Source organism: Nymphaea colorata, chromosome 3 (assembly GCF_008831285.2).
Source record: "Nymphaea colorata isolate Beijing-Zhang1983 chromosome 3, ASM883128v2, whole genome shotgun sequence".
Lineage (NCBI taxonomy): Eukaryota > Viridiplantae > Streptophyta > Magnoliopsida > Nymphaeales > Nymphaeaceae > Nymphaea > Nymphaea colorata.
This window is the reverse complement of record NC_045140.1, coordinates 8,521,233-8,591,695: the sequence shown is the minus strand read 5'-3', so window position 1 is coordinate 8,591,695 and position 70,463 is coordinate 8,521,233. Positions and strand designations below refer to the sequence as shown.

The window sequence follows — 70,463 nt, the reverse complement described above, 5'->3', positions numbered from 1 at the left end:
GTTTTTCAATTCTAATGTACCAAACACAAGAAAGAAAGAGATTCCTGTTCTTGTTTACTTACCAAAGAAACCCTAAGCCTTAGAAATCAGGTAAATAATACCTTCAACATTAACATAGAAGCCTTTCATATTTCAAATATGCTATTTGAAATCCAGCAAGGAAGCCAAACTTCACTATAAGAAAATCTATGCCATGGTGATAAATTGATGTTCTTTTTCATACTTGACTACTAGCGAGCATTGAGGGCTGTTGCAATTTCCCCCAAATTCGGGGGGTTTGGGAGGGGGGTTACTTATGGTCTGTAAACAATCAATAATTGTTGGTAGTAGTGATGTTCACAATCTCAACATCATTCGCAAGAGAACATTCACGGGAACACTATACCAAACATTACATTTGGGCAAACATGTTTGTCTGCTTACTGGGGAGCTGTGTCCTATAATCTTCCCATGGGATTGCATGAAGAGGCATGCTTTGTATATTAAACTCATAAACTGCCTTCAACTGGAACCTAGTATTAGACCATTAGACATATTCACACGCATCATATGATCTAAACTCTGATTTTAAGGCAATGTCCAAGACAGAATATAGACTCCATCATTTACTTAAGGAAACTATATAACCTGCTTGAACCAGAGCAAGCAACGGTTCATGATGTAAGCATCGATGATGACACAATGTGGAACAGTCCTTGGCTTTGAATGATTAACTTAACTGACACATCACGTCCGGACTTGCTTTTTCTGTAAGATCATAATGCAACTTTTGCAGATGGTAGGTTGTATGAATCATTCAACATCTCATGGTTAAAGAATGAAGTGGACCCACTGCAGTAGTCCAACACCATTCAATCAAGCTCAATTACTGGGGTCTTGACCCATCAAAGAGAAACATATATCAGCAATAAAAACTGCTATAAAGAAAAAGAGAAGACACCTGTTCTGACCCTGCTTTCAAATTATGCTATCAACAACTGAATGCTAGAACTTTTGAGAACTTCTAAAACTATGATTTTTCTGTGCTTGTAGACAAGGTTTTAGAGAAAATGATGGATCAACACTGTGTTGTGCGCTTAAGCTGCATAATATTGTTCTATCCGCTTTTCAGAGAAGAATATCATAAATATGCTTAGTTATGTAATTGCTTAACTAACTATACGTCCAAGGTCAAGGCATGACATGCTTCTCTTAAGGAGGTATGGACTCACAACTTGAGTGAAAAATAAATGGAGACCCAATTGGCCACTAAAAAGAACGGTGATGAATAAGAGAACAAAAAATAGGTTTAGAAAACAAGCAAGCCTTCAAAAAAAACTGTGTTAGAAAACAAGCAACCTTCAAAAAGAACTATGTAATTTACATTATCTAATACAATGTTTCTGCAAAAGGAAACAAACCAAGATCAAAGATGACATCTATGATTGTACAAAAACTTCACCATCAAACCATACATTGCAAGCAACAAACCAGCTGACTTTCTAATAGAATTATGAACCTCAAGAGTCTGTCACACTATGAAGAAAAACACTTTTAAAGAAGAGGAAGGATACATTGGACCTACAATCGTTGGGCTAAGACCCAGAATACATAGCAAGAGATGCTGGGTCTATGAATAAAGTAACCCAATGATGAAAACAAACTCAGCAGATATTTCGCAAACTACCAAAAAGCAATTGGTGAAACTTGCTAGACTCATTATCTTCAGCCTTTGGTTCTCATTATTGTGATGCTTCCTTTTCCTCCTTCAGTTTGGATTTTAGTCAGGGCAACAACAGGCTTCCCTGAAAATGCTGAAGTAGGATATGATGAAGCAGCATCCTTGCTCTTCTTGTATTTTGACATCGATGCTGGTGGAGTGAGTATCCGTTGATTGATGTCACTTAAGGTTACAGCTCCTTGCATTCCACATGGCTTAATGAGTGTAAATGGGTACGCAACAGGGGCAGATGGTTTGTTGGGAGTTTCAGTGGATGACGGAGTACCTGACAACAAGGAAAATCGTTACGAACAAAAGAAAGCACAGTCGCTCAAACTCCAAGTAAAACCAATAATGCCACTTTTATCATTTCATAGCAGGCCAGACTCCAAGCAAGCAGCCTCAATTCAACTCTTCCTCATGTATTTCACACTTCAGGTGAAGCTTATTGGAATCTAAAGCAATTTATTCAGAGTGAGTATTGGTACATGTATTTAGACTTTGGTTGAAGCTTCTTGGAATTCAAATTTGAAAAAAAAAATTGGCATGGTCACTCAATTTAATCCTTGAAAAAGTAGGCCCAAGAATCACAATCTCAGATGAATTTGAAAATTAAAGTCCAGAAGACATACCTGAAAAATAAGTAGAAAGAGCTTGAGGTGTAGAGTCTGTAGACTGCCATGCATTCATTTCTGTTTGAGGTGGCATGGTACAAAATTCTATAACAAGATCAAAAAAGAAATAGACATATCAAAGCTTTTCTGCACTAAAAAGAACTTTAGGCATGAGTAGAATACACTTAACCAACCTGATACATCAATTTGTTCCTCAGAGATGCCTGAGAAGTTGCTGCAAACATTTGACAAGTTCAAATTGATGCTCAGTAAACTACTAAAGATGTATTATCATCGTCACTATCTTACTGCTAAATGTTATGTTTATTAGAACTATATATTACTATTCATTGTTGTTGTTGCTACCCCTTCGTACTACTGTTATTATTAAAATTTAATCAGTAATTACATGTCATCTGAACTGATCTGCATGTCTTGATCATTGAAGCACTCCACAAGCCATCCGTCTGGTGACTGATCCAGGTACTCACTACCGGACCTGCAACCTTCTGATACATGGAGCCAAGTAACTAAAAGTTAATAAAACCTTAAAGGGAGTATGAATGTCATGTGTGAACCAAGATCTGATTTAACACGAACAAATATTTACATGTAAAAACCCTAAATACGTACAGCCCAACCTTAATAAAAAAAGATATCCATGCTTCTGCAAGCATGGAAGTAGGGATGGATGATGAAATCCGAGAACATACATTAAGAGAGTCAATTGTATGATGGAAGTAGAGAACGTGTACGCTTGAGACCACACATTTGATCGCTATACTAGGAGACAAACCTGGAAGCCTTGAAGCCCAGATTTGACCTTCAGGGACTGAACCTGAAAAATACAGATCCGCGCTTACTCCTGTTAAAGGGTCCTCCCTAACCTGATCAAAAGAAGAATGCTTCCTCATGTTCAAATTTCAACCCCAAGAAGGATCAAACACCTTCAACTGAACCAAAAAGAATCCAAACAAAAGAAAATAAAATTAATGGTACAGAAAATCTTCACGAACCTTAGATTTAAATAAAGCTGATGACTTTTTTTCATCAGAAGTACATACAGTCATTTCTGGTGAAAACTGCAACATGCGCCGCCTTTTCAGTTGAGATGAAGAGCTCCTATATTCTTCCATCCCCTTATCAGTTACCTCTGAGGTTACAAGGTGCAGGTTATAGATAATGATGTGAACTTCAGATATAAGCTTCCTTTTGGTAATGAACAAACAATGCAGCTTTTTATCTATCTAGGAAGCTCAATAGCAGAAAAATTACTAGTTATTTAAGAGAGGCGTACCTTGATCAGTGACAAAGGAAACAGGATAATCAGAACCAGCATAGTCCTTTATCGGAGTCGTCTCGTCAAACACACACCACGAATTCTTGGCACCTTGCTCCAGTTCATCCCAGAGGCAATGAGAAATATCTACACAAAGCTAAGTTTTCATTACAAAAGCCAATTGACGCCACTTTGAAGAACAAAAGCACCATTCATTCAACGGAAACATACCAAGGGGAGAGTCTGATTGGAAACGTATGTCATCCTGCCACTCCCAGGGCTCGTTACTGGACATTTTTCACAAAAGAGTACAAGCAGAAAAATAAAAAATTTGAGATTTATATATCGCAGTAATCAGACTAGCACTCCGCTCTCTACTCAAATTGGCATAAAAAGCCTCTCCCAAGACCAGTATATTGTTTAAAACTTTATTAAAAGGCCAGCCTTGCTCTTTTGACAGCATTGGCATCAAAGAAAGGTTAAGAAAGCAGGATTTTTAAAAAAGTAGAGAAACATTTCAAAATGAAAAAATGACCAGAACAGAAAAGAAACCAAATGGTAAAAATTGGGAGTTGTAGATCTCGAAACGGAGAACTGTGCAGTCATAAACAAACCATAAAGTCCCCATTTCGCAGTAAGAAAAGGATAATCTACAAAAGAATGTGAAATCAAAGACTACAATGAACGAAAAAAATACAAAAAAAAAAAGAACCTAAATCTGTGCATAAGAAAACATACGCATACTTTGGTCGCAAAATCATCATGCAACACCAATCAGATCCATTTGGGCACATTCATCAATGACACCCCAAGAAACAGACCACCCAGCAACTGAATCCCCAAAGCTTTTCCAAGAAAGAAAAATCGTAAAACAACAAAAAAAAAATTGTGGCATTGGGGAAAACCACCATTTTCGCGTGAAACCCAACAGGAATAAATTCATGGGAGAGAAAAAAAAAATTACCTTGCGTTCGCTAAATCCATGCGTTCTTGGTGGCAACTGGCAAGGACTCGGCCTTAACAGCAGTGGACTCTGCTCCAGACCATTTAAAGTAGCCGTTAGGACCCCTTATTGTTATTAGCACTTCTTTTTTGTGCCTTTTGCTATTTTAGAGAGAGACACAGGGAGATTGGTTACTACAGGCAACGGGTTTATAAAAGATTAATCAGTTTTAATTATTTAATCAAACTAGTTAGCAATAAATGATCATAATAACTCCATCAATCACTCTATTACACAAATGAAAATACCAGTCTTGGAAGCCAATGGCAAGAACACACACACTCTCTCGCTCTTTCTAATTTTTTATCACACAACTGTTGACTGCAATCACAATATATCATCTATGCTGCCATTGCAGCTCCATCTTCAATTTCATTTGAAACTCTTAGTTGTACTTACTTTTTTAAGGTGAAGTATTTATGTGTGTATTGGGATGACCAACTTACTAACGGTTATATAATGTCAATAATTTATTGATATATAGTAAAAAATGACTGCGTTGAATCTTGAAGGGCATCTACGTCCTTTTATAATCGATAAGTCCATTTCAGCGCTGCATGAGCGTGAAGGGGCTTTAAAGGCTCACAGCTGAATTTCCGGTGGGGCACCGGACAGTATCCCTGATTTCCTTGTGCATGGAAACTTTTGACTTCCCTTTTGGGGACCCTGGATTTACCGTATGGGAAGTAGAGTGAATTGTCATGTTACTCCCTGTTCTAGCATTTCCTTTCGAGTAAAAAAAGTACCTTGTATGTACTGTTGGGTTGATGTTGGGCTGGCTGGATAAGAAGTTGGACTTGAACAGCGAACGAGAAGTCCGACCCGATTACAATCAAGTATACATGTATATATTAATATATAAATATAATTAATTATAACAAAATGTATTTAATTGTATACATATATTTAAATAATAATATTAAATACTAAGTTTTCGGGCGGACTGAAGCTGACCTGACTCGGCTCAATAACCTTGTCAAGAAGAGATATTACATAACTTTCGAAATTTCTATGAAAGACAAACCCAAGTTTTAAAATATTTAATGGTAAACTTTTGATATTTCGAAAACCCTGAGGGGCCCTTGGCTCCACCCCTGGCGGAGAACAGTGCGACTCACATGGAGGGAAGTACGTAGAAACCATGTGATTCTAGCACAGCCTTTATCTCCATTGCGATCCATAATACTTAATTCAAGATTAATTCATTAGACTTGAACTGTCGCAACTTGTTTGGTCTTTAAGTGATTCGCTACGGTGTTGTTTTAAGTCTCACAACTTTGCTTCATTGTAATCAAAATGATGCACCATATAAGTTCATCAAACTTTGGTTATGATCTTTCAAAATTGCAACAAATAAATTATATATATATATATATATAAAGAGAGAGAGGTAGCTATCAGTCTTCATATACTAAATTTAATGGGAATCATGTGGTAAGGACATCATAATCAGAAGTCAAAGCGTTTTTTCAAAAAACCGAAATATCTCTCCGAAGGTGTAGGAGATCTCTTTTGAAGAAACTAATTTTTTCCCCTCTTTCTCTTCTTTTGAAAGATACTTTGTTCTCAAAAAACAGCTTAGTTGTTATTTTCAACTTAGTATTCATCATCTGATATCCCTTAAATCAGCAGCCCATATGATTTCTTTGATATATGAAGATATAGAAGTTATGGATCTCTCTCTCTCTCATATAAGCCAAAAATAAATAAATGAAACGAATCATATTGAGGACACAGGTACAAATTGATCCATCGAAACAATTTGTAACAATATGATATTATATAAGGATGAAGATAGGATATGAAGAGATCTTGGTCGGGCAACTTGCTCCCGTTTTAACTCATCCAAAGCTGGAATCATTTGTCTCCACTGTGCCAAGTTTGTCACATCTTGGTAGATGTTCCAAGTTCATGAACTGACCTTGACACGATTATGCAAATTAAACAGAAAAAATTGGAGCATCGTTTCAACTTGGTCAATGCGCGGGCTGGCAAAAACTTAATTAATATTAATGAAGAACAAAAAGGAACCAAGTTAATTAGTTTTGTACGTATGCATTTCACTTAACTAGAAAATAAATTGGAAATTTCGTTTATGCTTTGATTTAAAGGAACAAGAACTTACATGCTCTAATGAAAGAGCTTTATTCACCTTGCTAAAATGCGAGATTAAGAATTAATGCCGAAGGAGACAAATAATTCGATATATAAATATTTTTTACTATTATTTGGTAGAGGTCTGCCTAACCTTGATCTTTGTTGTTTGCGACTAGGGAAACTGTACCTGCGCTCAAAGACTTTGTCGCTTGCTTTCCTAGCTGCATAAAACTTTGAGGCAAGTACCCTCCACTGTAAGGCCTATGTCTAATTCGAATGTTTAGTTCGAAGATTGATGCCCACGGGAATCGAGCCAACGACTGTTTATCCTAACTTACCAATGGAAAGGAAGTTATGGGATTTAAATGCTGGATTTGTCATACTTGGATTATGTTAAAAGCATATCAGAAACAAGTTATTTAGTATGGTCTTTAACGGAGATATCAATATATCTGATTCAGATTCGATATTCTGACCGAACTGGTTAAAAAAAAGTCGGATATGAGAAAAAATTAGAGAACTGATTAAGAAACTGTACAGGATTCCAATTTAAGAAATGACATATGATCTGATTTGTATTCAAATTTACATAAATATAACTGATTGGATTTTTATCAGATTTAGTTTAAGTAAATATGTATCCTATATTCAATCACTCGGTTATCCATGGCAAATGTTGGCAAGAATCAAATTGTTAACAAAATTTCAGTTTATCAAAAATAATAAAAGAAAGATGAGAAATAGGAAGATGACATTGAGAACTCTATTCACCTGCAGGTGTTTGGCCTTAAGCTTTAGGAACTAATTGTAATGTGTTTATCAAAGCAAGTTCGTCGCTTAGTTGGGTTTTTCAGTTGTTAGACTTAACGGCTAAGTTTTTCGTTTATAAATTTTTATAAATGAATTAAAGGTTGTGTTTTAGTGGACGTGCAATTTTAATCCTTGCAGCTATTTTCACCCGAAAGAAATACTCTTAATTAAAATATTTACCTAAAATACATTAAATTCAATATGCAATAATACATCCCTATATATAAATTGCAAGAAATTATTATTCAACTTCAACAGTTCAACAAACCTTTAAGTATGAATTTTTGTGTGTGTGTGTATATATGTCAGTTCAATTAGAGCCACCCAGTCATCTAATCTGCACAGTTCAATATGATGGACGGTTAAGAAAAAATAAGGAGAAAAAGATGATAGTCATTTTTGTCATTTAATATTAGTTCATTCTTTTTTTTATTGTTTTTCTCTCAACCATCACTCTAGTTATTTGGCTGGGAAACTCTATTTAAGAGTCATTGTTCATATATATATATATATATATATATATATATATATATATATATATATATATATATATATATATATATATATATATATATATATATATATATATATATATATAATATTGCATCTAATAAAACAGTACATAATAATTAAAAATACGCCATATATGCCTGCAAGTCTCTCAGACATTAATTGCTCAGAAAGTCACGTAAGTAAAAAATTTACCATCCAATTAAAAAATGGCATCCCATTGAGATTTAAAAAGTGCCAAATGATCGAATGAAGATTAGATTATAAACAAATATTAGTTTGGATTTGGATTTGCATTCAAATTCAGATTCAGTTTTTAAACAAATACCATATATTCACTATCCGTACATTTTGAAAATGAGTTGTTAACGTATTGTGATGTGGTCCAAATTTGGTTGTATATTTAAAAGTTGGATTCATGTAAATCTAAATGTCGAATTTAGATCTCAAATTTAAAATTCAGATCCAAACATATTATGGACTTTCCTTCATTCACATTTACGTTTAAATTCAAGTTCAAAATCCCAATATGTGAATATGAGAAAAATCCAATACTATAAAAGATGGATCCGATTTGAGGCCAACCTATAATTGACACAAGAAGGGAAAGAGATCAGGAGCGTGCACTCCCCAAGTCACGCCTTATGGCTTTTGACTGAACGAGCCAATCAATAGGAAGGATAGAAGGGAAGCAACGGGTAAGGAAAGGAAGCGTCTCTTTGCTTTTTTTCTCTCTCTCTCTTTGCTTTTGCTTATTTATCCTTTTTATTACTTCGGAGAAACGGCAGGGCCTACGAGGAACGTGGTGGTAGTTATTATGCTCTCACGCCGTGCTCCCTCTCTCTCTCTCATTCATCACACGCTCCACGGGTGTTCTTCTCATATGTTGAGAAGGCACCATATGATTTTACATAGCATATTCCAATCACCAACAAAAATGAATAAAGCAAAAAATTCTAGGATATCCATTTTAGAAATCAGTCGTCGAAGCCATAAAAAAACTGACAAATACTCCTAAATTCGTCCAACCACAAAGCCACGTCTTACATAAATGGACATGCGCCCACATCATCAAATAAAACAGACATGAACCTCCCCATATGCATCACAGCCCAAAAACCACCATTTAGCACTTCATTAGAATGAATAAGCAGACCAGCACATGTCTCCAACACTTCGCTAATTGAAACCATCAAAAGACCATGCCTGCTCATGACTAACATATTACAATGGCTGATTCAACAAAGATCATAGTTACACAAACCAAACATGAACATATTACAGACCTTCTTATAGCTTCCATATTACAAATCTGTTCGATCATATCACAAGCCTGTTATACATCAGCATATCTCATACAGCAATACCCAAGTAAACCATTTTCATGTCACATACACCAACTTATTCCATATACTCATATTCATCCATAGCAGGAAAGTTTATTAACATCAAATGGCAATGAGTACGTCTTCAATCTATTCATATAAAAGAGATGAACAGTCACACGAGGTAAAGTACATTAATACATTCGTCAAATAGTAAAATATCAAACTACACTTCCCCAAGCAAATAGATAATATAGAAAACCACAATTAAGAAGAAGACTAGCATAAATTGACAACTGTTCCCTACTATACCTCTATAGTTTCTATATGACTACAACTAATTTGCTTGTCATGCTTCTTTTTCAAGTACTCATGTACACACAACTTTGCCGCTTGTATGTTAGTAAATGACCTGAAGATTGCACCCTCGTACTGGTAGATGAGTGGTTGGTAGTGCTCCCAACTATTATAAATACCTTGTACTCAGCCTTCAAATACAACATCGTATTTGTGGGGCTTCATCTTTGATTCCCTGCCGTTGATAAAATAATGTGACCAACATGAATTCCATGTAACATAATAGTAAACCATATCTTTTAAAATAAACATAGTATGAGGTGAACAATATGTATGCATGCATATATCATACACTACCTACTATTGTGAAAGTCTACAAACAATTGTGTCCAATGTTCTTACATTTTGAAAATCAGTAAGATTCGGATCAAAATTTGGACTAAGGTTCAAATATGAATGCAAAAGCCAGATTCAGTTTTTGAAATTAGATTTGGGACTCAAGACTCCGATACGACTTTTCTTTGTTTGTATTCGAATCTAAATTTGAATTTGAATATGTGCATATCTGAAAAAGTAGATATGTTTAAGGGTATATCTAATTCAAATCTGATCTGTTGACATCCCTAATCAACCACTAATTTCCGGTTACCAACTCCAACATCGACTAGTGGCGGCCTTGTGAAAAAGCTCTCAAGAAAAGGAGCATACTTCCCGTTCTAAGGAGCATACTTCCTGTTCTAAGATTCCATATTGTGGTTCTACATGATGGTACAAACCTAACTATCCAACTCCTATTCCGAATCTCGGTAGATTTTCTGGTAGGCACGTACAAACCTAACCATCCAACTCTTATTCCGGACCTTGGTCGATCTTCCGGCAGGCACATGTAATCCAAGCCAAAACTTGTCATCTTAAGTTTGTAGTAATAATGGAGCATAATTTGCAAACTGAAAGAACAAAATTATGCCAAAAGCACATTTATGAAGATCTTTCTTGTTTCTATTTAATAGGCTCACCGACATATCTTTGGTACAATTTTGGTAGCTTCCTGTTGATGATCTAAGAAGGTGGGATGTCCCTTTCTTCTCTTTTTAATTCATTAATCCCAAGAAAGGGTGAACGAACACACGTTCGAGAAACTTGACAACTCTTAACAAGGTTTTACTTCCCCAAATCTATGATTTGATCTTCAGTTGGAGATCAGCACAACAGCAGTGGAGTAACTAACTGATTATATTGGTACAACCAATGAATGAGCCAGAAACTTTTTAGCTGAGTACCAATATATATGAATGCGCAAATAGTTCGAGACACCAACATGAAAATAAATAAATTTGTGGGGCCGGTCAGTGCAACTGCGGACACGTGTCTCGGATACAACAAAACACGTTAGCAGTCAGATCAAAATCGTATATGGTACACTGAAAATTGTCAAAATCCACACTTGATTCGGACCACTTACAACGCTGGATGATAGGATGAAAGCAGTAGCTGAGCCAAAAATTTCTAACTAAGGGACACTATTGTCTTGGGTAGGCATGTTAATGGACCAGATTTGAATCAGATCTAGCTCTTACCATATCCAACGTATTGGATATTCATACATTCATATTCAAATTAAGATTCAAATTTGAATGAAAAGATCACTTTACCATATCCTAATCTAGTTTTTAAATTTTCAAAGCAATTCTGATCGCAATCCAACTTTCAAATTTGCAACCAAATCCAGATCTGACTTTTAAATTTGCAATCGAATCTGAGCCATAATATGATATGTTAAGGATCCACTTTTACAATGTATGGATATATGATATTGGAAAAGTTAACTGTTCATTTAAGATAGAACCTGATTGCGCCAGGAACATAAAAATCTTAGTAGCTACTTGGCAAAGGAAATAGTTTGCTACTGTTCCATTAAGGGGTCGTTTGTTAACAGTAACAATTTGTTACTGTCTCATGAATCTATCTCAAAGAATGGGGCAAATTCTTGAAATGTTGCGACATAGTGTTCCATAAATCTACTCAAATTTTTGAGGCAGATTCATAACATACACTGCTGCCAAACACCCCAAAATCTGCCCAAAGATTAGAGTGGAGAAATATCCTTGATGGTCGTTGGACAAACCCTTTTCAAATCAGATAGGTGCATTTTAGGGATTTTAGATATATTGGAGGCCAGGAAACTTCATTTCAGGAGTTCTACAATTGTTTAAAGTTGTTCAAATGGTTCTCAGAAACAAATTGACCTCTCGAGGTTGGAAAAGTACATTTTTGGGGGGTTTAGGTGTACCTCAACTAAATATTTTTTTGTTCTAATGTTGTTGTCTATTTCAAGTAAAGTTTTAAAGAGCAAGACCATATAAAAATTGAAAAAAAAAATATATACAAAATAATAAACAAAAAAATGTCACGTTTTGTCGCCCTTGAATCGATCTCTGTTTCAGATCGAAATTGAAATCGGTCAGTTGTGGATTTCGCTAGCACCGACGCTGCTCTTCGGCTGGTAATAGGTTCAGTTTCAGGCGTCTTGGACCTTGTCCAAAAATAAACATTTGAAAGCAATGTTAAACGCTGAAATAAACTTGGAACAAGCAAACGGCCGTACAACTAAAATCTCTTGTCTTGTTCTATAGCTCATTAATGGTTGGGAATGAGGGACATTTTCTCCCGCTAATATTAAAGCTTAGAGAAGCCTGGATCGGATTAGGTAAGCAGTTTGCGTTTTGAAAGAACGAACATGCGTCTAATGTTTCCTCACAACACATTGGCTTCGTTTCAATCCAAGTTTGGACAAAAATAATACTTTGGATTCAATGCCCCAAGTCTCCCGATCAAGTGCCTGCAATCACTTTCTTGTCCAACCGATCAAAGTCCACCCAAGCTCAGAAGCAAACCATAATTGGGGGCAGTCTAGAAAGGTTTCCTCGAAAGAAAGCAGTTTTTTTCTAAGTAAACATTAAAATAGTAATTCTTTCACCCTAATTGGTCTGAAGACATATCATTGTAGTTATAGTCGCTCGTCAGTCCCTGAAGTTGGACATCAAGTTCAAAGCCATATACAAAGAGAGAGAGAGAGATCGCCCAAGTTTATTCTAAAGCCTCGTGGCTTAAATGTGCATAGAACAAATAAAGTTTCAGGTAGCCACAAAACTTTCAAGGGTGCAATTTTAGCATGCAAACTTTCTTCTTCTTCTTTTTTCCTCTTTTTGTTTTGCCCTTAGTTCTCCGCTCCATTTGTAAAAACTAACCTTCCGATTCGTAACGGTACCAAGAAAAATAATTCCAAGCAAATCTAAAACACGTTATAGTTCATCCTTCACATCCTTGCCACCGTCCCCTTCTGTTGGTGCAGCAGTTTCGGTCACATCTGATTCCACCTTTTTTACAGGCTTTTGCAGTTTAAAAGGGATTGATGCATGCTTCTTGAGAAACTTATAGAATGCCACCACTGTCCGATCTGTCTCCACAACAATCTGTTGCAAAGAAGAAAGTATCGCAAGTTAAATTAATTAACTAAAAGAAGAAAAAAAAAATCCCCAAGCAAGTTCTGTGGAGAAATGTACAAAAATCATTGTACTTTTCCTGAGCAATTTTCAACTCTCATCATCATTCATCTTAGATGGTAAAAAATAACCAAAACTTGGAATCACAGATTCACTCACAGGATCAAAGCTCTTATTGCCTGCAGGGAAGAAAAGAAGTGTGGGGAATCCGTCCGACTGCAAAAGAAAAGCAGCTTTTAGCGTTCTGATTTTACATTCTACCTTAGAACGCAGGTAAGAAAGATGTACCGTGTAAACATAAAAAAAAAGTTCCAGTTCAAACACCATAGAACAGACACCAAACACAGAGTAGTACTACAAGCATATTGCTGGCAACAGATCACAGAATGCCAACTTGGTCTGTAGATCTCTCCTAACTTTTTCAAATTTATTGCCACGTGTTAAATAACCAACCAAATAGAAGTGTAAATTATATGCAGGAAAATTGAAGAACCTTTGCCCTGGGATGTTCGTTAGTGGTGCCATCCATTTTTGCTATAACAAGAGAATCAATACCACGCAGATGTTTTGCTAGTTTGTTGTAAGTTGGCTCAAGCGCTTGACAGTGACCACACCATGGTGCATAGATCTATATCAATTATCAAAAGCCAGAAAAATAAAAGGCATCAGCAATGTAAGAAAGGAAGATTGGGAAACTTCCCCAGAAAGTCTACTAGGAATGTAACAAAGGTCTTCCCCCTCCGCCACCCCAGGAGTGATAATCTATACCTCCAGAAGAACATCCTTGGATTCGTCCAGCACCACTTCGTCAAAATTGTTACTGACGACAATTTTCACGTCTCCGTCATTCTGTAAATATTTAAAATTGAGAAGGCAATTTTGATACAATAAGCAATTTCACAACATGGGTCAACAGTTGGAATCTTACCTTCTCAGGAACTGGATCCGACTTGTAGAATTGCTTAAGTTTATCTTCTAAAAAACCCTGAGCAAATGCCTATAAACCAAAGAATAGGATTCATGAGCAGTGACACTAAAGAAAGCCCATAACCACTTTCTGTCAACAAAAAAAATGAAAAACAAAAAAAACTCCTAAAAAAACCAACCATGTGACTGTGAAAGCAACTTCGGAGCAATGATTCTACACATACCGATATCATTCAATATCTCAGCAAGCCAATTTCTCAGACTGTTTCACTTTACAAATCTTGTGAAGAAGGGAGCTATAGGTAAATAACTATAGAAATCCCTTCTGTATTTTTCGAAGAAACAGTAGCATGTGAAAATTATCAAATATTCTGTACAGAAAAGAGCTTAATCAAAAGCTATTAGAATTTAGAAACCATGTCATTCAATAAAATTACATGCCCTAGGCTGTGCTTACAGATTGATCCTAATAGATGCAAAGAGTTGTTTGCTGAGAAATTGAATTCTATAAGCTTTTGAAGAATTCTATACTCCAATGACCGATCAACAACTATTTATTGCTAAATAAGCATTATCAGGTTTGATAATAAAAAAGTAGTAATAAAAAGAACATGAGAATTTTGCATCAAGTGAAACATGCAATGATAGGGGGTAGAGTAAGCTGGATAAAAGCTCCCAGCTTCCACCAAAGTAACATATTGAGAAAAAAGTTACGTGTCCAACCTTGAGAGCATCAAGGTTCACTTCACCATCAAGCTTGTATTTCTTGGAATCATCATTTCCCGAGTATCCAAGAACCTACATAGACGAACATGTGAATAACTCCCTGCTTGTACCAGAATCCAGCAAGAACATAGTAGATGATAGAAACAACAGGATTGACATACTATTGGACCATCTCCAGACACACCAAAGTATTCTGAAACTGGTTTTCCAACATCCTCATTGTCCATATCAACATGAACAAATAGAAGCTGCAACAAACAAAAGAGCAGTAAAGAGGTCATGAAGGTGCCAGAATTTGAAAGAAAAATGAGAAAAAAGGAAATGGTGATGTAGAGTGAACAGAGTTGAAACAATAACTCAAAATGATAAATAGGTCTCGTAATCACCTTTCCTTTGAAAAGCTTTGCAGCCTCTTGAAAGATTGGTATGGTGGCTTCGTAATCATTTGAGCGAACAAAGATCAAAACCTACAAAAGAAAAAGGAGAAAAAACAACATTAAACAAAAAATGATCAGAGTATCTGAACCAAAATAAGTGGAGGTTCAACTGTAGAAGCCAGTAAGTATTGTAAACGAGATGCAGAAAAGTTCTTGCGAAAGTGAAACCTGTTTCTTTATTGGATTATCGAAAATTGAAGATGCAGATTCCCTAGTAAAGGTTGTGACTAGAGGAAGCTTGTTCGAGAACACAAAGTCAACTATGGCAGACTTGCTAAACTCACCATCTGAAAAAATAAAGCAACGAAAAAAGGATATTATCTATAAGATATGAATATTATAAGGTCTTCAAACATTTCAAAAGAGATGCAGAAAGTGGCTAACCAAAGTGATTTATTTTTTCAGCTTCCTTCTTCAATAACACCAATGAAGGCCGTTTAGCCTTGGGATCAATGTGAAAAAGCTTAGCAACGTCTTCATTCACAGTCTGATAGAAAGATACCCCATCTTCTAGTCTTGAAGCTGCAGAAAGCTCTGCATTCTCAGGTCCCTAGTTTAAAAATAAACAGAACAGCAATATGTCAGTCAGAATTAGAGCATATCAATGATAAGTTAGATCAGAAATTTAAACCAAGTACAATAATCCAGGTGAAATTTATACTAAATCAAAAAGCATAATAATCCAGGTGAAACTTATATTTTGTCCTGGTAGGAGTTAAGGAGAACACACCACCAAAGAATTGAGGAATGCCAGAACCAAAACACTTTCAGCAGTAAGCACATTTTCCGCATCTTCAACAGTGGTAATGTTTTGAACTGCAGGTCCTGTTTTCTTCTTTATCCACGAAACAATTGCATCCCTGCAAATACAGTCGGATAATTTCTAGGTCATCAAGAAAACAAAACAAAGGGAAAGAAATGTAGGCCCTAAAAAATCACCACCAACAGCATTTGAACTGGCAAATGAGAGACCAATGTATCTTTAAAAAATGGAAGCTTCTGGTATTTTGGAACACAACTAAAAGTTGCTTTGTGACACTGATGAGAAACTGTAAGATGTTTATGAGCACTTGATCAGATATCACAAGATGAATACCACATTCAGCAAGCAAGGAGTGGGGTCTGCTATATCTATGCACAAAATATATAGGTGCAACTTCCAAGTTCTAAGAGCATAACAACCAAAGCTAAGCAATATTTCCATAGAAGTCAAAATTGGCCAAGGCTTCTAGAAGTTAAAGGTGTACACAACATCAAACCCCTAAAGGTTGCTAAAGAGGCATATTTGTGAAATATACGATCTATGATGGTTGTATATTTCCCTTCTTAATTGTAAAGAAGAAGCTTCCCAGAAACAGGTGTGCAATATGTTACCATGAAGAAATAACAGGAGCAGAACATTTTTTCAAGAGAATGGAATGATCTATACAACTCAGATGCCCCATCGGCACAAATCTATTCCGCATTGTGTCTCTGTCTGAACTTGCTTATATGGGCATGTGCATGAATCCTGTCCATAGGAACATGTCAAAGTTGAACTAAAGTGCCATCGGATGTTGTACAAGCATCATTTCCCTGTTCGAGAACATGTATAGCAACTATACACCTGCAGACAAAGGCGAGATCTTAACGCCAAACAACTTCGAGTCCCAAGGCTGAAAGGAAGAGTAGCTGATATAGAATCAAGGAAAAAAATATGACCAGTTTGACAAACTTGCAGGCTTGAAGCAGATTGAAGGACTAGTACACACAGCAAGACAAAAAGAAAATGGACGAAACAACTAGTCTGGGTGCCTACATTTTCCTTTTCATCTTACCCTGAGCAATGATAGTTCGAATAGGCTTACTTGCCTGATACCTGGAGTAGTCCATATATGATAAATACACATTCTCTATACTAACAAGGTGTCGAGAACAGTTTCATCCGGCATCATAGCTGTCTAAATCAGATCTAGCCTAGCGTAGGTAGTTGATAAGCCAACCGACTAAAGAAGCTGCATTCATCCACTTCATACTCAGAGTTATGGAAGTGACAAGTACGACATGGAAACATTGCAAGATCGCCATGCATAAATTAGTTGGTGAAGGACCACCTTCCATGGATAGAAGCACCGGGAGAGAAACACAAAAGTTATAGAACAAGACTCCGACTAGACCGTTCCTTCTTGCCGTGGGAAAGTCTACAGCTTGGACGAAGAACTATGCAGCCCCAAAATGTCATCAAAACAGGGAGAGGAACAGACAGAAACAATAGGGAAAGAAAAGATCGTGAGAGATCAAGAGAGAGAGACTGACTTGTTCCTGGCCCCAGGGTATTGCCTGTGGATCCCGTCGACGAAGAAGAACACGGTGGGGTAGCCTTGGACGTCGTACTTCTGGGCGAGATCGTTCTCCACGGTGGCGTCCACCTTGGCTAGTGCGGCGACCCCTTTGAGCTCCGTGGCGGCAGCCGCGAATTCAGGGGCCAGAGCCTGGCAGTGACCGCACCACGGTGCGTAGAATTCCACCATCACATACCGGTTCTCCTCGATGAACCGGCTAAAGTTGCCCTCGTTTAGAACCACCACGTCCTTCTCGTCGAACGGGGGTTCAGCGGGCTCATGATCCTCACCCCCGTCGTCGAGACCCTCAAAGTCTCCCTCGAACTCCTCCTCAGAGAAGCCATCGACTTGGTCATGGCCGGCCCCGTGGCCGTCATCCTCCCCCTCCTCCAGGAAAGAGAGGTCTTCGTCTTCCGGATCCTCGGTCTTCCCAGAAGCACCCTTGGAGGCAGTGGAAGGGATGGCGAAGAAGGAGCAGACAAGGAGGGAAATGAGGAGAAGCGAGAGGAGCAGATGATGCTTCCTCCCCCTCCCTACCTTCACCATTTGGTCCATACCCAGTACTTCCGGACGGTTTCAGATTCCGGCAACAGAGCGAGGGAGAGGGACTCGGAGTCTCGTTCTCCTTCTGCGTTGCTGCCGCTGAGATCTAGGCAGCAGCTATAAACGCAATGTGAGTGTTGACTTCCACGTGTTCTTCTCTGATTCGTTCCAAAGTCGTCACAAAGGCTGATGATTCAGCCCTTTCCCTTCCCTTCCCCTCTGGTTTTCTTCGTCTGTCTCCGGGTTGTCCGGTCCACCGGCGCAAGGAGCGGGGAAAGGGACCCCTCGGAAGGCGTCAGTCAACCGAAGGAGGTCTCAAAACGGTGGTCGGCCATTGAGCACAGGCAGTGACTGGTTTATTATAAGGTTAAGGTGGGTTGAGGGAAGTCTTTGATCACAAACTAAGCAACTAGAATTGCCAATGCAGGCTAAGGTTTTGACTTTGATGTATGATTGTGCAAGGCACTTCCTCTTCAAGTTTCCGGAAATGATGGGCAAAGGTAAAGGACGGCGAGGACTTGCTTCGTGCTTGGGAAAATAAAACTGATTTAACTTATTTCTCAAACAAAAAGGCCAGAGAAGAGTCAAATAACATTTGGGTGAGACTCTGAAACCAAGTTTTAGTGGTTTTGAGGGTGTTTGGATGACCGTGGAAATGGGTTTCTCGAAAACCTGGTTTTAACTAGCTAATAGGAGGGAAAGACGTGGAGGAGGCATCAATGTTCTGCAACTGTGGTGGAACTGAAGAAGATGAAGAAGAAATCAACCATGGCAGATGTTGGTGGAGTGCCGGCGGCAGATTGGAAAAACACTTGTCACCGGTTTCAGCATTCGATCAGCAATGAAGGGCCCATTGAATGGAATCCATCGGATGATTGATGGGTTGTAGGGTCCGTGAATGGAAGATCAGTGAACAGTGAACTTTGGAATCAACACTTCTTATGAAAAGATTGAATGTTCATGCCTCACTTCCTTTTCCTTTAGCTGCAGAATCCACACTTTTAATTTTGATTCCTACTCAATTTTTCGATGCATAGTTTAGATTAGTTTGATTATGTTTTTCAAGAGAACTCTTGTGAAATTTTGTGTGAAATAAGGCGGATGGGCATCGTAGTGCATTGTCTACAGGAAGTGAAACGAAGCTCATAATTCTATTCATTGAGATGAAGGACAATGCTTATTTTATAAGGTTGGTGACTGCATATTTCTGCCTATACAAAATGAAAACAAGTGCCAGCAGCAATCACACTGCAGCCAAATTGGCAAAAGAATAGCACTCAATTATTCTGCTCATTCTAAGCTTTCCAAGCTGATTGTCCTTATGGTTCCTGCTTTTTGGGTATGCTTTTTGGTTGCTAAGAGAAGTGTAACATTTAACTTTCAGGTGTGTTTTTTTTTTTTGGCTTCTGCTGGAATTTAAAGTGCTTTCAGAATTATTTTTTTAGTTACTAACACCTAATGTTTTAGTGTTGGTTCATGGGACCATACCCATTATATAAAGTCCATTTCAAGCTATCCGATGACAAGAGTTGAGCCAAAATCAGACAATGAATAATGAGAAACCATCTAAGTAAAGACTTAGTTCTTCAAGGAAGTTGTGGAGAGCAGCTCCAAGTACGATATTAAAAGCAGGTGCAAGAAGCTACTTAGCATGTTCGATATGAAATTCCACAATCGTTTGTTTGCTAAAGGGAAATTGATGAAGATTTTGGTCATCTACCTCTGCGAGAAATGAAGGAAAAAAGCAATGACCCGTCTGCCACAAGAAATAGATAGAGAATTGAGGTAATTTATTCTTTATTTTTTTGCATGGTCTGTATTTAGTGATAATTCTATACAAGAATGAGATGGAGGCACTTGCAATTCCTTAGTCTCTTATCAGCGATGGACAACTACACATGAGGTGCACCTATGCTAACTCATCTATTTAACCAGCTTTACTGATTGGCACAAGGCATTCAATTCACCGAAGGATTTTGGCTATTGATATAGATAGAGATTACACTAAATGAACTATTGCACATACTATCGTCTTAATACATGATTTGAGTTTAAATACATGTATGTGTGATCTTTGTAGGCCTAGACGACTTTGTGTCTAAAGTTTGTGCCTCCAAATGTTGGTGCATTCCCAATAATGGCTAGTTGACATATACTAGATGAGAGGATGACTGTAATCCATATCATGCTAAGAAAATAATAGAGGGGTTGCGCATTGAACAAGTATAATTACACTTATATATTCTGTGATATGTGAGATGTGATAGTTACTAATGATGTACAACTTATTTTATGTTCATGTCAATTGGAGACCGTACATGAAGAGAGGACATGCGGACATGATAGAAGTTCTAGAGGCTAGGAAGATGTCGTGCATAGATTTTTGGTTGTTATGCATAAACGAGATTGAATTACATACGGAAATCAAGCTACAGGCTGGAAAGGATTAGTCTGTTCTAAAAACATTGGAGGAACATAATAGAACAAAGAACACATGTGGCTTCCAACATAGAGAGGACTAACGAGTTACGTTTGTTGGATAATTGCACGCTAGGGAGAGGGGAGGCATTGCACATCCATATGTTGGGGGTTTGCACTAGAGTTCCACAAGTTTTGCCAGCAGAGAGTATGTAGTTGATTTAAATGTGGTTTGAAAACCGTTTTCATTAAGTCCACAAAGGTTGTAAGGGAATTTGTCAAATCAAATGGCATGAGATGGAATTCAAAATGGTCATATCGAGCCTACAATGCAATCTTAGGTACATATGTCTGTTTAATCTGCAACTAATGATACCCAAATCTTAAATCAATTTTTGAGAATAAGCAAGCACATTTAAGTTGATCAAAGAAATCATCTATGAGTGGCTGGGGATATTTGTTTTATATTGTCATGTTATTTAAGCATCTCTAATTGCTACACAACCTAAAACTACCATCCTTTTTCTTTAAAAACAAAACGGGCACATCACCTTAAGGAGACTTACTGGCTCTGATGGACTTTTGTTAATCAATTCCTATAATTTGACTTTCAACTTTTTTAATTCCACATGAGCCATCCTCTAGGGGCAATGGCGATGCACTGAGTTCCTGTGGTGAGCTCAATATCAAACTCAATGTCCCGATTAGGCACCAATCCTGAGTAGAATTACTAAGGCACTCAATGCAACTTAGTTAAAAGACAACAAGAGGATTAGGAAATTCTTAAGCACAGGATTAGTATCACTAAGCAAGACTAGGAGTCGTTTAATGATTTCTTGAAGATTAACCCTAGTAAAATTGGGATTAACCTTAACCAAGCATGAGATTAACCCTAATGACACTACTAATTACTCTAGTGACTATATTTAATTTTACCAAAATCGATTGGGTTTCTTGAACCCACCCGTACAAAAATAAGAGAGAGGGTAGAGGGAGAGGATAAAGGAGAGAGGAGGAAGGGTAAGACACAACAAGAAAGGTCATGCAGGTTGAGAGTCAGGCATAGAGCCAAACTTTCTATTGAAATAAGGTATGGCATCTTCCCTACGGCTTTCTCATTTGATAATGTTTTTCTTCAAATTTATACCATATTGAGTGTTTGCATCAAATTACATGAATCAATGTAGTTTTGCAAAGCTCTATGTGATGGTGCTTCGAATTCAGAGAAATTCCATCTTGTTTGGGCAATTTTATAATACCCCAAACCCACATTTCCACTAAGAGCTCTTTAGGGCACTTGGGTGGACAATAGATACTGTTGTTAACCTACATGCATCAAATAACATCATATAGTGGTGAGAAACCAATAATTGCTTTTTGGAAGAGTGAATGCAAAACACGAAGATAGGCGAATCATCTGGAAGTGCCGATACTATATTCAATCAGTCATCTGAGTTACCAAAAACATCATTTGTATGCTCATTTCATGAGAAACCGTAAGAGATTTTAATTTACTTCTGAAAGGTCGCTACTATTCATTCACTGATCTCGAGAAGAATGAAGATGGTATCTTGCAACCAATCAGTATCCTCTTTTATATGAACACAGAGGATTGGGATATCATAAAAAAATTTAAAGATATTGTTGGTTGATATTATTTGTTTTTGTTTTCAAATCCTCCAGTGAATTTTGTAACCTTAACTTGTACTTGTATGGTCTCATGAGAGGACCCCCCTCTATGATATGCAATGCAAGTCATCATTATTATCAACTTTAATTGTGTTCAATTTTCCTCTATCCTCTTCTTTACAACATGTCAGAACTCAACATGTCTCAGTTTCTTCTTTTTCCTTGGAGGTCTCTCCAGAAAGTATTTATCAAACAAGCAGTCGATAAAATAAAACCTACGACAATACTGGAGTCAAAATTACTGAAATTTGTTCAAATTCAGAAACAAGAACATCCATCGTCCTTAGTTAATGATCCAATTGAAGAAATTAATATTAGAACTAGTGAGAATCTCAAGATCCTTCAAATTGGCACACATTTGCCCATAGAAAAAAAGAAAAAATTGATGGACTTGCTTATAAGTCACCAAAAAGTTTTTGCATAGACCTATGAAGATATGCGGGCTTAGACCCTTAGTTGGTTGAACATTGTTTGCCCTTAAGTCTCAGTTCCAAGCTAGTTAAACAAAAAATTGTGCAAGCTTGATCCCGACTAGAAAGACCCATAAAAAAAAGATTAGAAAACCTTCTAAAGGAAAAAATTATTTGCATCATTGATTACCCCAAATGGTTGGGTAATATCATGGAGGTCCCTAAGAAAAATGGTAAAGTTAGGATATGCGGTGACTTCGAGACCTTAGCAAAGCCACGCCGAAAGACGATTACTCACTTTCAAACATTGAGTTATTTATAGACAGTACTGCATGTCATGCAATGTTCTCTTTTATGGATAGATATTCGGGTACAATCAAATCGAATTAGCAGTCAATGATCAACCTACGACTGCTTTTACTACATCTTGAGGTACTTTCTATTACATGATAATGTCATTTGGGTTAAAGAATGCTGAAACAACTTATCAAAGAGCCATGCCACTAACTTCCATGACCAAATATACAAAATTATGGATGCATATATCGATGACATATTAATTAAATCTAAAGCAAAAGAAGATCACACTGAAATCCTTGCCAGGTGTTTGAGAGACTCTTATAGTACAAGCTTTGTTTGAATCCTCAAAAAATGTGTGTTTGGGATTGAATTGGGTAAACTTTTAGGTTTCATAGTCAGTAAGAGGGGGGTTGAGATGGATCTTACTAAAGCTAAAGTGATCATGGATATGCCACAACTTACTAACATCAAGGAACTATGAAGTTTGCAAGGGTGAATCTAGTCCATCACATAATTCATTTCCAATCTAATTATGAGATGTGAACCATTCAACCAGCTACTAAGAAAAGGTGTCAAGTTTGAATGGGGTTTTGAGTGTCAACAGCCATTTGAAAAGATCAAGAAGTACCTTTTAAATTCACCAATCTCAAAATCTTTGGTGTTGGGTAGGTCATTACTACTTCACATCACAATAAATAAGTAAGCATGTGGCGGCTTTTTGGTATAATAAAAGGAAGGAAGTCACATCGAGCATGCAATATATTACGTTAGCAAAACTTTTGTCTAATATGAAAAGAAGTACTATCCAAGCTGAGACATGTTTGTTTGAGAATCTCACTTCTATGTCAGGAAGTACAAGAACCCCCATTGGAGTTCCATTGTGCCATGGAAAAACAGCCCCAAGAATTGCATTCTCGACAATCTCTATTTTTGGAAGTCCGACAGAACTTCATACCAATGAACGACCGACCGCTATTGGCGACGCCCTCATTTATGCAATAGAAATATCAGTGTCAAAAATATTATCCTGCACAGAAACTTTAATTACAAATACGTGAATAAGACACAAGATTACTTACATTGTCATCACACAATCACCTCTTTTTCTTACCAACTATCTCTACTACCTCTACATCGAACTCAGATCTCCTCCTTAACCTAGAACATCTAATTTTTAGTGCAAGTACAGTTTGCACATCTAACACTAATCTCTCTACTTCATCCAATAATGGATTATCCTTCTCCTTTACATTCTTCGCCTCCAGGAGTCACTCTTTTTATGCAACCTTTTCTTGCTGAAATCCAATCTCCCCTCCTTTCTCCATCTCTACGACCTGTCACTTCGTTTTCGCCACCTCCTACTCAAGTCCCTTCTCCCCTGGCATGTATCCTCTTTTCCGCCACCTCCTTCTGCTCAAGTCCCTTCTCCCCTGCATTGTCCGTCTCCCTGGCCTGTACCCTTGTTTCTATCAACTCCTCCTACTCAAGTTTCTTTTCCCCTGCATTGTCCAACTCTGTGGCCTACTCCTTCGTCTCCACCACCTCCTTCTGCTCAAATTCCATCTCCCATCTCCTCCTTATTTTCTTTCATATCTTCCTACTCCTGCTCCACAACATGCTTCACTTCATGCGACATACACATACGCTCTGTTGCAACGGCAACTTCATCATATTTTTGTTCTGCCAAAACATTGTACTCACCTGTCATTCCATTTTTTTCTAAGTTCTTCATATTTCGTCCAACGTATAGGTTGACTTATCCTGTTTGACGTTGAATGGATGTTCAGTGTCATATTCTTTTGTATCGATTGAAGTAGACATCCTTGATCTTCAACAAGCAAAAAAATGAATAGTGAAATAATAAAGCTATATAGAGTTGGAGATAAATGAACGAATATAAGGCATTAAAATAACAACACTTGTATATACTACATATGAGAAACAAAAGAATATGAGATAATATTGTTATTTCATTATCTCACCTCCTTTTGTTTCTCTTCTATAGTATATGCATTAGTTGTTATTTCATGATCTCACCTCCTTCTATTTCTCTTCTACAACGTACGAATTAACGAAAGCATGAGACCAACCTAAAAATAGCAGACTATATCTGTCACTGACAAGGATAATAGATCCAATAGCTATCCTTATGCTTGCCCTGACAGATGCTATTCGGCCGACAATGATAACTTTTGCTGATGAAGATGATAAGTGCACCCTACAAATGAGAACCCCCTCTGGAATAAGTGAACTTGGTAGAAGCCTATGCTCATTCCAATAGGCATCCTTAAGGTTGCTTCAATCGACACTTTTCGACTGACGATGAGGACAGCTTCGATGAGGATGATAAGTGTCGCCTGCAACCAACAACTCCCTTTCTTGCTGCAAACGTTCGAGGCATTATGGAGCAGTCTCTGCTGCATGACCGATAAACTTCATTTTTTCTTTTTCACGTACGGGCTTTTCGCATCATTTCGACCATCCACCTTAGGGAACGCTCTTTTCAAAAAGCCATTTTGCAGCACTGAAGGGTATTTTTGGGCATGCTACTAGCATCATTCCCGCCCTTAACCGAGGGGCATTAGGGTCTATTGGGTGCACCAGCTGATTCGACTTCCGATTTAATGTTCGAGACAAGTGGCTAATGAGATAGTAAAATTTTTATGAGATAATCTTTATGAGTACATAAAAATGTTTAAGAGATAATAAGATAACACTATGAGCAAGACAAAAAACGAAAACACTTTTTTCCTACTTAAAATGGTATATTGGTTATAACAATATGCGTCAAATTTTACATATATCGATTATGTTTTCTGTTTTTATCCTTACGAAATTACATACATTGAGGCATCGTATGTAACCAGCTTCGGTCAGGTGGCATCATTAGGGCAGATCAGCTTTTGGTATGCTAAGTGGTTCGGACAACGGATGATTTCCTTTGGGCCGGCAAATTCCTTTGCTACAGCACAAACGAGCTGATGCGTTCAGATCTAACTTTGGAACCCGAATTCAAGAGATTCCTTCTGAGTGCTGGGGTGGAACGCCCTTTCATTTCCCCCAAACCTCACAGCTTGACATTCCAAGGCCAACCGGTTATTTTCCAGCTATATGGGAGCATCTTTCAAGGAAGATTGGAGAACATGGATCTGGTACAGTCCAACTAATCCTTGGGCGCAATGGTGCATTTATCTGGCCATAGATGGGAAGGGGCGGAGCCAGAAATTTTTCTGAGGTGGGTCTAATTAAAGTTTTTAAATTTTGACTCGGGTTGAAATATTATTTTTCAAAAATTTTATATTGAACAAGTGAAATTTTTTAAAATTTACACGTAAATTAAGAAAATTGAAATTGGGTTAGGGCCCATGCATGCCCGACCTTGGCTTTGCCCATGGATGAGCGTCTACCTACACAGGAGAGAAGTCAAAGAAGAAGGATCTGCTTGGCCAATCAATGCTAAAGTGGGGGAAGAAAATGTAAAACAACCTCTTCTCCCCTTGAGAAGTAGCGAAAATGGTTTGGTCCATGACCCTGACCAAATTCAGAAGGGCCAACCTTTCAAATCAGAACATGGCAGAAGAATTTTAAAAATGGTTAGGTTTTAAGGGAGGATGTTGGAGGATATTTTTTTTGGCACCAACATTGGGGTTCTATGGCCTGCTAGGCATAGATATATGAGAGGCATTGCAGATGGAAGTGTGGAAATGGAGTGCAGAAGAATAGTCAAAAAACCTGCTTGGAACTAACTATTTGTCTCGTCTTTGGCTTGGGTTCCTGTTCTAATAGCCATAGATGGGTTTCTTGTTTCATCCAGAACGATCAAACGCCTCCCAAACATTCATAGTAAATTATTTTTCAAATTAAGCAGCTACTTGTACTCAAGCATTGGACGGATGGTTGTAGATATGTCAAAAGTCAAGCAAGGTTGTCAGAGATTCATTTAAAAAGTTTCAATCGACGTTTCTTGAGTCCACAAATCACACGTTAATCCAAATTAGCGTCCACAAAATACTTATTTATGTATATATATATGTGTGTGTGTGTATATCGACACATGTTTCGTGAACTATAACATATAAAAGTATCGTAAAGGAACTATTTATAGTTAACATGAACAATCTATGGTACGCAATATAATTATCATTTTTACAAAATTTATTGATGACGAGGTCTGGTAATCCCCAAAATTATTAAAATTGAATTGCTGAAAAAACACGTAAATGAAAGACAAATGAAAATCTACGCCAACCTGAATAAAATTTAGCAGAATTTCAAGTGAAACGATCTTTATTTTAGTAGTTGTAGTTACACCACAAGCAACTAAATAAAATCGTAAGCTTTGTAAAAAAGAGAGAGAGAGAGAGGCGCGTCTTTCGCATCACGCTTGAGGACGATTCTCTAGTAATCTGCACGTCTCCACCATGTTGCCATGCTCAGTTTTTGTCTTTGCTGGTTGACTCCACTATGCATTAGCAATTTTTGAGATTTTGTTTTGATAATGTGATCGGAAGCCTGAATCTGCACGTCTCCACCCGATTAATTAAAAAGGCCATGCAAGTCTTTCACCACCGAAATTAGTAATACACGATAGACTCACTCAAGGGAGGAGGAGTCAGAAATTTGTTATGAGGCCGGTCGAATTAAAGTTTCTAAATTTTGATTATGATCGAAATCATTTTTCAAAATTTTTATGTAAAACAATCAAAATTTTTTAAAATTTACTTGTAAATTTAAAAAAAAAATTTGAGGTGAGGCCAGGAACCATGCGGGGCCCTACCTTGGCTCACCCGACTCGATTCCTTCTAGGATGAAGAGATGAGGAGGCTTTCCATGTTATGCTGCTAACATGGGAAGAGATATTTTCACTTTTTATTAGAGAATCATTGTGGTAATTTTATTGAGAAATTTTTTTTTTTATTTCATTTTGTTGCCGTCATAGGTGGAGGGTCTTTTATTTAACTGGGAGGATGTTTTCGGATGGTAAGCTGTTGAAAATTTATAGTTTGTCACTGAACATAAGGCCAAAGCGGGAAACTCACAAAGTGGAAACTTTTTACTTTGCATTTGGATGACATACATCCTCAAAATAACTGGTTTTGTGAATGTACAATTTTATGAAAACCTGATTTTTAAGTAATTTTTGAACTTGGTCAAACCAAGTTTTTTGCTTGGATGACAAAAATAAGTTTCTTGAAGTGTCTATTGTCAGCTAAACATTGTGGCAGATATGTTACAGTTAATGCACAAACATGTGCTTTTGTGTAAACCCACCTGTGTTCTATCTAGGGTTTAAGACTTTAGGGTTTAGGAAATGTTTAGGGTTTAAGGGTCTTTGGTTAAGGAGTTTAAGGTTCAAACATAATGAGAGTTTAGTGTTTAGGTTTTGTCAAATGAGCCATCAAGGATATTTGTCCACCCTCACGTTCTTAACCTAAATAGACTTGTGCAACAAGCATGTGTCTCTTAGATTTGAATCAGAAACTGACCGCCTACTCGTGATTGGCTCGACCAGGCATGCTAAATCCCTCGGAGCCGTTTTATTTAGTTGGTGATTATAAAACATATAGGAAATTTGTTGTGCATATCTGAGCCCACATCTTTGAAAGCTGGTTGCTGCTTGCTAGTAGCCATCGGTACAAGTGCTGGAAACAAAAAATTATGGAGTTTTTTTTTTTTTTTAATTGAAATCGCACCATGTTAGCAGTTATGTTTACAGCTGCCTTCAAATTCAACGTCATCAGTTTTCAGAATCGGTATCACCGAAAATGGTATATATATATATATATATATATATATATATATATATATATATATATATCCAGCCATAAACATTCAATTACAAATTAAAAAAATTATTAGTATATCGGCTGATTTGTATGAGAGATAATATCAGCTAATTTGGATACACTTCACTAACACAACCTTCATGTCCGCATATATTTGAACCAAGGTCATTCCAATATCAATCTCGCATGCATTGTTTTGTTAGCGAGTACCGTGAACTTGAAAAACCACCTAAAATGATTACATAATAATCGTAAATATACTTAAATTTTAAATGTCATTGCGCAATCAATAGTGCAATGCTGCTAGAACAGTTTCTATATTGAATTTATTCGGTTTGTTAAATTAATTTTTGCATCGGAAAACATCCATTTAACCCATCAAATAAAGTTTACGTTTATAAATTAAAAAATAGAAAATAAGAAAACCTTGAAAATATACATTTAATTGAAACATAGCATACTGTGCTCGTGCCCCCATTGAAATGCACTTAATCGCAAAAGGACCAATTTGACTCCAATTGGCCAATTTTAATAATGCGGATTTAAAAATGGTCTATGTGTTTTTCTATATCAATAGTTCTTATAATTTTAATTGCCTTTTGGTTCTGTTATCATTAAGGGTTTATTTTGTTATTGCCCACATCTTCATTAGCTAAAGCCACAAGGCAACCCTTTTCTTTTGGAAATTTCGATTTTATTGCACTTTTCTTTTGACTGAGAGGAAAGCGTAATTTTTAAGTTGAGAAACATTCAAATTAATGGCCAACAAGTTTAGCTAAAAAATATGCTTATGCGCCCTTTCATTAAGGGAGGACTTCAATATATATAATTAGGAGACAGAAGATATTTTGAAAACAAAAATATTAAATGAACCTATGCAGTGCAGAACCTTTTTCACAAAATCATTAAGTAAATAAAGGTGATCTCCTAACTACGTAACCTATAATCAAAATTTTCGTCAATGTTAAATTAAGCTTGGCAATAATGCACTTCCATATTAGATAACCTACGAATCAAAATGTGGACTGCATACTTCTTGTTACTGATATAGTTGAATTTTAGGCAATTGAACTATATTTTACTTCCTGCTGAGAAGAGGTTTATGAGACCCCCTTCCCCTTCCTCATGCCTCGTAGATCCAGGAAGCATGAAGAGCTACAATCACCTTCGGGCCACATTGGCTATTTCATAGGACCCAAGAAACGATGAAATTTTGAAAGAAATATTATAGTGTTGATTTTTTGTGAAAGACCTTCATTCGCAATCAAATTTTCCTATTTTAACATAGTAAATAAATGTATTCATTTACAACAAAAAAAGGTCGTTAGCCAGTGTCTTACCCATGGCTAATGAACCCAAAAACCATGGATGAAAGTATTCGATCTTTGTTGCGGCCATTAACTATGATGGTAGCAATAGGCATTGCGGCTTTTGACTTTTGGCCACGGAATAGACTGTGGCTGTTCCAACCATCAGCCATGATTTTCCATGTCCAACAGCCATGATAAAAGCCACGGATAACAGCCACAGGTGACCACAAAAGCAACAAATACCTATTATGATGAGAAAGAGTCGTATGAATTACAACTTTAATTCTGATCCAAAAGTTGCTACAATGTTTCGTTTCATAATCTTTATAAATATTGAATACATTTTGGAATACAAGAGTTCTGGTGAATACCTGCCGAGGAAGAGCCCTCTTACCTTTTATTGCCAAGGGCAAATATTATAATCCTTTATTAGATTGTATTCCTATACGAATTGCTGCTAAAAACAGAGCAAGCTGTTTCCTAATAGAGGAAATATCCTTTTTACTGAAAGAGACTAATCGACGACATGAACAATCTGCTGGTAAATAGGTGAATGACAGTGTTTGTGTGTGCGCGTGTATATATATATATATATATATATATAAGTTTAAATTCTCTTACCATTTGGATGCTCTATAATTAGGCGATGTGTGTGAAAGGCCGGAAAATCTCATTCATGTACTGGAATGAATGGATAATCACCTTTAGCCATAAAAAATGAAAAGCCATATTAAAAACTTTTGGGAGCATTATGACATATTTAAGAAGGCAGATAATCAATTGACTCAAGGAAGACCAACTTGGCCTGGCGGATTAGGTGGGTTCGGTTGGACCAAACCCACAAGGCCCAAGAAACAAATCCAAAACCCTTATAAAACCCACGACGACCACTGACGGCAACAACTGACACCACAACCAGCCATGCTGCCCAAGGTCATCTTCCTCTCAGCCGTCGCCGCAGCCACTCTCTGTGTAGTCCTCCTCGCCGTCCTCTCCCCCGCCCACAGAAGCCCGCCATCGTCGGCCACCAATTCCACCGCCACCGCTCCCAAGCTCTTCCTCTCCCTCTACCTCCAGCCTCCCAGCCGCTCCCCCTCGCCGGTCCCAGCCAACCAACCCGCCCAGCAGTCTGGGCCTAGTGCGCTCGTGTTCCGCCGAGCCATCACCGAGCACCCGGGCAGTGGCTCGCCCGTAGTGGGGAGGGCACAGGGCTTTGTCGTCCCTGCCGACCGCTTCCCAGGCTCCGGTCTGGACGTCGTCTACCTGACAATTGACACCACTGAACTCAGCGGCGGCCTCGCCGTCCGGTCTCCCGGCGCCCGCCTCCCCCTCGCCGAGGATCTACCCGTCGTCGGTGGCACCGGATCGTTCGCGTTCGCGCGCGGGACTGCCGCTTTCGTCCAGAGCGCCTTCGGAGCCGATGGCTTCGCCGTGCCATACCGTCTGAAGCTGCGGCTGCAGTTCCCGGATCGGTCTCCAATGACGTAACAATATGGATCGTTTCATACTTCTTTCTTACGTAAAAGGCCGAATCGTAACCATGTTTTTTTTTTTGCCTATGGCCATGAGATGTTGTAAACTGATCGTGTGGGGGAGGTCATGTTGTTTATTTCTTCTTTTTTCTTTTCTTTTCTTCGGTTTGTTCATTTGTAAGCACGTAGCAAGCCGTCCCAGCGATATTCGTGACATGCATTTTATGCGGAACACCATCATTATGACATAATTTTTTTCTCTTATATGAGACTCTTAAATGACTCTTATATTAAGGACGGAGAGTTGTGCGCGCCATTTGATGCATGCAACACATGTATGCCAAAAGAAATATATATATATATATATATATATATATTGAAATTACTGAAAAAAAATGTTTTCCTTTTTTTTATTAATCAACGGCATTTTCTTCATTAACCAGACCGGTGTACACGAAAACCAGCTTCGAAGTTAGAACATCCAAACCCATGGGTAGTTAGAGCATTTCAGCTTCTCATCTACATGGGTTATTTGATTCCTCCGGCCAACATTCGGATGGACGGATAGTAAGACATGCCTATATATATATATATATATATATATATATATATATATATATATATATATTAGACAAGTAAGGGATCAATATCTTGACCATTGGCTTTTTTTAAGACAAATGGTCGATAGAAAATCAAGAAAAAAAAAAGTTACTAATTGATGTTAATAAAATAATGTATCTTCATTTTCCCCTTGATTCTCCCTCAGTCATCCTTCAGATCAATTGCCAAAATAATTTTTTATGGGTCTAGCACCAAGTGTTATGTATCTATATCCTAATTGATAATACCAAAGCTCACTATGACTTATTTATCATTGTCATTTCATCCTTTTGCAACACAGACACACCAAGAATTGAAGTGTTGACCGATCAACCCCATTGGCAGGGGCGGAGGGAAGGGGGCCGCCTAGGCCGTGGCCCCACCCTAACTAAAAAAAAAATTACATTAGAAAATTAAAAAATTGTTAGTTGTGCAATGTTTTTTTTTTTTATTTCAGTTCAGTTTGGCCTTATCCAGATTCGAGGTTGAACTATTTAGCCTGCCCCAAAACAAAATCCTGGCTCCGCCCTGCCCATTGGGGATGTGCAGAATGAGAAACTCATTTTCACGGGTCTAGACAATCATTCCTACAGCTTGCAGCACAGCACCAGACCTGACTTGCACAATTATTTCTTAAGAACGCTTGATTGTAGCCATCTATCTGGTGTCCTTACTTGCCCGACCTTTCAAATTATTAGAACCAAATGTAAAATCAATACGAAAGGCCACAGTAGAAATGAAGAGGGAAACAAGCTTAAAAATTTGACACGAAGCAAGAGACAAGAATATGGATAAAACAATAAAGTGAAAACGGACACATATATGAAAAATAATAGTGCAAGAAATTTTAAGTAAACTAACGAAGCGTGAAAATGAAAAATTATGTCAATTCGTAATAGCATAGGGTCTAAAAATTATTCTAAACACCGAAAAGAGTTAAGAAAAAGTTTTTTAAAAAATAATGAAGAATTAATGCCAAAAGACACTAATCTAGAAGCTTCTCATTGAGAAAGAAACGAGGTACTCATGTGGTGTTTGCTGCACAGGGTAAACAAAGGTTTTGGGGTTTATCTTGTTGTTCTCATTCTTCTTTCTCCGGTCGTGGCTTGTCTCCTCCCGCCATTTTCACGTCTTCCCTGTTCTGTTGTCCCTGTTTCTTGTGTTAAGTTGCGATGAAGATGACCTTATGGTTGTCAAATTGGGATCTCTAATTTCTGATCCGTTTGTGTGTAAAGCACTAGTTGTAGTGGTGTGGATGCTGAACTCTGATGCCAGTAACCTTGTGTCTTCGAGATTCCAGGTTGGTATATTCCTGTTTGCAGTAACTATACCCAAGCATGATAAATCACACCAGACAAATGAGTGAAAAGGATTGACAATGACTATGAGGTAGCTAGAGCAAAATATTAAACAAACATTAGGCCATAGCGGGGCAGTTTCATCTTCCAAGAAGCAATTGCACTAATGAGTAATCCTATGCTGAATATGGCAAAGATTTCAGCACGAACCTGCGGTGAAGCTGGACATGCGGATTCTTCTTGTTGTTACTGATTTCAAGTTGATTATATTTTCTGTTGCTGGATTTAGCCTTTGAAGGCAATGTTAAACTTACACTACAAGTGCAGCCCGTGATCTTCATAGAGACAACAAAAAGGAAAAGAAAAACCTCATGCTTTTAGTCGGAATCAGTTCCTCGGGCAAAAGCTACAGTAAAATCGACTGCGATGGCTCTATACTAGGAATTGGAGAGTGGAGACGGTAGAGAGGAGTCCTTTTTGGGAGGTAATCGGAATACGTTCAGTCAGCTTATTGCATTGTAGCAATTTTATGCTGGCCTTTCATACGTTGCACTTAAAGGGCCCACTCCAAATTATTTGCAATCTGATGTGTTACGTTTTTGTCAAGGATTTGCATATTTTCTGAAATCCGATGTGATCGAATGGATAGGAGAGGCTTCTTATGTTTAACTTTGTCAATTGTAGGTTATTTTTGTAAGTAACACAGTGGATAACCACGTCAAGTCTCGACAGGAAAAACGCATCATCACGGCCATTTGTTGCTCAGCGGCCAAAAAAATTACCTTAGAAAGCTTTCGCAAGTCCAACAACAAACCGATAGCTTTCTTCAAGAAATTTTTTTCCTAGCCATCAAATATTGGCATGAATTGGAAAAGGTAAAATTTCGCCCTCCCTCCACTTTTCCAGCAATTTTTCACTAGAAAATATTTCCTTCAGAAGAACTTCTACAAAATCAAATGCCACCTAAATCAAAACTTCGCTCCTCTCCAGGAACACATTAAACTTACATTACCCAAAACGTGTACCCCACGAAAGAAAGATTCCATTTGGATCAGACATTTCCGGTAACCATGACTGGCTTGGCTCCTTTGCGCTCTCTATTATGTACGGCTGCTGGAAGGACAATGCCAAGGTAACCGAGAGCGCAATCCATCGGCCTGCATCGAACCGAATTTTAGACGGTCCCATTCTCAGGTATCACCCCCATCCGAGGTAAGTTGCACTTTTTTGTAATTCATTTTTTCTAATTGAGATTTACCACACCAACACAAGATATTTTGCATCATATCTAAGTATTCATTGGTTTGACGACAGAATTATCAAAGATACTATATCCACACTAAGTATCAGGAATTCTAAGCCAAAGTGACCAGATCTTCCAAGGCTGCCCTTCACAAGTAGGAAGACGAGTTTTCATGTTCAATAATACAATTCCATAAAGTGGCAAACCTTCGGAGAACATAAGCTGAATTTACCACGACCAATCCAAAAGTAGGACTCGAGATACCATTCAAAAGTACAAAAACAAGCTGCCAGCTCATGCAGTCTGACTGATTCAAGCAAAAGAATTTGCTTCATCTAATCAAATGCATGCAATAAAAGCAATCGTTTCACTATGTGAGTTGTGCTACCAGCAACTCCACATATATATTTTCTCTACCACCAAGCATTCAAACAAACTAGTAATTAAGTGGACTGTCAGCCAATACCTAAATAGTTGCCGATATTTGCAAACATGGACCAAAATATAGGGAGGAACACTTTATACAAAAGATCAGCGTGCACGACAACAATGATTGGGAAAAGGAATGAGTAAGCTTCGAGTCAGATGAAGCTCATACTACTTTGAAACCACCAGTTTGGTGCAGCATAGCGTCTATTTCGTCCCCGTCCTCCATCTCAAGCTGCGTTTGCAAAGTGCAGAGCCAGTCAATAACAGCTAAAATACAAGTGAATAAATAACTGAGATAACTGATTTCACAAAGTAATTGCACCCTCCAAACATACACTTCCTTAATAAACATAGCTAATAAATGTAAGTTTAAGCAGTATATTACAATTCGTTAGAATAATATGATAAATGGGCATCTTAGTAGTTAGTACATATATTATCCGCTTAAATGGAACTTGTGTGACTGTCGTCAGACCTTTTTGCCCCTGTATTTTGCAAGAATCCTTCAACATATTTTGATTTTCATAAAGGAATGCTTTCTCCCAAGAATTAGAAAACCAACCATTCGCGTTTTGCAAGCAAAAGAAAATGTGTTGGAAAACAGTACCTCATCGGGGGTTTGCTCTCCTCGCAACCTTCGCCCATCAAAGAGGAAAGCAATTGAGTTAAAGTCCACCGATTGCCGGTCACAGTATGCATTCATCAGCTTCCTCAGCTGTGTGCTGCGCTTGATCCTGAAAAACACTTCGTTTCCATCCTAAAAGCAGAAGAAAGTTATCAGTGTCTAAAGTGTCCTTCTTGCATAACTAACTTGGCGTTCATCTTCATTTCTTTCCTAAAGCAGGATTATACCTACGAAGAGAACAGACAAGTTGCAAAGCAGTTATAAAAGAATTTAGGCACTGTCAACATGCTTTCCTTATTGCAAGGAGACCACATTTCTGTCTCATTGAAAAGCCACTAAACAGAGACTCAGAAATTCAGGTACAGGTCTATTTAGTGCACAAGTGAAATGTAAAGACATAACCAAACAAGAATCACTACGAAAGAAGAAATCTAACCCAAAAAAAAAAAATTACTTTTAGCCTTTCCACTGAAAATATATTAAATGGCACCACGATCATTTCTCAATATAAGAGACATGATGAGCCAAAATTACCGTACACAGTCAAAACTCATTTAAGAAAATCATCTTACAAAACCAGGTTTTCTGAAAAAACCACCTTTCCAATTTATCACCCAAACGCTACCTAGAGTATTTTCTCAACTTTGAACATAAAAATTACCAGTTATAAACTTTCTATGTACTATGAAAAGAATAACATGATACTAGCCTTGCAGGCTGCCCAGTCACAAACTAAAGATTTCTTCTCTTTATGACAAAGCAACTTGCTTTATTCTATGACATAATCAATCAGGAGAAAGTAATTTAACTACAATAGTACCTTGCCCTAAAAACACAATCACACTGAACCTCTGTTATTTCAATCCCCATGAAGATATTTCATCATCCTTTATAGCTGCATACACAGCTCAACTATCGCGATTATGTTGATTTTTTTAATATAAAATATAGATCTAAATCACACACAATCAATTTCTAGAACTTTCAATTAACAAATCCAAAATATTAAGTACACTGCACCTGCATCAAGCTGGGTACATTTAGGAGACCTAAATTAGGACAGATACTTTTTTTCATAGTCAAAATTTGACAGCCACAGATACAGAATTTTTTTTCATAGTCAAAATTAGATAGCGACAAATCCAGTATAATCATATTGCGGACTGATTTGTAATTAGCTCTGTCAAAATGAGAACATACATTGCTTGCAAAATTGTGTCTACCCCCTCTTGAAGCACTTGAGGGACACAGCTTGTCCCTCCAGTTTAAAAGGAAGTAGACATGGTACGCACAACTCTGAAAGGCGCACACACACCCACACACACAAACAAAGAGAAAGAGAGAGAAGAAGATGCATTAAATTTAAACCAGATCCATTATGGAACTAGTCTGGGCAGATTCTATATTCCCAAAAAGGGGTTTCCTAAAAATGCAAAAAATCTTGGACATGTAGATGAGCCTTAGAAGCCAAAAAAAAAAATTTCCAACCCTTGATCCTAATATCTTATCTACACAATTAAAAACATCAGTTTGTAAATCATAATGTTCTGAAAACTTGAAGTGAAGAAGACATTGAATAGTGAAATATGAACTAATCCAATGTCCTAAGAGGCATTGAATCCAAGCATAATGCCCATGATCAAAATAATTGGAACGTGAGATACAAACAGAAAGAATGAAAAACCATTTGATAAGTACAATGTTCAGGATTAAAAGGTGAATTCAGTATCCAACCATATCTAAGGAATCTGGTCTCTTTGGTGGTGGATCAGAAAGGAAAAAATAAGTCATCAACTTAAAGTCTAAGAATTTTAAAAATCCCGCAAATCACAGGAAAATTTTACAGGAAACAGATAGAGGGCGGATTATTAGCAAATAACCATCCCAATTTTCTTTCACTTTTGTTCTTTTCTATAAAACTTGATACTACAATTATCGAATCCACAGTCCTTGCAGAAACACTGTAAATGATGCCTATCTTTACAAAATTATAATCAAATTCTTCAGAAGTGACCTGCAGCAAGTTTTAGCTATAGCAATCAAGTCGCACCACAGCCCACAGCCTGAAGTATGACAAAAACAGAGGATAAAGGATGCCAAATAACAGAAACATAGTGAATTCCCTTGAATTGTGTCATACTCATAACTAACTTCAAAATAACCACCAAATAGCTTCCCTCGTAAATAGAAAAGGCCCACCACCAAATAGCTTCCCTCCTAAATAGAAAAAGCCCACCACCAAATGCTTTGATGAATAAGAACTTACAAAATATGCCACAATGAAAAGGTTACTCAAGTAAAATTACAAAATGATAACCCAAATGCATTAAAATTTAACCAATACTTCATCTCTAAAATTTAATGAAAACTTTGTTCTTCCTTTTCCAAATAACCCAAATTAACGTATACAGCACATCAGTCAAGAATTAAAATCAAAATGAGCAAAATGAGTAACTAACAAAAATATCAGAACCTATCTTTAACAAGCAAATGAGTTCTTATGAAGACCCTTGACTGTCCTCCTTTTAGTTTGATTGGGTCCAGGGCTGCTCAGGCTATTGACCAAGTAAAATTGCAAGGGTGGAAAAAAAGAATGTTATGACTGGTAAACTTGTTATTCAAACACAACAGACCTGGTGGAGGTAGCTAAGAGAGAAATATGGAAAACAAAGCGGGTTAAAATTTCAAGGAGAAATAAGAGAAAATGCATGAGCTCTTACTCTGCTTTGCCAAGGACAATGAGACATTTCAAGCTTAGCCATCTGCCATTGGGCAAAGAAAATAAACTTTATCTGTTCTCCTTTTTCTTTCAAATTTTCACAAGCATGTTGTCCACCTTAGAATTGGTGGATCCTAGGGAGGAAAGGAGACTTCATGACTTCAAAACTCCCATTTTGGGCCCAGTTCAATTTATTCCCGTATAGATATGGGAGAGATAGAATGGGGTTATGGTCTTTCTTTCTTCTGTTTCTAATTCTTATGTATTTACATTTTTGGCAGCAAGACAGAACACGAAAGCCTCATGCTTGAGGAAAGCCTCTATGCAAGAGATGTCCTTCACCACCACAAGCAGATGCTTCTTAGCCATTTATGTCTCACCTCAGCATTACAATGCCCACAGACGCACCATGCTACTGAAGCATATACTTTATTGACTGATCATACACCACAATCACTTTATATAACATTGACGTCGTCAGAACAGACACAAAAGTGACACAAATGTTTAAACTTTAAAGTGTTACTTTGATGTATTTGCCAACACTAGGAGTCATTGTCAATCATGCGATCCTCATTGTTAAACCATAGCTATAAATATCATTCCAGGTTTTAAAGGGTTCGGTTTTTCTTGGGTATAATATGGCAAAGTTATCTTTCTCGAAAATATCTCGGCAAGTTTTAAAACAATTAAAAACAAGATCTCAAAAGTAAAATGCGAAAATCAACATGTGATAGTCAAAAATGTAAAAAAAAAAAGTGAAAAATGCAAAAAAGGAAAAACTAAAAATATAAAAATACATGAAAAATCGCAAAAAATGTTATCACAAAAAAATGTTTTTTCACTCTTTCTTTCATTTCACCATTTTTTTCAAAAAAAAATTTTTTTTTTGCCATTTTTCTCAGCTGACTTATTTTTTTTGCATTTTTAACACGTTTTTTTTACTATGGTTACAACTAATAAGAAGAACCTTTTAGCATTCACGTAACAGTCAAAACACTCACCATTGCATGTTTGCAATTGCATAAAAAACTGTTTTGGTGACCATTTCTGACAAAAAAATTGGTAAAAATATTAATCTGATAAAAAATATGCCCTAATTTTTTAAAGTTAAAAAAGGAGATTCTTAATCATAATACATGAACATTAACAACCCATTATTACTTTCCTAAAGTTACTTGATCTGTTTTCCCTTCCTGAATAAAAAAGCTAATTTACCCTTGAGTATAATTTTACGTTTTCAGAATTCTATGTTTTCATTACTGCCTCACACGCATTTTTATTTTATGCACCTTTCTTGTCAATTATTATTTATTAGGCAAGCAAAAAAAAAACCAATCTTTCACATCAGCAACATTCATTTATTTGTACCAGTGTCGGATACATAAATTTTAGTGATAAAATAGAAGGTGAATCAATCCATTAAACATTCTACGTACGTCTAAGTTTTTGCATGGATAATTCAATCTCCCTTGTTATCTCCAATCATCTTGTAATCTTTCACAACCATAAAAACTGTATTTTGAATGTAATAAATTATTTTACAATGGTTGCACACATTAGTCGTTCTGGGAAAGAACAAAGACAGGGCTTATCTCTTCTTTAACTATAACGTTATAACCACATTCAGTAATAATTGTTCGCCCACAAACATATATTTAGAAAGGACTGCTCAAAGTCTAATACAATAAGCAAAATGAAGATTTAAAAGGAACTTAGGTCGTATGTAACATACTTTAACATCCTCATAACGAAATATTCAATCTTGAAATTGACTCCATCTAATTTCCTTCCATCTTCTCAAAACCATCATTCAATAGATTGGTTTTGTTCACCGTATTTAGTTTTTTTTTTTGTTTCACCAACCAAAGAGGACCAAAAAAAATAAACTGGTAAAAAAAAATCAGTCGCACGTACTTCAGGATTATCTAGACAAAACCTACATGCACCAGCTAGAAAAAGTACGATCTGCGTTGGGAAGAGGCCACGAGAATCAACACCTAAGATTACAGAAACTGCAGTACTGGCATATGCTTCTAAACCGTTGAGTAAAGTACATGCTACATACTTCTAGTTCTACAACGAGGAAAAAGAACAAATCACGTATACAATCCAACTATAGAGGATGGAAGCAACCGAACTGCATCTGCACCACAAAAGACAGCAAAGCCTGTCTGAAGAAGTACAATATGTACAGACTCGAACTATTTAAACGTAATCAGATTGGGACGGAACCAATAAGGTAAAGCCAGCCGGTTTCCCTCTTTTTCTGTCTATCGCTCAATGACGAAAAAATCACCACAAAGCAAGCCACCGCACTCACACACGCACACAAGAGACACACCAACCAAGCCACAAAACAACCAGCCTGAAACCACAAGAAAATAAAGAACAAGGGTCCAATTTTTTTGCACTCTCAAAGGATAAGGGCAATCGCAGGCAAGCGAATATGCTCAACGCATAGCAAAAAACAAAAGGAATTTTGACTTGGAAAGACATTTGATCTTCAATCACTGAACAACTAATGCGCACATAAGAAGCAGCAAAGACCAACAAGAGAAGGATCAAAGACGAACCTGGCCCTTCACTTTCAGATTGATATGAGCCGCCTGATCCATCGGCTTCTTATCCTCCTCCTGCGTCGCTGCGGCCCCCGACATGGCGAAAACCCTAGATCGATCCTTCTGCCTGAGAGATAGAGAAAGGGAGCCGCAAGATCAGCAAGAAAGGAAACGAGAGCGAGGGCAAGACTTCGAGAATTTGGGAACACAGAGGGGAGGAAAGGAGCCAACGTTGGAGACGCTTTGCCCCGATTTATAGACGGGGAAAAATTTAATTGGATTTGAATTTTCGAGCGAATCCGCCCCCGGGAACGATGCGGCTTCTCGCTCCCATCGCTTTCATCCGACGGTCCAGATTCCGAGGGGTGGATCGTGTGGTGGAGAGGGCGCTGCAGAAAGTGGCCGGAGCGTTGGGCAAAGGATTCTTGGTTATCTTGCAACAATCTATTTGTGGTGGGGTCGGAGTATTTGAATACGAAAGAAATTTACTTTAAGTGGTTTACTTTCTCGATATTTCTGATAACACCTGGCCCACGCTCTACTTTGTTAAATAAGTATTTTTAGAAAAAAATGTTGACATTTTTCATTATTTTTTTAAATTTTTGACTTCCAGTCTCCGTTTCACATTTTCATAGTTTAAGTTTTAAGTTTCCAACATAATTCACCAGACATAGTTAAATCTATTTTGCTTTTAATATTGCCTTAATAAAGTGTTATTAAGATCAACACTAAATAACTCTAGTTACATACAACCTCCTCCCTAAGTTTATGTAATTCTTTATAATTTTTCAAACAATAAGCAGTCATGTGTAAATCCGTCAAAAGTTACAATTTTTTGTAACTTTTCAAACAATAAGCAGTTATCAGCAAATACGTCAAAAGGTACATTTTTTTACGAATAGTCTTATTAAGGGGAAAAAAAAAAGTAATAAAACTTAAAATGGTAAAAGCATCTTAGAGATCCTTCACCAGTCCGTTAGTAAGTACACTCAACTTTGCCTGTCAAATGAGATAGTGCTTGCGAGATTCCGACGTTGATCGCTAGTATGGCAACACCATCCTTTTTTTTGTTTCCTTTTTAGTCCCTAAAAAGCACTACTCTACTATGAGAATGGCTTCACTTATATATTTGGGATGTGTAACATAGTTGAAAAGTTTGTGTCAACCCAGGGTTTAGCAATATATAGTTGTGAACAAGGGCATGTTCAGTAAATGAGAATTTTGAAGTACAAGCATAATGAATTGATACGAATGAGATAAAGTTTAACTTTTGATCAAAATGATATGTTTCTAAGTTGGCACATATTCCTATCAAATGAGGCTAAGACGTGCCTAGGTTGGTTCACTTTAGTATACCTGGATTCAAAGGTGGGTGTATATAACTAGCGGAAGAGTCACATATAAGCTAGACGAATGCATGCTTCCCGTACTAGTTAAAAACTTAATATATACGCATATTTTAACCTTTTTGTCCTTTTTCCAACTGCTACATTAGAATTTTGCAATGGCACTTCAGGTGTGTACAACCAACTTATTGGATAGGCGTTGCTTGTATTGGTATTTTCCACGTTATATCATGAAAGGGAGTTTGCAGGGTTTTATCTTCGTGTTGAAAGTATGAAAAGAATAAAAAGGTTGTAAAAGGGAGACTTCTCTTGTAGAAAATTCTTCAGCCACTACACCCTCGGCATAGTGATGTAAACCTTTATTTGACATGCATACAACTTAGTACCATAGGTTAGTTTGGCAAATGGAACGGTGCATAACTGTTATATGAATATGACCCAAAAGTTAGGGCAAATTCATGTGATACGTTAAGAAATGTTTTATAAATCTGTCTCAACTTTTGGGATAAATTCATGTAATAGTTAAAAAAGTGTTATATTTGTCAAACGGCTCTTAAAGGATCATTTTCCCTCGCTTTTTACTCAAGAAAATGAACCCGGATTAAGAGACTTTATCGCTTGCCTAAAACCTTGAGGGTACTCCCCACCTCTCTAACACATTCACATATACACACTAGTGGCATAGACACATTGTGACTGGTGTGACTGCCCACATCAATCTCTTAAAAGTGACTGCCCATACCATTTTCTTAAAAAAAATTATTTTTAAATGAGAATTTTAAATATTTATCCTTATACATATATAAGTGCCCCATTAGATTTGAGTATTTTTACACAAATGCCCCTCCAATGAATTTTTCTTGCTCCACTACTGATACGCATACATTAGCAAAGCAAGGGAGTGGTACTGATGCCACTCAGACTAGGGAATGACCACCTACCAACCCTTAGCGAAGACAATGCACCAAGCCCCTCAGGGTTAAGAAGGTTAAGGTTTAACTTTTTTTTACTGTGAGAAAAAAAAAACATAAAAATTTTATTATAGCTATGGTTGAATTAATCCAAGTAACATCTTCAAGGATCCATTTGATTACTACCAATCCAACTGTTTTTTTTAAAAATCAAAATAAAATTTGGATGCAAATCATGAAACTAACTTTTGAACTCCATCAACATTCGTTTGGCAACGTGAACGCAATGGTGATAATCTGAGATCAAGTTTCTTGGTGTTTTCCACATGATTGAGAAACTTGGTGAGCGCACCAGTGTCTAGTCAAAGCACTCAAGCTAGGACATTTATTGAGAAGATTTACCACTGTTTGATTGCTTGATATTTCCTTTTCTCAACTGGATTGATCTTTAATGAGATTTGAACCACCATGACATGACTTAATGATCTATTCAAGTTGTGCATGATGTTTATTGAATGTGAAAAACAAGTTCAAAATCTAATGTTTTGTGCTTGAATGAGCATTGTATGAAATAAACAGGTGGGGCATCACAGAGAATTTATGTGGAAAATAAAGCACCGCACTAAGGTTGACATACCAACCACTGAATTTGTGGTCTTCCTGGCATTTTACAATTGAAAGGTACAAGCACCAAGCAACTTGATGAGCACTCCATCCAGGTCGGTGCAATCCAGAGGACGGAATAAGTCAAGCTACACGATGTATTAAAGTTTAGAATGCGGTGCACCAATCAAAAAAATTTCTTATCAAAAGAATTTCTTATCAGGCAGAAGATCCTTGAAAATTGAACCATTTTCTCGAAAAGTATGCGACTTTAGAATATATTGTCAACTTTTCCAGACATGACCTATATAGGCCTTGGATCTGTGAAGATCAAATGCAAAACTTGCCACCATGTATCTCGTAGTTTTCCATGGTACTTTTGCTAAGGAGCAGTCAGAACTCACTTCCGTTACACTTTTCAAAGGATGTCCTTAAGAAGGTAGCTACCATGTATGCCTGTTCCATTGGATGCTAGAGTTGTGTGAGGAAGAAAAATCTTAAAATAGATTTTCATTTATTTATAGAAGTACAAAATTCGTCGCCCTCTTTGTTTTTAGACACACATCATCCTTCCTTCAAGGTCTCAAGGGTGTTTCAATTTAATTACCTCATATATGTATCTCAAATATGCAAACTATGTAGACTTATTACGAATTGTCCAATTACCTTAGGTAGAAATGCCACATATAGTAGAAAAGGTGAATAACAACTTCCAAATTGACTTTGGAAAAGGTAATTTTAAGCGTATAATCTTACTGTTAATCAAATCGCACGAGGAAACCATACGGTAATCGAAATTGTTTCCAATTTAATATTGTATTATGAGTACACAAATAGACACACACACGAAATGTATGAACTATATATAGCTGCAGCGAAATTTTAAAAAGAAAAAAGAAAAAATAAACGTTACCTAAACTACCCATACTTTTTTATTTTCTCACTCTTGAGGTAGGAATCACTCCTAACATTTTGAACAAGATACAAATTCAAATCTATATAGTTTTTTTCACCATTCGTTTTCCACTCCCGATATCTCGTTCATCAGATCTCACCCGTTAGACCGTTAGACAATAAACAGTAGTCTATACAGCCCGGATTTTTCCTCCGATTAAAACATAGATTCAAACTCATGGTTAGATATACAATTTTCACTCTCCAGTTCAATTAAGCTCCCAAAACACGTGAACTGAATAATCATGAGAACCATATGAATGGAGTACTAACTTAGTTAACGATTGACAATGTTCGAAATTTAGAGTGTGTTTGGTTCACTACTCATAACAGTCCAGTTCACGAAACAAGGGGCAAAAGACATGTTCCTCTTGACTGATGAGCATAACTCGAGGAACAGTGCCACCGTTTCTCGAGTTGCTTTGATGTTCACTTCAATTGTCTGGACCAGAACAGTCCAACTACAGAGAACTTAAATATCCTGAGTCCAAACATAGCACCGTGTAATTATTACCAAAAAAAAAAAAGTCAGCATGCATCGGGATTAAAAAATAATTTAAAATACATAAAGTTATTAAATAAAAACCTAAAGCAGGTGAGATTTTTTTTTTCCAAATTTTATTTGGGTCTGCAGCTAAGCCGAGAGATTTTGTCGCTTTTAGTCTGAGACTAGTAACTCTGATTTAAAATCGGACTAAACAGAACCAAGTCTGAAGGCTATTTTGCAATATACAAATTGCATGGCCCAGAATGACATGGTTGAGATATTAAATTTATGCATAAATTTCACATGACAAAACCTCCAAAATGCATACCAAAATAGAACATCCACAACCTCAAAGAACTCCAAAGAAAGGGTTTGTGATGGCGGAGTTGAGCTCTGATCCTGCTGTGTGCAGTGTTGGCACGTCCACCTTTTCCTTTGCAATAAACAAAAATTCACCACCCTCAATCTTCTCAAAACCGCAAAGTTCAAGAAACTCGATCCCGCCCTTTAAGCTTCCAACCCTCTCCTGGACGTCGAGATGCATTGAGCATTCTAAAGAGGAGAAATTAATCAGAGGCCACATTCAGTTTCAAGGATGCCTAGCATACCTGAAACGAAGGATTTGTAAGCCGAATCTTCCTGAATTTCTCTTCACTGGGATTCTTGGCAACATTCCCGATGTAGGTTAACAGAGTTTGAAAGGCTCTCTTCACCTTCGCATCTTCATCCTAATTCACACGAGTCAAAAAAGATACAGGGTGAGTGATCAAACAATCTTCAGCTTTTAGCACTTGTTGGCAACATTTGTTCACTGATAAAACAGATTTTCAACAATAAATCTAGCAATGGAGATTTTGCTTTTTCATGTGAAGAACGAATGGACATAATACACAACTAATTTGCAAACTAACTCCCACGGACTTGCTGACTTGGGGTCTCAATGGGGGCGTGGGTGTGGGTGCTGGTGTAACCAATGTTGTAAGACATACTGTAATGTATATCCGTCAGGTTGCAACATATCGTACATGTAGCACAGCCTATCGTAATAATTTTCATAGAAAAATTTAGGCAATCAGAAAAACTAGAGGAAATTCAGAAAAAAAAACAGGAAAAATGTATTCCACATACAAAACTAATCACACATATAGAACATTCATACAATGTCAAAACCCAATGACTCTGGACTTGACTCGGCTGTTTTCGACTCGTGACTCGGCAGGTCAACTCAAGCATCCAGACCGGGTTATGTTAACCTTTTTTTTTTTTAGAAAAAACAATATATAACTTATCTTCTAAACATAAAAAATTTGTGAAATGACTAAATTTCACTTATATGATTCAAAAAAGGTCAAACTAACATAAAATGAAGCCATGCCCAAGTTCATCCTCCATGAATTGTTGCAATTTAGCATGTTGAATGGAAAGACATCAAAAAACTCAATTAATTTCGTTAATATCATTGGACTTGAACAAACTGAACTTGAATCTTTAATAAAGTAATAAACAGAACTTATATTTTAACATGTATCAACTATAAACAGCAATAAAATATTGAAAAGTGAAGTAAAACGAGTCACCCTGCTGGTTAAAGTATGGCCCACATCGTGCGATACGGATGACACTAGGTGTAACAACCATTAGTTCACCTTATTTTTCATTTCGGTATTTGGATCTCACACACATACATACCCCTGTTTACCCATGCTTTTTCTGAAAAAAGGCCAGACCAGAACTTGTGTAACATAGTCGTGGTCAACCCAAGTCATTTGAAACCACTGGTTATTTGAAACTTGGTTTCCATTAAAAAATACTGCAAAAGCTGAACCAAAAAGCAGTCCAATCATCAAATTAATCCAAACTGCAACTGCACTTTCGGCAATACAAAATGCACTTTGATGACCTCACATAAAAATACAGAAGCATGAATACACATAGCCCACCACCACCAGACCAATAATCCAGATTCTGAGATGTGGACCTATCAGAATTTACTTGCAGATCCCATGCTCCAAGACATTTTTCCATATTAGAAACATCACACTGAAGCCCAGGTTCAATATAGTCCCAGGAGCTAACGCCAATGTATATATATTGCCAAAGTAATCATATCCAAAGTCAGAAGGCAAACACAGAAAGAGTTCAAGTGAAGAAACAAGCTGACTTGCAAGAAAGAAAATAATTATAGTCGAAGACTCTTTCTGGCCACAGCGATGTTAATCAAACATTTAAGAGCAATCTATATAGTCAATCTTACGTTAACTAGGAGTAGATGTTCAGAAAGATGTGGGCCCCAGTCCAAAACAATAAAAGGAAAAGGATATAGCAGAAGGAAGAACAAAGGAAAAAGAAGATGGAGAGGAAAAGGGAAAAGTAAACAAAAAAGAAGCAGAATAAATAAAGGCAAAAGTAGAAGGGGAAAAAAATTCAAGATCTTTTTTCTCAATTGGGAACCAATATACTATAGCCTATTCCAGAAGGTGGTTGCCCAGGGCCTAGGCATGCTTTTATCTACATAGACAGCAATCCGGATCCAAAGAGAGTCTTGTCTACAAAGTATCTGTCAAATAGCACCTTCGATTGAGTACTAACATACATTTGAGACATCAAAAATATAAAAACAAGACAACAAAAGCTGCATTACCTTATGATGTGCATTACCTTATGATTTTGCTTTAAAGATCGCAAGCAATCTCTCATTTGTTCTGCTTTTGAAGCAGGTCTCACAGGCAACGAAGCCTAGCAATATTTATTCAAGTGAACACTCAAATATCAAATTCACTAGGTGGCATAAACTCAATCACAACATACATGCAGAAGAAAAAATATGCCTTTTTTTCTGGAGCTTTTGAAGCAGGTTCTTCTGGAGCTTTTGAAGCAGGTTCTTCTGGAGCTTTTGAAGCAGGTTCCTCTGGAGGCAACCCAAGTCTTCGTCGTCTTTCTGCCTGTAAGACTTGGCTTTTAGATCATATAAACCAACTCTAGACAACAATTTTTCTGGTCTCACAAAAACAAATGAAAAAATCAATATACTTCACAAGATGAAGAGTACATAAATAATAGAAGGTGCATGTCTGTGGCTATGTCCATGCCATTGGTAACTTCATCTGGCATGGCATGCAAACAGGTGCATAAAAAGGAAATGCTTCTCGCCAAAAAAAGAAGGCGTGAAGACAGAATGTTGCATATCTATAAGTTGGTTGTCTATCACAAAGCTGCTCAAATGATCCAAACTGCTACCATATGTCAAAGTCTCAAAGAGAATATTTAGAACAGAGCATCAACTAGAAGATTAACCAAATCTCGTAACAGCCTGAGAATCAAGGAAATGCCACCACTTTCCTTAGAGCAATATAGAAAGAAACCCCAGCCTATGAAATCATTCCTGAAAATGTTAATGGACATCTATGTCAGTCAGAATCTGCCTGATTTTACATAGAAGCGACATTGTAAATTCCATAAAATGTGACGAATCCCCATACCTGCAGTTGCATCCATATGATATAGATGTGAATAAGACATCAAGAAAAGAGACATGGCAGTGATGAGGTTGGTCATTAATAGTACACTATCAGTTGCTTATCTGCATGGGTCAGGGTCAGGCGGCATCTTTGCAGCATTAAAATCATTGTCATGAAAAACCCTTTTTCGAAAAAGATCCGATAAAAACATGAAAAACAATGAGAGCAAAAACAAAACATATTTCCCCATTTTTTGAAAAAAAAAAACCCAAAATTATTTTTTCGTGTTTTTTTACAATTTTATCGGGTTTTTTCTTTTTATTTTTAGTGTGTATGGGTATCTGTATGGCAGTGTCACTGTACCCGCGTTTTTTTAAAATGCTCTACACCCGTACCATCACCATTTGGTTCAAACAAAATGCTATTCTCCACTTAAATAGGAAAAGCAATAACCTAGCTATGAGACACAAATAAAACATGAGCACTTGAGTAATCATCTAAACCAAGAAAAATAATATAACTCAAGAAAAGGTGCCAAAGATTGAAAAAGAATTTAAGACACCTTATCCTCCTCAATGCGCTGCCGAATTTTCTCTCTAGCCCTTTTCTCTTCCTCTTTTTCTGCTTTTCGCAATGCCAACATTCTATCATCAAGCAATTGTAAGATACCATTTACCATAGATTCTACAAATGTTTATGAGCTTATGCTACATGCCCAGAGCACAGTTGCAGAGAATATTATAAAAAAGAGAAAAATACCATTTTCTAATAAACAACAGTAGCTAATTACTAACCGCTTTCTCTCATTTTCTTCTTCAATCCGTTTTGCCTCCAGAATCTCCTTCCCAGCCCGAATCCTTTCCTGAAATAGGATAACACCACTTTTATGGTTAAAGAAAATAAGAGGCCTAAAGAGTCACTAACAAAGTCACTTAGTAATGTTCATATGTTAACATGATAATTAAATTAACACAAAAGAAAGTGACAAGCAACTCCCATCTACACCTGAGACTCTGTGACAACCATTTTGAAATTCGCTGATCAGACTCATACTGTGTTCAGTATAGAGCAAAAGAAAAGGAAATAGAAGATGGAGGACCCTGCACATTTTTGCTATTGAAAGGAAGTACATCTCCATATACACCATTCTAAGCTATAAGAACTTAGTTTGCACACATTAGAACTCCATTACAAGCAGATTCCTAAATTCTTGTACCCTGTGATCAGAGGACTGAGGTCACTGAAATATAAACCAATACACTTGTTTGCAAAAGATTTTCAACCTTGGAGGCAAAAGAGAATTTCATCCCACCTTTTCTCTCTCTCTCTCCATTCGCTTTTCCTCCTCTTCTTTCTTCTTGCGAGCCCGTTCCCTAGAAATACACAAGGTTGCAGGTATCAAATTAGAAAAAATGGAATACAGTTAGAAACTAAAAAGATAATGTTAACTACACTGCATGTAAAAGGGACAAAATTTTCATTTCAAGTCTAGTTTCTGATCCTCTACAGATGGTATGATCTTTAAACCAATCAGGCTTGGAGATAACCATAAACATGCACACACACACAAAAAAGGAAAAAAGGAAAAAGTTCATAGTTAAAACAGGAAACAAAAGACCATTCCTGTGAAAAGGTCAACAGGATGACTTTTTAACAGTCATATTAATGAACTCCCAAGTTCCCAATTTATCAATCCACTATCAATTTTAAGTCTTAGTAGTGAACTCCCAATTTATTGAAAGGAAGTAGTTGAACTCAAGGAGGTATTCAAAGTTCAAACTGTTCCAAAGGTTAAGAACAACCAACTCTACACAACCAGGAAAGTTGCAAAAATGCCCTTGACCCTTCGGTAGCCTTATGACATATTGCAGTCATTATAAAAGCTTTACACTCATTGTAAAAATGCACCCTACTATGTTAGCAATTTCAGAAATTGATAGCCATAACAACTATCATTTGTCTTTGACGACCAATGTGTGTTGCTTATTTTGTAATATACCATGTTTTAGCTTTTCTTTCAACATGAGTAAAAGTTGAAACTACTTAATAAAACTTTTAAAAAAGTTGAAGAAATAAAAGAGAAGTTTAAAAGGAGATGAAAGGAAGTAGACCATTTGCCCCCAAATCTCTCTCTCTCTCTCTCTCTCTCTCTCTCTCTCTCCATGTTTTAAGCTGGTAAAATGGCAAGGCTTTGAGTTCCTATTTTTTTTCTGAGACTATGTACTTCTCTCTATTGTCTCTCTCTCCTGCACTCTGCACATTAGCAACCATATGCCCGCATCAATTCTTCATTTCCCATTCAAGGTTCTCTCTCTCTCTCTCTCTCTCTCTCTCTCTCTCTGACAGAGTCAACGCTGTCGGGTCTCGTTAAAAGCTCTAACATTTATACTGCCTACTGTACATGTCTCTGAAAGAGCCTACAGACATGGGTATGGCAGGACAAACCCCATACTTGTGTTACTTAGGAGATGGGACTTGGGAGAATTCCTATGTGCCAAAGACATGAATAAAAACCACAATGAAGAAAAATTAATTTCCATTCATCAAAATTAGTAAAACACCTTGCCAGTTGCCACACAAAGATCACCTTAAAATTATTCAGGTGAGCAATTACTCGGTATGTTCAACAATAAAAGTATCTCATCCTTTTTATAGTTGGTTAGTGCAAGTACATATGACTGCAAATCTGTTCATCTGTGATTCTGCATCATTTATGGCAGCAAGAGTGACTAATGAACAGTTTTTTTGTCTTTTTTGTAAACAAAAATTAATAGATGGTGGTGACTACTGAGTGGCATTCTGCCTATTTTATTGCAGATCCAGTGTACAATGTATGCTCATAGAATATCAAATTGAAAACACAAACCGTAGCTCCTTTGCTTTGGCCTTCACTTCCTCAGGAGTTAAAGCTGGTTTTGCAGGTTCAGCTTTAGCGGTACTCACAGGCACCTAATGTTATCAGATGTTTCAAATTAAAACAAGAATGAGCACATTTAAGCAGATACAGACGTAAATATGTATTTTCAAGTATGCATTCATACTTGTTCTTCTATAATATAGACACACATTAACTTTAATGACAATGAAAGGAAATAAATTACCAAACGACATAATTTTAGAAAAAAAATTTTAAGTGGGCTTTACAGCTCATGATTTGATTTAAAAATCACATGCTCCTTGTGATATTGATATCCTGCTCTATTTTACACATCTTTACATAGCCTAATATTCTACTTATGGTGTTATATATCCTAATATTCTACTTATGGTGTCATATACACACATCTACCTGTCACAGTAAAGTGTAAACTAGTTCCCAAGCAACTATTTCAAATCATGCCACCCAAACAAAAATAGCACAAATACCATATGCATAAAATTTTAATCATCATGAATCAGAAAATGAAATCTGACCTTGTTGACATCCTAACAAGGGTCAGCAAAAAGGTTATGAAGCCATATTGATCATCACAGTCACTATTCATGCAGTAATTAAGGCCTGTGACAGAAACAAAGGACTCCCATAGCAGTTGAATTTTCTTACTAAGAATTAACAGGAGTTGATGATCCCTAGTACATCATTACTACATGGTTCACTTCTGATAGGATCTAATACATAATCTTTTTTTTTTTTGAAAAAAACAAAGTAACAACCTTGTACACAAACTTGATCTTTTCCTGACTGGATGAGTCAGTTTTCAAGACGAGTAATTTATCTCACAAGGTTTCAGGCTGTAGACCAAAAGAAACGGCTTACATAGAAGCATAGTCACAAAAAAGACGTGTTTAAAAAAAAAAAACAAAAATGTGAAAAAAAATCAGCCGAAAAGAAGGAAAAAATGCCTTTTTAAAAAAGAAAACACCAACATGAAAAAACACAAAAAAGTGTTTTTTCTCATTTTTCCTTTTACGCATTTTTTTCACGTTCAAAATGCTTATTTCCATTTTCTATTTTTTATTTATTTCTTATCTACTTATTTTTTGACATTGTTTTATTAGTTTCTCATTTATTTTATATTTCCTTAATTTTTAACAATTTAAAAAAAAAATAAACATTTACCACATTTTTCCTATTTTTTCAAGCTTATCATATTATTATACCTGAGAAAAACCTTGCTGTTTAAAATGCAAAAACAACACTTGTGACTATGCATAGAAGCCAACATTCAACATACTTGAGACCTTTTAGCAATACAATTAGTTGATAACCTCGACAGAAGCTGCAGCTAATTATCTATTATCTTCAATAGAACAGTTTACAATGAAAGGAGTGCTAATATTAGGATAACATGATTCCTCCCCTCCACCAACCCCCCCCCCCCCCCAACCCACCCCCAAAAAAAAAAAAAATCCTCCCAAAAATAAGGATATATAAACCAAAACTTAAGCACATCAACAAATGGGCCATGGCATGTAAAAAGGCATGTATTGCTTAATTTTCAGCAGTTGGATGTTTGCCATTGTAACAACCCGGCCCACTCCCACACAGGGCTTGGGCTCATGGTTCGGCGGATTCCAATCCACCTTCTAGCATCTTCGGTTTCTAGCCTTCTTGTTCCAGCCCCAAGAAGGCTAGGGCCCAAGACACGTAACTGTTTGACCAACTTCCTTATAAGTCCCCCAAGGTTTTTCACAATGTCAGATACAAGACTAAACTTTTAGGATGTTACAAATTCAAAGAAAAGTATTTTCAAAATTTAGATACAGAATCATGCTCCATCTAAATTTAACAGATTTGTTTCATGAAAATATATAAGCAACAAAACAATGACATCATTTACCAAAAAATGCAAAGAAAGTTAATGAAGACTAAGTATTGTACCAAGGGCATTTGATCAATGTCTTCGTCATTTTCATGGTCAACAACCCAATTGATGGCAGCTTCGATTCCACCATTACCTAAGAAAAGGAAAATTCGAGCTCATCAACAGTACAAAAACCGTAATAGTCACAAAATAAATATAGATGCCGGATTCTTTATAGAGCAAGAGTTTCTAGTGATACGCCTAAAACTAATACTTTTATCAAACCTAGAATCTAAACGTGGCAAGTTGATAATCTATGAGATAGTCTAAAAATAGAAGCTGAAAGAGTGCAATGATAGCCAAATATCCCTAATGTAAGTTTACAAATATCTCGTGCATTTTGACATAAGTTGATGCCAGGAATATGACGTATCAAAACCAGAAAAATTGTTTTTCCCTTTCCTTGCATGTCCGTTGAGGCGGAATAATCTCCTAACACTTCAATGAGGTGGTGGCTACTTAAAGCAAAGAAGTAAAATAAAACTTGTTTTCCTTTAATCAACTCACCAGAAAAATGGAGAGCTCTAGTGGCCCGAGCGGTGGAAAATCCCATAAATTCAAGTTCCTCCAGCAATTTCTTATCAACATCAGGTACGACCATTTCTAAAGAAAACAAAGAAACAGCAGTTACCGAAGCCCTTTAGAGTTCCTCGGTTTTGCAACATCCAATCAACACCAACAAAGGCAACAATTTCAAAATCGTACCTTGTGATTCAGTATTTCCAGGATCAGAAACCCCGGCGGAATCAGCAGCTTCAGGGGCCTTCGGCGCGTCAAGATCAATTGTCTTCACCGCCTCCAATGTTCGATCAACAAACTCAGTGTGCCCAGTGCGCTTCGTGTGCAGGTCGCTTTCCTTCAATCCGGCAAAAAGAAGCGATCGAAAACTCACACTTCACTAACCACAAAAACAACCAGAAAAAGAAATGCGTTTGTTTAACTTACAGTCTTCGATCTACAAGGCTTCCCGCAGGCCGAGCATACCAGATTCAACACCTATAGAATAAAAAATCGACCACATTCAATCATCAGACAAACGAATGACTCCGTGAAAGACAACGAACTAGATCGACGAAGCCTAACAAAGATTAAGGCTTACGGCTTCCGTAGATTCTTCGAAATTGGAATGCGAGGTGAGCTCGGCGTGCTCCTGGGCCTCCTCTACGGACCTCAGGTGAGCGCCACAATCTCCGCATCTGAGCGAGAGGCCCGCCATCTACAGCGAGCTCCTGGTCAACTCCCTACGCACGATTTCGATGCCCTAAATTCTTTCTCCTCGTCCTCCGTCGTCTTCCTTTATCGTCGCTCTGTGGGCGATCGATCGATCGCTCTCACGCCTTCCTCCGTCGGATTCTTTGCTTCCCTTCCCTTCCTACCAATGTCCCGCGGATGTTGATACTTGCCTGACAGATACATGACCTCGGATCCAAATCTTCGCTTGTTGGTCATGGAAAATTTAAAATTTTCCATTGTCCACCTACCTTTTGGTAATAAACGTAAAAAACGTCTAAAGGAGTGTTTGGACTCTCAAAAACTTAGCTTTGTAAACTTAGTTAGAATATGCGGCCTTTTTCATCCGTTTGATCGCCTTGGCCAAATAATCTCTTGCGGTCCTTATAGCCTCACGTTTGTTTTGAAGCAATTTCACATTTTCATGATACTTGCCCGTACCGCATAGACTTAGGTCTATCGAAGTGATGCGATGTTGTCCCAAAACAACTTTGATTGGACTCTTTTCTCTGCTACAAGTTGTAACCAAATTGGGCAAATTCCAAGAGGGATGTCAAATTATTTTAATTTGTTGTCACATAGTGGTCCAAATACTTTTTCATGACACTATTTATCTCTTCATGATGGTCACTTACAGTGTCCATATGGATTCCCCAATACTTAACAATGTTGTTGAAAAAGAGCTTAACCACTTATTGCCATGCAAACTCTTTTCTGCAATACTTACTTATCTGCTGCAAGTTGTAACCAAATTGAGCAAATTCCAAGAGGGATGTTAAATTCTTCTAATTTGTTGTCACATAAAGGTGCAAATACTTTTGCAAGACACCATTTATTGCTCGGTTTGGCCATCACTTTGAGAATGATTACTGGTCGAGAAGTTCAATTTCTTGTCAAGCAACTCAAACACGCAAGTCCAAAATTACCCGATGAATCTTGCATTATGGTCCCTTGCAATGTCCACATGGACTCCCCAATACTTAACAATATTGCTGAAGAAGAACTTGACCACTTAGTCGCCGAGCAAACTTTTGGGGCAGGGACAAATGTCCCATACTTGGAAAAATGGTAAATAATCACCATAATCAAGCATTCCATCCACTATCTGCTGCAACCCGTGACAAAATCCAGGGAAACACTTTACCGATGTCAGTCCGGATTGATAGCGACTAGGACAATCCAACCAGGCAGCTATCTTTATGGTTTGTCTTGTTGGCAAACTTGACAACTTCGAACGAAGTGCTCCACATCCTTCTCCATCTTAGGCTAATAAGAATTGTGAACCATCAAAGCCATCATGTGGTCCTGGCCTGAACGGCCAGCTGATGGGCTATCATGCATTTCTCTTACCAGATTTCTTATAAGTGCCTCTGGCCAGCGACATGTAGGTATGAGTTCCTCAAGCATACAAAGACCCATCTTGAAGCCAAAATCTATGGCAGGTGCCCTTTTTCACCAAGCCGACTAATCACATCATTGTTGCATTGGTAGTTGACACCTCCGGAATTCGCTGCTGCAAGTTGCTAGAAACCTGAGATAAAGCGGTAGCAGCACACACATCTGCTTGGCACTACAGCTTAGTGCATCTGTGATCATATTTGCCTTACCCAATTGATACACTATTTTCATGTCAAACTCCACAAAAAGATTTTGCGATTAGGCTTGTTTTGCACTGAACCGCTTTTTTGGCAAAAAGTGTTATGTTGTCTATCATCGTTTTGAAATACTTCCCAGAAGGTAGTGCCACCAAAGCCTTAAGCAAAGGACCACCATAGTCATATCATTCTCATGGATAGTGTACCACTGTTTTCCATTGAGAGCTTATGACTTTCGTAGGCCAGTGGGTGTCCATCTTGCATCAAGACACCATTTACTGCCTGGAGTCTCTACGTCAAATAGCCAAGCGAAGAACAATAGGTTAACTACTAAGTCTCTCCTTGAGCAACCGAAAGGCATGCCCACACTTCTGCGACCAGTCTCATGGCTAGTTCTTCTTCAGAAAGCCTGCCAAGGGTGCAATGAACCATGAGTAACCCTCCACGAATCACCAACAATAGTTGGCTAAGCCCAAGAAAGACCAAAGTTTTGACACATTTGTTGGTGTTGACCAATCGAGAATGACCTATATCTTCTGTGGATCCATCTCCACTTTCCCATGGCTGGCAAAATGATGTAGAAAGGGAATCATTGGTTGAGAAAATATACATTTTTTTTGCTTCAAGTATAAAATTGATTTTTTTGCAACTTAAAAAACTAATTCTAAGTACTTTACATGGGATTCCAACAACGAACCATAGACAACAATGTCATCCAAGTGCACAACTATAAATCATGGATGGAAGGCTGAAACACATTATTCATTAAATTACAGAATGTGGCCAACACATTACAAACACCAAAAGACATTACAAAATACTCAAAAATCCCATAACATGTAATACATGCCATTTTCAAACCATCACCCTCAACAATCTGAACTTGATAGTACTTAGATTGTAGATTGATTTTAGTGAAGATTTAGGTATTCCCCAACCTATTGAATAAGTCCTCCACCCAAAGCACATGGTACTTATTTTTGACAATAAGCTTGTTCAAGGGTCTATAGTTGATGCACATTCGAAGTGAGCCATCTTTCTTATGTTGGAACAAGACTGACACTCCATAAAGGGCCTTAGATGGCTGGATTTAGTCAACATTGAGTAACTCATCCAACTATCACCACAATTCTGCCAACTGAGAGGAAGACATCCAATATGGGGCCTATGCAAGAGGTCAAGCCCTAAGCACCAACTGGATGGCATGATCAATGTCGCGTTTGGATGGCAACTCCTTCAACATTGGGCAAAAGATCAACGAAATGTTCAAGAAGTTTATGCATGAATAGAGTATTTCACTACTTTCTGGCTCTATGTTGACTTCTTTCAAAGAGACAAGGAAAGTGGCTTCTCCCTGCCTCAGTCCGTCCTATAAAGACGAGATTGTCTTAGTTGCCGCTATGCCAAAAATAAGCAACACAAGACAGGACATCTTTTTGTCTGAGATTATTAGGGACTTTAAGTGTGGTCAAACAGCCGCTTTTTGCTTGGCTAAGAAATTTCACACCTAATATGACATCAAAGTCATTTAACATGTAGACAGTGAAGTTGCATGCTCCATGTCATGGCCCAACTTTTGTCCTCACTCCCTCTGCTTCGTCATCCATTGTTGAGGAACAACATTGATCACCTTCACTTGGCTGAGCTATTCAACCAACTAATTGGACACAAAATTATGTATCACCCCTATGTCGACCCATGCATAGTTAAGAACCCTATTCAGCTGCACCACCATATACAACAGTTTTGGACTCAAAGAAGTGCCCTGAGTTGGCTGCCACATAGTGTTTAGCAATTAAAAGGCGTTCATGAGTGCCGGGGCTCCAACAATAAGTGTTGTAGACTCATCATTTGGTTCTTGCTAGACAACAACATTCATCTCCTTCTTTTGTGGACAGTCTCATGCACGGTGGAAGCTTTTGCAACTAAAGCAACATGAGTAACTTGAAGACTTGGAAGTGTTGTTTTTAGGCACATCCTTCTTTTAGTCACCATCTTTTGACTTGGTGGACTTAAATTGATTACGCAGCCAAGCCTTAGAAGATTCGCCGTTAGATTGCAAAAAAAAATTTAAGAGACAGTTAACCATTGCCAAAGTTGAGAGTAAGTCATTCACTTCATGCCAACAGATATTTGTTTGCGCCCACAATTGAAGATCGCTCATGAAAAAGAAGATCTTGTCTTCTTCCGCAATTACGTTTATGTCAAGCATGAATGAACAAAATGCCTTCATAGTGACTCTTTCAATCAAGTGATCCGGCTCTCTCGAGTTTCAATTCCAGCCATCATATTCATGGCTCTATACCAACTCTTATGGAGATGAATTTTTCTCTGTCTTTCCCTCCTATACACTTACACGACATATGTCTTCACAAGAACTACTAGCTTTAGTTCACCACCACCCAAATGCTCAAAGGGACATAAGGGACACCGAACTTTTGCCTCTAAGTCAAGGTCTTAGTTATTTTCATAATGTAAATGATTTTACGAATGACTTAGCCAAGAAACCAAAAAACCTACTACCTACGACTGTCTAGCAGCTTGGGCTAAATAGGCCAACCAGACCATATTCAAAATTCAAACACTTTGGGTGGTGACCAGTGTTTGGCAGATTACAAACTGACAATGATTGCCATGGGCCTTACAGCCCGATGGTGGCTTGTCCCAAAACCATTCCCACTTTGGTTCAAAATCGAATCCCAACAACGTGTTAAAACTTCCTTGTTGTCAAGTATCCATCTCATTCAACTGTAATGACCACATGGCCTATGGGCTTTTAAATGGCACTATAGAAACTTGGTTACACACTTTATAAACCTGGTTTTTGGAAATAACATGAGAAGGTTACATTGTTTACCCTTTTTAATAAAATTAGTTGTTGTGAAAACTGAATTATCTTCAAATCAAGTTTTGATGACACCCAAACACTCTAAAAATATGATTAGTTTTTGTTTTCAAAACTTGATTTTGAGATGTCACCCAAAGACTTTAAAAGTAAAAAAACAAGGTCTCGTTTGACATGTCATTTAATGGCGCCACCAAAAGCGCTTTATGGATTTAAGTTGGTTGATCAGACCTTCAATTTCGAGTTTGATTTGCGTAGACGTCAGTTTTTAGGTTGTTTTTTATGAGCATCAACTTTATACTTCAACTAGCTTTTAGGGGCAAAGGAAGAAAGTAGGGATGAACACAAGTCAAGTTGAGCTCGAGTTCGGCTCGACTCTTATTTTGGTCAGCTCAAGCTCGGCTCAAACTCAAGTCAAGCTCTACAATGATAGCTTGAGCTAGACTCAATCAACTGTGTTCGAGCTTGAGCTTGACTTGACCAACTCGTTTAACTCGATTAATTGCTTGTTCCATATGCTTCTGCTGTGTAAGATGATATTGCTTCATGTATGGAATATGGAAGAAGACGGTAGTAGCAGAAGGCAGTTTTGCGATGGAGAAGGAACAATCATAAGTTACAAAAATCTAAAAGAAGAAAAAAAATGATCTTCAAATCGAGCTGAAAACCTAGAATGGGTTTTAGTTTCCAAAACACTTGCTCGAGGGAGGTTTGAAGAAGAACAAACCCTCGCTCGAGCGAGGCTTGAGGAAGAACAGACCCTCATTCAAGCGAGGGTCTAAGAAGGAATAGACCTTTGCTCGAGCGAGGGTTTGAGGGAGAATAGAGCTCACTCTAAGAGGTCAGAGAAAAAATAGACATTTGCTCGTGCAAGGGTTTGTGGGTTTAAGAAACCCTTGCCCATTTCGCTGGAGCGAGGTCTTGGCTCAAGCAAAACCCTCACTCGAGTGAAACACTTGCTCGAGAAGAGATCATTGGGTTTTTGAGACCCTCTCTCGTTTGAGGGAGAAAGGGTTTCAGAAACCTTGTTTTCTCTGATTTAGATAGAGATAGAGAGAGAGAGAGAGAGAGAGAGAGAAGAGTACTACTGTTGCAGGCTGGTTGCCAACATTAGTTCCATCAATGGCTGGATCGAAGAAGTTCATTGGCATCAGAGGATGAAAGAGGAAGAGTGAAGGGAGAGAAAAAGGCGAAAAATGAAGATGAATCAATGAGCAAAACAATAAATATCTGTTACTCGAGCTAACGAGCCGAGTTGAGTTAAGCGAGCATTGTTAAACAAACTCGAACTCGGCTCGGTAAGATAAACAAGCTAAACAATCAACTCGAGCTCTACTCCTTGAGTAGAAAAGCTGGCTTGAACTCGAGTTCAAGTCCGAGTTTTAATGAGTTGAGTTCGAGTTGCTTGGCTGGTTGTTCACCCCTAAAAGAAAGGTGCCTTGGCTTTTGCTTTTTGAAATATGAGCTTGTTTTCACTGTCAAAAGGTGGCCTTAACAGCTTGTTTGGTTGGAGGGAAAGGGAGGGAAATGAAAGGAAAGGAAAAGAAAGGGAGAGATTGTCTAGTGTAAATGCAATCCCTTCTAAATCGGACGGATTGAGAAGGAAAGAAAGAAAAAGAGTCTTTTTCTTCTCACATTACTCCTCCCATTCCTTTCTTTTTTTTTTTCTATCCAAACAAGCTTTTAAATCAGGTCTTTTTTTTTCATTCCATTCATTTCATTTTTCTTCCCTTTTTAAAGGGGTGCATTGGCTTTTGTTTTTTGAAATATGAACTTGTTTTCAGTTTGACTGTCAAAAGGTAGGCCTTAAGAGATCATTTGTGTAGTACCACTGGAATTCCACGCGAAAGATGATCCACAATATTTGGGAGCACCACAAATATCCGATCCGTTAACACTTGAGCATATTTGCTGACGCACGCCCAACGTCACCAGCCAACCAGTTAGAAGTAGGGATGTCAATATATCCGATTTGAATCGGATATCCGATCGATCCGATCCGAAAAAAATGGATATGGATAAAAATTTAATATCCGATTAAGAAATCGGATCGGATTCGGATTTAATAAATGACATCCGATCGGATTCGGATTCGGATTCGGATATATATGAATATCAGATTGGATTCGGATACGGATTCGGATCGGATTCAGTTTTAAACAAATATCCTCTATCTAATGCTTGAAAAATGGCAAAATTCGGTTCAAAATTCGGATTCGGATTCGGATATAAATATAAAAATCGGATTCGGATCGGATTCGGATTGTAAAATCGGATTTCGGATTCGGATTCGGATATGATTTTGCTTCGTTCGAATCCGAATCCGAATCGGAATATATGAATATCCGAAAAAACGGATATGGTTGAAGATGTATCCGATCCGAATCCGATCCGTTAGTTAGAAGTAAGAAGAAGAAGAACCAGACGAGCGAGCTCAGCTTCTTGTCGCGCTTAGCGGATCGGAAGTCATGGCGGATTCACCCGAACGGCAGGAAGAGGCGCTTGAGGAGTCGAAGACTCGGAACTCTCCTCCCGGAACGAAGCGTCTAAAGCTTACCCTCTGCGTTCTCTTCTCCTTCGTTCTTGGTAACTCAGTCAGATCCTTTCTCCTTTCGCACCTCGCTCCCGTTTTATTCTCCTCTTCCGAGCGAATTTTCTCTAATTGGCTTCGTGTTCGTCTTCTTAGGGTTTCCGTTTCTTCTGAAGTCGACGGAGATCTATCGGTCGCCTCTCCCTTATCAGTCTATCGATTCCTTCTCGAATCGTCTGGAGAAGGACCCTCTGTTGCTTCCGTGCCGCTTCCGAGCAGCGTTCTTGGGGTTCGATCGGATCGGGGTCGGAGCGCATGAGCTAGGGATTTCGATATCAAGAGAGATAGAGAGGTTGACGGGGGGTGGCGTTGGGCGCAGCGGTTGTGCAGGCGATGGTTCCGTGGAAGTGACGATAGATTCAGGGAATGGATGTGTAGGAAAGGATGTTGATGGAGTAGGGCAACCGTGGCCGTGTGGACTGCGGGATTCGGTTTTCAGTAGGTTTGCGCTCGATTCCTGGGAGGATGACGAGAGGATCGACGAGGCGTTGGAGGCGGCGTATCAAGGAGATGGAGGCTGTTCTGAATGTGTTGGTGATGGGGTTTATACTGTTTTTGTGATCAATGGAGATCGGAGCAGGATGAGGACAGTGGTTGGGAAGCATCGCCATGCATGGGTCTCGGGGAAATTGACAGAAACAGATGCAGTGTCGTTGATCGGAAGAGTTTTTGTGAAGTTTTTTATTAATGGAGGGAGGGATGTCGCTTTTTCTGGGGGAGAGGGTGAGTCTATGCCAGTGGCAGCGGATGGGACTGTCGTGCTTTCGTTTAGTCTACTTAATTCAAACCCAAACGATTGGGTTTATGATTGGTATGGCTCTTTAATACTGTTTGTTTTGGTTTCGCGATTCCTTTTTCGTGGAAGAAAATGCACGTTGATTCTTCTTGATTGCTGCCATGCAATCGTTCTGTTTTTGGCAGAAGATGAAGGTCGGCTCTTTGATTGTCTAAGATATGGAGTTCAATAGAATCCCAAATAGCTAACATACGAAGATGTAGAGAAGGAAAAAAAAATTATACTTACAAAGACATAGAGATGTATATGCGTACCTCGTATTATTTCATTCGTCTTCTTTCAGTATCTTGCTTTCTCATGTTATTTCCTTTTCAACTCCGCAAACAGCAAGCTCTCTAGGAGTCCTTTAATGATTATGAAGGACTTGAAGTTTTGGTTATTAAAGTTTCAAGTAGTCGTGTTTTCTTTTATTTTTTTCTTGAAATTGGAAGCCAGCTACCTTGTTCCAACTAAAGAAAAATTGCTTTGTATATTGTAAATATGCGATTCTTTCGGTTCTTTTATATTTATCTCTTAAATTGAGTTGTGGATACGAATTAAATGAGGATGACTAGTAGAAAGACATACGAACTTATTATTCTAAAACCTATTTTATATTGATCGTTGCACAAGCCCTGTAACTATGACTTCAAAGAAGTCCTTATGTTTTAAGAGCTGCAAGACTATCACATTTCTGAGACGCGTTCTTTTTCTTTCTTATGCGCAGGGATTTCCAGAAAATAGACAGTATTTTCTTGTCTCCTGTTGTCAACGCATTGGCACCCGTAGCTAATATAAGTGTGGAAAGTCAGGTAGTTGCTCGCTTCTTATCATAGGGTAATGTTCTTCACATGTTCTTTGGTTTCCCTGCTGCCAAGGAACTTACATTCAGACTTTTTAAATAAAGTTCTCATTTTCAGGTTTTGTACTATGCACCAAAGGCATCACATTCATTTTGGGATAGCAAATTGTCAAGTTATGTCTCTAGGACAAAGGATCTACCATTCTTTGTATGCCCCCTATTCTCCTGTTCTTAAGCTTCAATTCTTTAATGTGTTTGCCGATGGTGATATGCAGACTCTTTTATTCAATCGGTTCCAGGTATGTGTGCGGGTGTGGGTAGAGATGCTGATATGGTTACAACAATCTTAAGAAACAGCCGGCTACCTCTATGGCCAGATTTTTTTTTTTTAATTTTGTGTTGCTAAAAGCCGATGTAAACGTAAGGGCTAAAAGCTGTGGCCGAGCAAGTGCTGTTGCAAATGCACTTTTTGCGACTATTTTTGGTAACACAAATAAAAAATAAATACCATTTGGCCATAGAGATAGCTGGCTAATATATATATATATATATATATATATATATATATATATGTAGAAAGTCTGTTGCTAAAAGTAAAGTAAGTTGTTGCTATAAACATTATGAACTATTGCTGCATCTTAAACCATTGGTAATGTTCATGTGAAGACTGTTTCTTAGTAACAGATTTTTAGTAACCAGGCAACATTCAGAACATGACAACGACAGCATAGAACTCCTCTATACACACGTACTCACTCATTCATGTACAAATATATGTTAAACAGTAACATCCCACAAAAAATTTCAAAATTAAAGCAAAACTATGTTTTTATTTGTCAAATTATGTCATTTCATAGTTCATATGCAGCTCAGAAATATAATAGCAAAATTTGCTTAAGAAATATAAAAACAAATCATTGAAAAAGTAAAACACACTCAAGTGTATCCTCATACCCGTATCCACGTATCAACATTGGTACTCCAGGATTTCCTAAGTACCCTTAGTTAAATTGTAAAGGGCTTGATATTAACCAAAACAATGTTTGAAATCAATCTAGCAGAGTTTTGTTATGTTTGATCATGGTGTTAGGGTTTTAGAAGGTGGCAAAGTACCTTGTCCACAATAACACATCTTTTGGTCTCTGAGTTGTAAGAAAATGATGATTTCATTCTGTGACTCATTGCTATGTGCTTCTTCTGACCCATGTGGTTCATACTGTGCAACTGCATTCAGTCACTAATACATGGAGTAATTTTGTAGGTCAATTCAAATGAGTGGCATTTGGATACCTCTGTAGCTGCTGCAGGGAGATCAAAGATTCTGCATTTTGTAGTGTATAATCTTTCATCTCTTCCTTTTTGTTGCTGATGATTTTTTATAAGTTGGTTATTCAATATCTTGTTAGCCTGGCCGTGTGTTTTTTTTTTTTTTGTTACTGAAGTGCTATCCTTAAATACATGATCAATGATTTTCTTCTTGTTTTGGGTTTACTGTTTTATATCTTGCCTGGTTTACCTTTTGATAAAAAATTTTGCTGTATTGCCATTAGTTGGATATAAATGTAGGATTTCAGGAATCTGACGATCATTTGCATTTGGGTCAATCTTTGGCAGGTATATACCGTCTGCACAAGAGTGCCCTCTAGTTTTGCAACTTCCTGGTGGGGACATTTCTAGAACCAATGGATTTATATCTCCAGTAAGCTTCAATACCTGAAATTTGCGCTGCTGCTTGTTTCCATAAGAACATTATCATATTTGTTATGCTTTTCTTTAGATGTGGGGCGGTGTTGTTATTTGGAACCCACCTAGCTGTTTGAAGAATTCTCAAAGGCCACAACCTTCGATGCTTTCTCTTTCTCCTAAGGTACTTTATTTTAGCTGCAGAATGGCTTTTGGGACCATATGTTAATACTTAATCCTGGTGCTTTTACTGGTTAAAGTTCATATTGGAGTTAGACCTGCTGGTTCAATGATTTTCATTTTTCAGATGTATTTTGTTATTTTTTATAAAATTTGAAAGCGGGGTTATTCAGTCCCTTTTGTTCTACATTTTTTTTTATTATTCTTATTGATACTTACAAGCTGAGATGCACTGCTTATTTGGTATGTCTGGTGTGTGCATTTTATACATAAACTTCCCTGTAAATATTGTTGATTATCTTAGTCTCAACATGTAACTGACAAAACTAAAAACCCCTAATTAGGAGAGAATGTGATTCTGAAGACATTTGTCTAGTCAAAATTTAAATACAATTTAGGGCATAATGGGAATTAATTAAAAGTTCTAGTGGTAAAAATGTAATTTTGAACTAGCGCCGTGTTGCATATTAGTTGAAAACATCAAGGGAAAATGTCATTGTCATTGTATCTCCACTGCACACAATGCAGTCTAAATGTATGTACTAGTAGCGTTACCACGTTAGTTGCTATTCGAGTGTGAAAGTTTAATCTTGTATCTAAAATTGAGAGAAATCTTTTGGGACTTATAGAGGGGCCGACTAAGTGGTTAAGTGTCATGGTTTCTAGCTTTTTTGGGAAGGAACTAAAGCTTCTATGAGGCAGGTTGGGATTTGTCAAACCAAGACACAAGCCCAGGTCCTGACATTGGTATCAAAGCCAGTTCAACGCTCGGACTTGGGTTCCTACATACACAATTACACATATACGTGTGTCTTAGGGTGGGAGAGGGAATGAAAGTTCAGTCCTGTGTCTAAGATTGAGAAGAATCTTAAGAGACTTATAGGGGTTCAGTTAAGTGGTTAAGTGTCCTGGTTCCTAGCCCTTTTGAGGGAGGAATCAAAGCTTTAATAGGCATGTTAGGATCCATCAAGTTGGGAGACTAAGCCTAGTGTGGGAGTGGAACGGTGGTGACAAGGATGGTAAATAAGGTTGTCTTAAAGATAGAATCTGAACTTCCTTGTATTTATTGTTTAATTCTATGTCACACGGACGTGCCAAAAACGGCGCCGCAGCCATGTTGACAAGGGTGTGGCTTCGCCCCAGCAAGGCACCCGCTTTTTTTTCCCCTTCCCTTTTTTCCTCCTCTCTATCTTTCCCTTTTTTCTTTTTCCCTCTTATTTCTCTCTCTTTCCCTTCTCCCTCTCTCTCTCTCTCTCTGTATCTCGCGCGCATGCACAGTAGAGGAGGGCGAGAGTCCTTTCCAAAGGACAAGATACCTCATATCATTCTTAAGGGACATCTAGTTTTACTGGTCTATATTTTTACCTTCTTTTTATGAAGGTTACAGGCCTGATTATCCTTTTTAAAGAATGATTAGGACTGTCAATTGTCATCCTTTCAGGAGGATGGCTAGCCTTTCATCATTTAAAATGCTATTTATTTAATAAATTTTTGAATTTTGAATGAAATTAAAGTTACCTTCATTGAAAAAACATATATAAAAATGGAGATGATAAAACCATTAAAGCTTTTATATGCCCTCAGTACACCCCCACCCAAATTTTTTTGAACTTGCTGCATCTTGCATTGGTAGCCACACCTTGCACCCATGTGACATAAGTTTAAACCCTAAAGGGGCATTCAAAACACTGGTTTGGAGGCAAAACATCTTTTGCCTCCAAAATGGCATTTATGAAGTCTTTGGGTGACATCAAAACTGGGTATTTGAAAAACCCACTTTTGGCAACACCCAGTTTCCAAAAGTAGAGTGAATAACCTGCCGTCCCAAATTATTCACAAAAGACTGGCTTTTGGGTATACTACCCAGACACAAAAACCAGTCTTAAAACTCATTAAAAACTTGGTTTTCACAAACCAAATTTTCAAAAGCCTGGATTCTTGAGGGTGTCATTCAAGCAGCCCTAAAAGTTTACCTTTCTACAAAGTCCGGCTTCTTTTACTAATAATTCTATTTGTATTCTCTAAATTGTAGAGTAGTAAATGCCAAATCTCTGCATAGGACATGAGTTCTGAAGATGCTCAACTACAATATTCTGAATGTAGTTTGAGATGTTATGATGTATGCGCCAAACACAACTATCTTTACTATACTTGATTCAATCTCTTGGCCTATCTTCGTGTAAAATAAACACTCCTTTCCAATACTTTCCTATATTCTATGGGTTCAAAAACATATTCTGATTGGCACGCTCATGATTTGTTACAGGATCTGGAACAAGTCTTTAGTGTTTTCCTAGGGCAGTTAAGGTTGCTTTTTGGTCTTTCATCTGACAATTCACAGACTGAAGATTTCAACATTTTAGCCAGTGAAACAGGATTTACAGCATGGTAAGAACTCAATTGGTGCTTCAACCTTTTAGCCAGTGAATGTTTTGGTATGTCAAAATTTTGATGCACAAGTGGGTGCAATTTGATGCCATGTTTCGTTATGTCCGTAAGATGTCATGTGACGAAAGATCTTATTGCTTAATATTGCTGATTTGTACTTCCAGGGAGCTTGATTTCTTGATCCGCCGTCATGCATCTTTTAACCTTTTCTCTTGTGCAACAACCCTTGGCTCTCTCTCTAAGTTGGTGTGTCTTTCGGTTCCTAAGAAATTTTAACTTGGAAAATTCCAGGATTTCTTTTTTCCTTTTCATGACTTTATACATTGACATTCCCTGTGCAGGTCCAATCCCTTCCAAGTATGATTATCATGGATGAAATAGGGAGCCAGGTAACATGTTTTGCTGCTTCTATGCCTTTTAACTTTTTTGCTTTGTGATTCTTATGTTTCTGAAGGTGATGAAAGTGGTGCCCTCACATGGACTACACTGGAGATGAATTGAGGTCTCATCAATTATATCATTGTTTCTGTTGACTCTTCTCACATGGACCACACTGGAGATGAATTGTGGTGTCATGAATTATCATAGTTTTCTAAAACAAGTATCTTCCAAAATGCTATTGCTATATTGTTATGCACGACAATCTCATTCTAGCTAAAGTTCTTAAGTTCATAAATTTTGTGGTTTATAGGATCTAGACAAAGCCATCGTAGTGGATGAATCTATTCTTAGGTGATAGGATCACACCTATGAATGGAGAAGGTTGAGACCTGATCATGATACTGAACAAAAATGAAGGGGGTGGATTCTATGAAATTAACGAGGAGAGACATGGTCCTAACCAATTGACTAGGCAGAATGACTGCCTGATCATTTTTGGGAACACCTCGGAACTAGTTCGAGAATTCCTTGTTTCTAATGCTCTCCAGTAGCTACATTTCACCACTTCCTATATGTAGCAAAAGAAAAAACATGATTTTGTCTAGAGTTTCTTGGCCAAAGGCCGACAATTTTTCCTGTAAACTCATATTTAATAGTTTCAGCTCCATCACTTTATTACATGCAGCTCTCTGCTGTGAGATTGCATAGATGTTTGCTTCTTCAGTTTTCCTTTTTGTTCATGATTATTTTTGCCTTGTAAAGGTGAAACTATCACTTGAAGCATCAACTTCAGCCAAGAAGCTTGCATCTCAGGGAATTTATGATGCTGTTGCATGTGCGTATACAAACTTAATGCTTTTTCTACTCTTTGTGGATATATCTTGTGTCTGCATTGGGTGCACATGTATGTGGACTCACTAAGAGCTGCTCTTATTTTCAGTTTCTTCTCGGCAAGCAAGGGCACTTGCTGAAAATGCTTTCTTCCATCCTTCAATCATGTCTCTCCTTTATTTTCCCATTGAACACCATATAGCCATATACATGGTAAGTAAGAAGTCTAGTACATAAGTGATCATAAGCATGTAAAGTTCAGTACATCATACACATCCGTTATTAAGGGATATAGGTATTCAAATATGCTCTTTTAGATCATTTTTATCCATCTGCTTATTTATTTAAATCCACATAATGAAAGCGAAAGATTGGCTTCTTATCTGATGTTTCTCGAATTATTTTTTTCCTTTCGGTTTTGGCTTTCTTAAATTAATCTCTCAATTCAAAAAATGAAAATGATAGTGCTCAGAGGTTCCACCATTTCTGAAGATTTTCTCTTGAGAAAGTTTCAAGTCTGTTACTTTATTTCACTTTCTCAGTTCATCCATCGTCCCCAATGGTATAAGCATATCTGATACTTCGCTATTTCAATGCTGCAGCCATTCTTTGTTCCAGTGTTGATGCACGTGTTCCTAGCAACTTTCAAGGAAGTGAAACGATATCGGCAAGAAAAGGCAAAATTTCTTGCGAGAACAACTAAAGTAAAAGTGTCCTGATTCTATGCAAAAATTATGTCAGAGCGTGAGGCCTATTAAATTTAACCAAAAGTCGTGCTTGGGCTTGAAGGAGCTTGCAGGCTTCTTATATCCTGCTCGTAGTCTTCAAGGAGTTTGCTGGCTTTCTTCTAAAATCTTTTGATCGCTTATGTGCTAAATCAGTTTTGTCTGATTATGTATGGAACAAGTGGTAGAAGCTTCACTGCAGAAAATGAGAAATTTTAGCTACTTGGCCTTTCTAAATTGAGGTTGGTATGTTTGCACGAGGTATGGAACAAGTGGTAGATGCTTAATTGTAGAAAATGACAAATTTTGGACACTATGCTATGTTCTGGCCTTTCTAAGTTGAGATTGTTATGTTTTCCACGAGTGGAAGATTAATTTGAGCTTGGTAATGATGGCAATAGGTTTGTGTTTTCGGATGTCTACAGATTATTATTTATTTTTTTTCTTTTTTACCTTTGTCAGTTCCTAAATCATGGTTACTAAATTTCCCACTCAATGCGGTTGTCATGGGTGGCTTTTGTTCATTTGTTTGACGAAAGCCTGCAGCTGAGGTGCACGTGTATTTAATGGTGTTTACCGCTGGGAATATATATATATATATATATATAATTGTTATTCATTAGTATATATAAAATTGTTATTCATTAGCAAGCTGACATTACAATATTCAAATATCCCAAGATTCGAAACGGATGCACCCCGAGAAAATTTTGACAAAGGCCTTTTCTCGAATGCCTTAAGCCAACTTCTGAAAAATATGTCGGGAATATCAGGCATTTGAGTCTGTAAAAGGAAACAAGAACCGAAACTAAGTCATGTGGAAGAGAATAGAAACTTCTTCAAATTCAAATATAAATTTCAGTTCGGTGCACTTTTTCATGAAAAAAAAACCTTACTTTCACTGGGTGAACCCTGAGAAGCGT

At 37.6% G+C, this 70,463-nt stretch overlaps 6 protein-coding genes across 9 annotated transcripts; 2 read left to right on the top strand and 4 right to left on the bottom strand.

The window, feature by feature from the left end:
• Nucleotides 1-1,455: 1,455 nt before the first annotated feature.
• Nucleotides 1,456-4,842, bottom strand: LOC116250985 (protein XRI1-like). 3 transcript variants are annotated; one of them, XM_031625014.2, is made up of 9 exons: nucleotides 4,557-4,842; nucleotides 3,824-3,879; nucleotides 3,611-3,739; nucleotides 3,330-3,466; nucleotides 3,110-3,200; nucleotides 2,723-2,822; nucleotides 2,508-2,548; nucleotides 2,332-2,418; nucleotides 1,456-1,985 (listed from the first exon to the last, which is right to left on the bottom strand). In XM_031625014.2, exons 1-9 carry the CDS (start codon nucleotides 4,574-4,576, stop codon nucleotides 1,705-1,707), a joined length of 942 nt encoding a protein of 313 aa, XP_031480874.1. In that variant the 5' UTR covers nucleotides 4,577-4,842; the 3' UTR covers nucleotides 1,456-1,704. The 3 variants fall into 3 exon arrangements, with proteins under 3 accessions (XP_031480874.1, XP_049932923.1, XP_031480873.1); XM_050076966.1 differs by lacking the exon at nucleotides 4,557-4,842 and adding an exon at nucleotides 4,337-4,529 and having other exon boundaries at nucleotides 2,723-2,819; XM_031625013.2 differs by lacking the exon at nucleotides 4,557-4,842 and adding an exon at nucleotides 4,337-4,528.
• A 7,849-nt stretch (nucleotides 4,843-12,691) lies between these two features.
• LOC116251307 (protein disulfide isomerase-like 1-4) lies at nucleotides 12,692-18,482 on the bottom strand. The gene is made up of 12 exons (XM_031625492.2): nucleotides 17,523-18,482; nucleotides 15,958-16,087; nucleotides 15,612-15,777; nucleotides 15,396-15,514; nucleotides 15,177-15,257; nucleotides 14,952-15,038; nucleotides 14,788-14,862; nucleotides 14,066-14,134; nucleotides 13,906-13,986; nucleotides 13,631-13,765; nucleotides 13,297-13,353; nucleotides 12,692-13,107 (listed from the first exon to the last, which is right to left on the bottom strand). Exons 1-12 carry the CDS (start codon nucleotides 18,101-18,103, stop codon nucleotides 12,937-12,939), a joined length of 1,752 nt encoding a protein of 583 aa, XP_031481352.1. The 5' UTR covers nucleotides 18,104-18,482; the 3' UTR covers nucleotides 12,692-12,936.
• A 12,327-nt stretch (nucleotides 18,483-30,809) lies between these two features.
• LOC116250019 (dirigent protein 7) lies at nucleotides 30,810-31,594 on the top strand. Its single transcript, XM_031623346.2, has one exon. The coding sequence runs from the start codon at nucleotides 30,926-30,928 to the stop codon at nucleotides 31,490-31,492; it is 567 nt and encodes a 188-aa protein (XP_031479206.1). The 5' UTR covers nucleotides 30,810-30,925; the 3' UTR covers nucleotides 31,493-31,594.
• A 3,146-nt stretch (nucleotides 31,595-34,740) lies between these two features.
• Nucleotides 34,741-41,192, bottom strand: LOC116250296 (small ubiquitin-related modifier 2-like). The gene is made up of 3 exons (XM_031623921.2): nucleotides 40,967-41,192; nucleotides 35,654-35,803; nucleotides 34,741-35,278 (listed from the first exon to the last, which is right to left on the bottom strand). The coding sequence occupies exons 1-3, from the start codon at nucleotides 41,048-41,050 to the stop codon at nucleotides 35,210-35,212; spliced, it is 303 nt and encodes a 100-aa protein (XP_031479781.1). The 5' UTR covers nucleotides 41,051-41,192; the 3' UTR covers nucleotides 34,741-35,209.
• Nucleotides 41,193-45,493: 4,301 nt separating this feature from the next.
• LOC116250796 (uncharacterized) lies at nucleotides 45,494-54,918 on the bottom strand. Of its 2 annotated transcripts, XM_031624731.2 has the most exons (13): nucleotides 54,615-54,917; nucleotides 54,461-54,511; nucleotides 54,221-54,371; nucleotides 54,023-54,118; nucleotides 53,533-53,609; nucleotides 51,577-51,659; nucleotides 50,023-50,083; nucleotides 49,505-49,572; nucleotides 49,273-49,354; nucleotides 48,081-48,194; nucleotides 47,911-47,988; nucleotides 45,861-45,980; nucleotides 45,494-45,778 (listed from the first exon to the last, which is right to left on the bottom strand). In XM_031624731.2, exons 1-13 carry the CDS (start codon nucleotides 54,729-54,731, stop codon nucleotides 45,602-45,604), a joined length of 1,275 nt encoding a protein of 424 aa, XP_031480591.1. In that variant the 5' UTR covers nucleotides 54,732-54,917; the 3' UTR covers nucleotides 45,494-45,601. The 2 variants fall into 2 exon arrangements, with proteins under 2 accessions (XP_031480591.1, XP_031480592.1); XM_031624732.2 differs by lacking the exons at nucleotides 45,494-45,778; nucleotides 45,861-45,980 and adding an exon at nucleotides 45,987-47,809 and having other exon boundaries at nucleotides 47,894-47,988; nucleotides 54,615-54,918.
• Nucleotides 54,919-61,609: 6,691 nt separating this feature from the next.
• Nucleotides 61,610-69,962, top strand: LOC116250906 (uncharacterized). The gene is made up of 13 exons (XM_031624893.2): nucleotides 61,610-61,771; nucleotides 61,872-62,586; nucleotides 63,278-63,362; nucleotides 63,471-63,560; nucleotides 64,614-64,687; nucleotides 64,967-65,051; nucleotides 65,130-65,219; nucleotides 67,482-67,603; nucleotides 67,768-67,849; nucleotides 67,945-67,992; nucleotides 68,747-68,819; nucleotides 68,925-69,028; nucleotides 69,418-69,962. The coding sequence occupies exons 1-13, from the start codon at nucleotides 61,654-61,656 to the stop codon at nucleotides 69,532-69,534; spliced, it is 1,803 nt and encodes a 600-aa protein (XP_031480753.1). The 5' UTR covers nucleotides 61,610-61,653; the 3' UTR covers nucleotides 69,535-69,962.
• The last annotated feature ends 501 nt before the right edge of the window (nucleotides 69,963-70,463 follow it).

Bases quoted from the DNA above. Each gene is read 5' to 3' on its own strand.
- LOC116250985 (XM_031625013.2), bottom strand. From the start codon at position 4,386: ATGTGCCCAAATGGATCTGATTGGTGTTGCATGATGATTTTGCGACCA. The intron at 2,419-2,507 runs GTTGGTTAAGTG...ATCTTGTTATAG, and splicing joins GGAACAAATTGATGTATCAG to AATTTTGTACCATGCCACCT. The intron at 1,986-2,331 runs GTATGTCTTCTG...CCTTGTTGTCAG, and splicing joins TCTTTCTACTTATTTTTCAG to GTACTCCGTCATCCACTGAA.
- LOC116251307 (XM_031625492.2), bottom strand. From the start codon at position 18,103: ATGGACCAAATGGTGAAGGTAGGGAGGGGGAGGAAGCATCATCTGCTC. The intron at 15,039-15,176 runs GTGATTACGAGA...TGTTTGTTGCAG, and splicing joins CAAAGCTTTTCAAAGGAAAG to CTTCTATTTGTTCATGTTGA. The intron at 14,135-14,787 runs GTTGGACACGTA...TTTGGTTTATAG, and splicing joins TGAACCTTGATGCTCTCAAG to GCATTTGCTCAGGGTTTTTT.
- LOC116250019 (XM_031623346.2), top strand. From the start codon at position 30,926: ATGCTGCCCAAGGTCATCTTCCTCTCAGCCGTCGCCGCAGCCACTCTC.
- LOC116250296 (XM_031623921.2), bottom strand. From the start codon at position 41,050: ATGTCGGGGGCCGCAGCGACGCAGGAGGAGGATAAGAAGCCGATGGAT. The intron at 35,804-40,966 runs GTTCGTCTTTGA...TTCTGCTTTTAG, and splicing joins ATCTGAAAGTGAAGGGCCAG to GATGGAAACGAAGTGTTTTT. The intron at 35,279-35,653 runs GTACTGTTTTCC...TTGCAAACGCAG, and splicing joins GAGAGCAAACCCCCGATGAG to CTTGAGATGGAGGACGGGGA.
- LOC116250796 (XM_031624731.2), bottom strand. From the start codon at position 54,731: ATGGCGGGCCTCTCGCTCAGATGCGGAGATTGTGGCGCTCACCTGAGG. The intron at 51,660-53,532 runs GTACAATACTTA...TGATAACATTAG, and splicing joins ACATTGATCAAATGCCCTTG to GTGCCTGTGAGTACCGCTAA. The intron at 47,989-48,080 runs GCATATTTTTTC...AAATATTGCTAG, and splicing joins CAAAAGCTCCAGAAAAAAAG to GCTTCGTTGCCTGTGAGACC.
- LOC116250906 (XM_031624893.2), top strand. From the start codon at position 61,654: ATGGCGGATTCACCCGAACGGCAGGAAGAGGCGCTTGAGGAGTCGAAG. The intron at 63,561-64,613 runs GTATGCCCCCTA...GTAATTTTGTAG, and splicing joins CAAAGGATCTACCATTCTTT to GTCAATTCAAATGAGTGGCA. The intron at 68,820-68,924 runs GTGCGTATACAA...TCTTATTTTCAG, and splicing joins AATTTATGATGCTGTTGCAT to TTTCTTCTCGGCAAGCAAGG.